The sequence below is a fragment of the Cervus elaphus genome, chromosome 22 (genome assembly GCF_910594005.1).
Source record: "Cervus elaphus chromosome 22, mCerEla1.1, whole genome shotgun sequence".
NCBI lineage: Eukaryota > Metazoa > Chordata > Mammalia > Artiodactyla > Cervidae > Cervus > Cervus elaphus.
The window spans coordinates 19,401,091-19,473,179 of NC_057836.1; the positions used below are offsets into that span (position 1 = coordinate 19,401,091).

The 72,089-nt window shown below is 38.5% G+C and overlaps 2 protein-coding genes across 2 annotated transcripts; one reads left to right on the plus strand and one right to left on the minus strand.

Annotated features, from left to right (window-relative positions):
- Window positions 1-573: 573 nt before the first annotated feature.
- On the minus strand, window positions 574-15,211 carry LOC122680441 (killer cell lectin-like receptor subfamily B member 1). Its single transcript, XM_043881797.1, has 6 exons — window positions 14,978-15,211; window positions 5,440-5,538; window positions 4,307-4,381; window positions 2,719-2,873; window positions 2,210-2,325; window positions 574-723 (listed from the first exon to the last, which is right to left on the minus strand). Exons 1-6 carry the CDS (start codon window positions 15,060-15,062, stop codon window positions 591-593), a joined length of 663 nt encoding a protein of 220 aa, XP_043737732.1. The 5' UTR covers window positions 15,063-15,211; the 3' UTR covers window positions 574-590.
- Window positions 15,212-21,630: 6,419 nt separating this feature from the next.
- Window positions 21,631-39,482, plus strand: LOC122680238 (C-type lectin domain family 2 member D11-like). The gene is made up of 7 exons (XM_043881391.1): window positions 21,631-21,809; window positions 29,904-29,958; window positions 33,101-33,229; window positions 34,482-34,657; window positions 35,258-35,364; window positions 36,834-37,011; window positions 39,025-39,482. The coding sequence occupies exons 2-6, from the start codon at window positions 29,940-29,942 to the stop codon at window positions 36,976-36,978; spliced, it is 576 nt and encodes a 191-aa protein (XP_043737326.1). The 5' UTR covers window positions 21,631-21,809; window positions 29,904-29,939; the 3' UTR covers window positions 36,979-37,011; window positions 39,025-39,482.
- The last annotated feature ends 32,607 nt before the right edge of the window (window positions 39,483-72,089 follow it).

Below are 72,089 nucleotides of genomic sequence, written 5' to 3' on the forward strand. Positions count from 1 at the left end.
TATATATATATCTCCCCTCCCTCCTGAGCCTCCCGCCTACCTCCCTCCCCAACAGACTCCCCTAGGTCATCACCGAGTGCCGAGCTCAGTTCCCTGTGCTATATAGCAGCTTCCCACTAGCTATCCATTTTACACATGGTTGTGTATTTATGTCAAAGCTAACACACCAGTCAGAATGATCACCATGAAAAAATCTACAAGCAAGAAATGCTGGAAAAGGTGTGGAGGAAAGGGGACCCTTCTGCACTATTGGTGGGAACGTAAATTGATACAGCCACCATGAAGAACGGTATATGGCAGTTCCTTAAAAAACTGAAAAATAGAACTACCATATGATCCAGTGATCCGACTCCTGAGCACATGCCCTGAGACAGCTTTTCTTTAGGTATAAGTTTTCTCAGTTATGGAATGAGGAGGCTAGACATGAACTTTTGTAAAATTCACAAAAATTAGAATTCTTAGTGTGTGTTCACTTTGTACCACAAAATGTGCATGGAGCCACTATGACAATATATACAGTTAAAATGACAGAGATCTGAAATGGAAATTAAAGAGATGGAGGGGGATGGCAGGTCAACTGGAAGAACATATTACTTTATTTCTGGCAGTTTTAGTTCTTTTTGGCAGATCCATCTATTTTCTGAAGAACAGGTATCAGAAATAAATTGTGTCTTTGATATGCAAACACAGTTGTCTTCTTTAGCATCACCATAAACTGGTAATCTGCAGAGCAAAAGAAAAGACTCTCTTTAGTGTTTGTGACTTTCTCACATAATTCTCCTCATCCAGCCAGTATTTTCTGTAACTTTCAGGAAACAACGAGATGTTCAGTTATTAAGCATTGGGTAAGTAAATGGACTGAGGAGCCTGGCAGGCTACAGTCCACGGGGTCACAAAGAGTCAGACATGACTGAGCGACTTCACTTTCAAGTAAACAGTCTAATGGCAAAAAGTGAAGAGGAACTAAAAAGCATCTGAAAGAGGGTGAAAGAGGAGAGTGAAAAAGTTGGCTTAAAACTCAACATTCAAAAGTTAAGATTTTAGCATCCAGTTCCATCACTTCATGGCAAATAGCAGGGCAAAAAATGCAAACAGTGACAGATTTTGTTTTCTTGGGCTCCAAAATCTTTGCAGACAACGAGTGAAGACATGAAATTAAAAGACACTTGCTTCAGGGAATGGCTACCCACTCCATTATTCTTGTCTGGAGAAATCCATTTCTGTGGACAGAGAAACCTGGCAGGATACACCCATAGAGTGGGAAAGACTCAGATAGGACTGAGGGACTAACACTTTCACTTTCACTTTTTTTCACTTGTTCTTGGAAGGAAAGCTATGATAAACATAGACAGCATATTCAAAAGCAAAGACATCACTTTGCCAGCAAATGTCAGGATAGTCAATGCTATGGTTTTTCCATTACTCATATACTGATGTGAAATTTATACCATAAAGAGACTAAGTGCCGAAGAATTGATGCTTTCAAATCGTGGTGCTGGAGAAGATTCTTGAGAGTCCCTTGGACTGCATGCAAATCAAGCCAGTCAATTCTAAAAGAAATCAACCCTGAATATTCCTTGGAAGGACTGATGCTGAAGCTTTGGAAGGACTGATGCTCTAATACATTGGCCACCTGATGGGAAAAGCTAACTCTTTGGAAAAGACCCTGATGCTGGGAAAGACTGAGGCCAAAGGAGAAGGGGGAGGCAGAGGATGAGATGGTTAGATAGTGTCACTGACTCAAATGGACGTGAATTTGAGCAAACTGGGAGATGCTGGAAGACAGAGAAACCAGGGGAACTGCAGTCCATGGGGGTCACGAAGAGTTGGACACGACTTAGCAACTGAACAATAACTACACAGTCAGTCACAGATATAAACTTTTAATAGAAAGCTAATATAAACATCTGGAACTTGCAAGTTCATCTTCACTGGAAGAGAAGCATTCTAAATAGAAATTTCATCATGATATATACAAAATGAAGCTTTGAAAATTGGAAACTGAATCTCCTATTAACATGTCACATGAAAAATTCTTGTTTTCACTGAACTTTAATTTTCATAAATACTTCTCAGACTATACTGCTTCTTTTGAAAATTTCTAAACTAAATTAAAACTATAAATCTCAGTCTTCAATAGCAATGTTACTATCTTGCCTTGCAAACCTGATACAAATTGAATATTCAAATTAGCTTATCAAATACTCACATATTAGAATTTAAAAAGGATCCATTTATCCACTTCCAGTTCTTCTCTGATAATGTAAGATTTAATCCAATCCAAAACAGAATTGCTTTTTTGTTTATCAGATTTTGTATGAGTCTCTGTAAATGAAACAGAAGAAATGACTGAATATTGAAACCGTTTATCTATTGCTGGTTTGCGTTATTCTATTCATCCTCTGAAACCCAGTTCAAATATCACTTCCTCTATGAAGCCTTTCCTGACACCCCATTGGAGTTAATTATTCCTTACTTGTGATATTTCTATTCCATTCATTTATATATCCAAATATTTATATTTATATTTTGTATTCATTAAATAATATTTATTTTGCTTATATGTCCATTTAGTCTCTTGGATTGTGAGCTCCTTGAAGTCAAGGTTAATACTTCCATCTTCATAGAACCCTCAAGACTAGAGCACAAAAATCTTGATATGGTTAGAAGCCAGTGCTGAGTTGTATTAAAGTATTTTACTTATTAATAATTATTTACCAATTCTTCCTGATCTTGAATAAGCAGTAGACTGGATTCTCTTGTGGAACAGTCAGCTAGACTATCACTCCAAGGTTTGGAAGTTTCATGAAAATACAAACATTTATTTTGGATTTGTTGCCAGTGCATTGGGCACGTTAACAGAACTGGTTTCTCTAAAGTAAGAAAGAAGAGAGAAAATAAAAATAAAGTAAGAAAGAGGAAGAAAAGAAATGAATGCTATATTTTTAACCTGTCCCCGCCCCACTAACACTAACCACACATACACAGTTCAGTTCAGTTCAGTCGCTCAGTCGTGTCCGACTCTTTGCGACCCCGTGGACTGCAGCATGCCAGGCCTCCCTGTCCATCAACAACTCCCGAAGTTTACTCAAACTCATGCCCATTGAGTCGGTGATGCCATCCAACCATCTCATCCTTTGTCGCTCCCTTCTTCTCCTACTTTCAAACTTTCCTAGCATCAGGGTCTTTTCAAATGAGTCAGCTCTTCGCATCAGGTGGCGAAAGTATTGGAGTTTCAGCTTCAACATCAGTCCTTCCAGTGACTATTCAGGACTGATTTCCTTTAGGATGGACTGGTTGGATGTCATACAAGTCATTATAAATTCAGTAAAGAGTCTGATCATCATTGTGAGAACAATTCATGAATTTAATATAACTGAGGGTTTTGAGACCACTGTTCATTCTGCTATTAAGATTTGAAAATTAGTGATCAGCTAAAACACTGACAGACGGAATAACTTGTTCAAGTCCACACAAGCCGGTGGTGATAGAGCCAAAACTCTTTTTGAGATTCCTTAAATTCCATATCTTTGCTCTTCCTAATCCATGGACAACTATATCAAACTCTCTTAAAAAAAAGTCTACTTGTAACAACATGTAAAATGAAAAGCAAATAATAATTCATAGCCACAATTTATGGGAAATATCATGGAGAAAAGTTATTAGGAAATTTCTAACTGCTAAATTATATATTTGCCTAATAATGAGATTTATTGGATAGAATTTTTTGAGGGATATTCTCAGTTTCTTAAAAGTTTTCTTCTGTACAAACGTATATAATAAATGATCACATTCTGCTACAGTCTCTCAACAACAGAGTATTAACACATACTGCTTAGTAAGTATAAGGACAAGATCAATATCTTAATGATTAATAAATAGATATTAAAGAATTCATTTCATGTTTGTGTTCCATTCATTAGCTTCAGTCAAAGGTTAGCTGCCTGACATATTAAAATCACCAAATATCTCACTTAATGTATATCTTATTTTATAGCTTGGATTTTGACTAATAATTATTGACTCTCCTAGCCGAAGTACTCATAAGGCAGTATTATCTGGTAGTTAAGATCATAGGATCTGACGATAGACCACTGAAGTACAATTCTCAGTGTTACCCCTTAGCACATGTATGATCCCAAATGAGTTGCTTAACTTTTCCATGCCTCAGCTTTGTCAAATATAAAATCAGAGTGATAAAACTAATCTTAACATATGGGTTGTAATGAGCCTTAATGAAAATAATACAATGATAACTATCAAATTTTAGCTATTAGTCTTAGAAAATTCAAGCCACAAAATATACCTGTTGCTTCCTTCCTGTTCTCTTGAGCATCCATGCTGGTTTTTTCTATTGATGTGTTTTGTCTTATGAATATCACTGGTAAATAAAGAAACACCGTTAAGATAAAATGCTGAAAGGTGCAATGAAATGGATATGCTATACTTATCATTTCAGGAAATTGTCATCTCAGTACTATCTCAACAAGCTTGGAATGAACAGAAGATAAGAGCAATAGCAATGTAGTAACAGTGGTCTGCTTAGAAGACAAAATAAACAAACACAGAGAAACATTGAGTTACTTGCATCTAATATATAAGTAATCTGGAGAAGGGAATGGCAACCCACTACAGTATTCTTGCCTGGAGAATCCCATGAACAGAGGAGCCTGGAGGACTATGGTCCCTAAGATCTCAAAGAGTCAGACATGACTGAAGTGACTTAGCATGCACACACACACTATATAAGTAAACTCCCAGGTGTTACTTAAATTCTTAAATTGCTTACACTCCTATCTACATGTTCCATTTTCAGAAAGAGTATAATTGTGTCTGTCAATGGGAGACATTGCCTAGGACAATCTGGACTTTAGTAGGCACCTAAGAAACTGTACGGATGTCCCAGGAAGTCCAGTGGTTAAGACTTCACCTTCCAATGCAGAGAATGCTGGTTTTATCCCTGGTAGGGGAGCTAAGATCCGACATACCCTGGGACCAAAAAACAAAAACAAAAACAAAACAAAACAAAAAAACCCCAGAACATAAAAACAGCAGAAGCAGTATTGTAACAAATTCAATAGACTTTAAGAATGGTCCACATTAAAAAAAAAAAAAAAGAAAAATAAACTCTAAGCAATTGTAAACTTATTTTCTTTGTTATTATCAAGCTTTTATCATAATTGCAATTTTAAAAAAAGTTCTTGGAGCACATGTAAATCCCTTATGAAGATTCTCAGAACAATTAGAAAGAAAAATATGAAAGCCTAGGGTTTGCAAAGTGGATATGGGCTGGGCACTATTAGAGCACTGTTTTGTAACTGTTTTTATTTCATGAGTCTTCTGCTAAGTGTGGGGTGGCCAAAGCTGTTAACATACTTTACTATTTATGGCAGAAAGTGAATAAGTAGAACAAGAAATACATGATCTTGCATCACTTACCTGAAACACTCAATCCAATCACAGTCAAGGCAAGAAGTACAATCACAGCACAACCAAATTTCAGGGCAAAGTTATGCCAACGTGGACCCTGACAATGATCTGAGACGTTAAGAAAATATGCTTGGTTAACTCAGTTGAGTTCATCTGGTACAAAAAGCAAAGGGTATTTGGATCACATAAGAAAGATCTAGATTCTGGTTGGGGATTAGGGGCAGGAGAGAACATTTGTCAGTTATCTTAAAGTAGGGTCCTAAGGACTTTCCTGGTGGTCCAGTGGTGAGGAATTTTCCTGCCAATGCAGGGGACACAGGTTCAATCCCTGATCCAGGAAGACCCCCACCTGCCGTGGCAGGGTAACTAAGCCTGTGGGCCACAAGTATTGAAACTTAGACCCTGTGCTCCACAACAAGAGAAGCCACTGCAATGAGAAGCAACTAGAGAGCGGCTCCCACTCACTACGACTAGAGAAAGCCCACGGAGCAACAAAGATCCAGCATAGCCAAAAATAAATAAAAATTAATTAATCAATTAAAAAAAATGTTTCAGAGCGACCTGCAAGTCCATTTATTTCTACTTTAGTTTTTTTATACTCCCCCAGGTGACTGAGTTGTGTGTCCCAGTTTTCAGCCAACTACTAATGATCTCTCCTGTTAAGACGTTGACATCTGTAGAAGAGTTAGCTCCTTCTCAAACATCCTTGTGGGGATGGAACTTACCATAGCTAAATGTGATAAAAGATTAAGGTAGGAAACAGAATGGATTAAATTTCAGATAGTGACACCTGGATAATCATCTGGAGGAGGGAGAGAAAAGATAACACCTAATTTTGTTGATTTGGTTCTTCTCCCTTTCTTAATGAGTCTTGCTAACGGTTTGTCAATTTTGTTTATTTTTTCAAAAAACCAGCTTTTAGCTTTGTTGATTTTTGCTATGGTCTCTTTAGTTTCTTTTGCATTTATTTCTGCCCTAATTTTTAAGATTTCTTTCCTTATACTAACCCTGGGGTTCTTCATTTCTTCCTTCTCTAGTTGCTTTAGGTGTAGAGTTAGGTTATTTATTTGACTTTTTTCTTGTTTCTTGAGGTAAGCCTGTAATGCTATGAACCTTCCCCTTAGCACTGCTTTTACAGTGTCCCATAGGTTTTGGGTTGTTGTGTTTTCATTTTCATTCATTTCTATGCATATTTTGATTTCTTTTTTGATTTCTTCTATGATTTGTTGGTTAATCAGAAGTGTGTTATTTAGCCTCCATATGTTTGAATTTTTAATAGTTTTTCTCCTATAATTGAGATATAATCTTACTTCATTGTGGTCTGAAAAGATGACTGGAATGATTTCAATTTTTTTGAATTTCCCAAGGCTAGATTTATGGCCCAGGATGTGATCTATTCTGGAGAAGGTTCCATGTGCACTTGAGAAAAAGGTGAAATTGATTGTTTTGGGGTGAAATGTCCTATAGATATCAATTAGGTCTAGCTGGCCCATTGTGTCATTTAAAGTTTGTGTTTCCTTGTTAATTTTGTGTTTAGTTGATCTATCCAGTTGTGAGTGGGGTATTAAAGTCTCCCACTATTATTGTGTTATCGTTAACTTCCCCTTTCATACTTGTTAGCATTTGCCTTACATATTGCGGTGCTCCTATGTTGGGTGCATATATATTTATAATTGTTACATCTTCTTCTTTGATTGATCCTTTGATCATTCTGTAGTGTCCTTCTTTGTCTCTTTTCACAGCCTTTATTTTAAAGTCTATTTTATCTGATATGAGTATTGTGACTTCTGCTTTCTTTTGGTCTCCGTTTGCGTGAAATATTTTTTCCAGCCCTTCACTTTCAGTCTGTATGTATCCCTTGTTTTGAGGTGGGTCTCTTGTAGACAGCATATATAGGGGTCTTGTTTTTGTATCCATTCATCCAGTCTTTGTCTTTTGGTTGGGACATTCATCCCATTTACATTTAAGGTAATTATTGATAGGTATGGTCCCGTTGCCATTTACTTTGTTATTTTGGGTTCGTGTTTATACAACCTTTCTGTGTTTCCTGTCTAGAGAAGATCCTTTAGCATTTGTTGAAGAGCTGGTTTGGTAGTGCTGAACGGAAATGGAGAGATCACAACAGACAACACTGAAATACAAAGGATCATAAGAGACTACTACCAGCAGCTCTATGCCAATAAAATGGACAACTTGGAAGAAATGGACAAATTCCTAGAAAAGTATAACTTTCCAAAACTGAACCACAAAGAAATAGAAGATCTTAACAGACCCATCACAAGCAAGGAAATTGAAACTGTAATCAGAAATCTTCCAGCAAACAAAAGCCCAGGACCAGATGAAATCTAACAAAATTCTTCACAGCTGAATTCTACAAAAAATTTAGAGAAGAGCTAACACCCATCTTACTCAAACTTTTCCAGAAAATTGCAGAAGAAGGTAAACTTCCAAACTCATTCCATGAGGTCACCATCACTCTAATTCCAAAAACAGACAAAGATGCCACACAAAAGAAAACTACAGGCCAATATCACTGATGAACATAGATGCAAAAATCTTAACAAAATTCTAGCAAACAGAATCCAACAACATATTTAAAAAATCATACATCATGACCAAGTGGGCTTAACCCCAGGAATGCAAAGATTCTTTAATATCTGCAAATCAATCAATGTTAAAAAATTAACAAATTGAAAGATAAAAACCATATGATTATCTCAATAGATGCAGTAAAAGCTTTTGACAAAATCCAACATCCATTTATGATAAAAACTCTCCAGAAAGCAGGAATAGAAGGAACATACCTCAATATAATAAAGACTATATATGACAAACCCACAGCAAGCATTACCCTCAATGGTGAAAAATTGAAAGCATTTCCCCTAAAATCAGGAACAAGACAAGGGTGCCCACTCTCACCACTACTATTCAACATCGTTTTGGAAGTTTTGGCCACAGCAATCAGAGCAGAAAAAGAAATAAAAGGAATCCAGATAAGAAAAGAAGAAGTGAAACTCTTACTGTTTGCAGATGACATGATCCTCTACATAGAAAACCCTAAAGACTCTGCCAGAAAATTACTAGAGCTAATCAATGAATATAGTAAAGTTGCAGGAAATAAAATTAACACACAGAAATCCCTTGCATTCCTATACACTAACAATGAGAAAACAGAAAGAGAAATTAAGGAAACAATACCATTCAACATTGCAACAAAAAGAATAAAATACTTAGGAGGATATCTACCTAAAGAAACAAAAGACCTATACATAGAAAACTATAAAACACTGATGAAAGAAATCAAAGAGGACACAAACAGATGGAGAAATATACCGTGTTCATGGATTAGAAGAATCAATATTGTCAAAATGACTATACTACCCAAAGCAATCTATAGATTCAATGCAATCCCTATCAAGCTACCAATGGTATTCTTCACAGAATAGAACAAATAATTTCACAATTTGTATGGAAATACAAAAAACCTCGAATAGCCAAAGTAATCTTGAGAAAGAAGAATGGAACTGGAGGAATCAACCTGCCTGACTTCAGGCTCTACTACAAAGCCACAGTCATCAAGACAGTATGGTACTGGCACAAAGACAGAAATATAGATCAATGGAACAGAATAGAAAGCCCAGAGATAAATCCATGAACCTATGGACACCTTATCTTCGACAAAGGAGATAAGAATATACAATGGAAAAAAGACAACCTCTTTAACAAGTGGTGCTGGGAAAACTGGTCAACCACTTGTAAAAGAATGAAACTAGAACACTTTCTAACACCATACACAAAAATAAACTCAAAATGGATTAAAGATCTAAATGGAAGACCAGAAACTATAAAACTCCTAGAGGAGAACATAGGCAAAACACTCTCCGACATAAATCACAGCAGGATCCTCTATGACCCACCTCCCAGAATATTGGAAATAAAAGCAAAAATAAACAAATGGGGCCTAATGAAACTGAAAAGCTTTTGCACAACAAAGGAAACTATAAGCAAGGTGAAAAGACAGCCTTCAGAATGGGAGAAAATAATAGCAAACGAAGAAACAGACAAAGGATTAATCTCAAAAATATACAAGCCACTCCTGCAGTTCAATTCCAGGAAAATAAATGACCCAGTCAAAAAATGGGCCAAAGAACTAAATAGACATTTCTCCCAAGAAGACATACAGATGGCTAACAAACATATGAAAATATGCCTAACATCACTCATTATCAGAGAAGTGCAAATCAAAATCACAACAAGGTACCATTACACGCCAGTCAGAATGGCTGCTATCCAAAAGTCTACAAGCAATAAATGCTGGAGAGGCTGTGGTGAAAAGGCAACCCTCTTACATTGTTGGTGGGAATGCAAACTAGTACAGCCACTATGGAGAACAGTGTGGAGATTCCTTAAAAAACTGGAAATAGAACTGCCATATGACCCAGCAATCCCACTCGTGGGCATACACACCGAGGAAACAAGATCTGAAAGAGACACGTGTACCCCAATGTTCATCATAGCACTGTTTATAATAGCCAGAACATGGAAGCAACCTAGATGCCCATCAGCAGACGAATGGCTAAGGAAGCTGTGGTACATATACAACATGGAATATTACTCAGCCATTAAAAAGAATTCATTTGAATCAGTTCTAATGAGATGGATGAAACTGGAGCCCATTATACAGAGTGGAGTAAGCCAGAAAGATAAAGCCCAATACATTATACTAAGGCATATATATGGAATTTAGAAAGATGGTAAAGATAACCCTATACACAAAACAGAAAAAGAGACACAGATGTACAGAACAGAATTTTGGACTCTGTGGGAGAAGGCGAGGGTGGGATGTTCTGAGAGAACAGCATCGAAACATGTATATTATCAAGGGTGAAACAGATCACCAGCCCAGGGTGGATGCATGAGACAAGTGCTCGGGGCTGGTGCACTTGAAGACCCAGAGGGATGGGGTGGGGAGGGAGGTGGGAGGGGGTATCGGAATGGGGAATACATGTGAATCCATGGCTGATTCATGTCAATGTATGGCCAAAACCGCTACAATATTGTAAAGTAATTAGCCTTCAATTAATTGAAAAAAAAAAAAAAAGATAACACCTAGAGGAGCTCCAAGGTCCTGGGTGTAATATGAAAATGAGAGAAACCACACTGGAGAATACTGACCTAGTACTTCTAATGTGATCCTGTGTGATACAGATCAGCTAAACTTAGTGAGCCTAAGACTTAGTCCTAGGTGAACTTTTCTGACAGTTGTATGTTATTTTACCTTTCTGTCTCTTTTCTTCCTTATTCTTTCCTGCCTTGAAATTTTGAAAAATGGAACATGTTTCATATAGTCACTATCATAGCGTTTATTACTGAAGGACAGCAGTGGTTAAGAGCAAAGGCTCTCAAATGTAAAACATTTGTATTTGAGCATGTTACTTTGATCCTGTAACCTTCACAAAATAGGAACTTCCTCACCTGTGAAACAAAATAATAGTCACTTTGTGAGGTTTTGGCAAAGGGTTATATGAAAAAATTCTTCTAGACATGGAGTCTGGTACATAATAACTGCTCATTTAAAATTTATGGAATTGAGAGGAGGGTCTTATGACTCTTCTGAGCTGTTTTTCTGCAACACTACATGACTTTAGAACTAAGTTACAACAAGTTGAAGATGCCAGGTAAACTTTCAGTTCAGTTCAGTTCAGTCGCTCAGTCGTGTCTGACTCTTTGCAACCCCATGAACCGCAGCATGCCAGGCCTCCCTGTCCATCACCAATTCCCAATTTCTGGAGTTTACCCAAACGCATGTCTATTGAGTCGGTGATGCCATCCAACCATCTCATCCTCTGTCGTCCCCTTCTCCTCCTTTAGTCATCTGGAAATACCCATGCAGGGCTATTTTTTGTTTGAATACAAACAATATGTCAAGGACTTCCCTGGTGGTGCTGTGGATAAGAATCTGCCTGCTAATGTAGGGGACTCATGTTCAATCCCTGGTCTGGGAAGATTCTGCCACAATTACTGAGTCCATGCTCTAGAGCCTACAAGTCCCAACTACTGAGACCACATTCTGTGATTCCTGAAGCCCACGAGCCTTGAGGCCACACTACATAACAATGAGAAGCCCTTGGACTGCCACGAAGACCCAGTGCAGCCAAAAATAAATAAGTAAATAAATACATAAAATTTTAAAAAATTATAAATAGCATGCCAAATCATCTCACTTCATTGCTCTAAGTCTTTCCTTGGCTTTCTCTCAAGCAGATTTAAGTCTGCACATCTGTTAAACAGTCTACAAATTCCTATTCAATCCAATTTCCCATTACATCTCTGACTTCATCTCCTGCTGCTTTCAACACAGACATGCTCTATCATTTCACACCCAACCTATGTGCTCCTCCTACAAGAGCACAGGAATGTTCTCATCCCAGGGAACTTGCACTTGCCCTGGTCCATCTTCTAAAAAGCTCTTCTCCAAGGAAGTATATCTTTGTCCTTTAATTCTTTCAGGTCTTGGCACAGATGTCATCTCTGAGGCAGGCCTTCTATGATTCTTCTACTTGATATCGTACACTCTCCGAAAGTTAACTCTCAATTCCATTACAAATGAAAAACAGTTTCTCAGGACTTCCCTAGTGGTCCAGCGGTTAAGAATCCACCTGCCAAAGCAGGGGACAGGGATTCTATCCCTGATCTGGGAAGATTCCACATGCCGTGGAATGACAAAGCAGTGCACATCAGGTACCAAGTCTGAGCTCTGCAACAAGAAAAGCCAGCACGATAAGAAGCCTGTGCACTACAGCTAGCAAGTAGCCCTTGAGTGTCCACAACTCGAGAAAGTTCACGGGCAGCAGCGAAGTCCCAGTGCAGCCATAAATAAATAAATAAAGTATAAAAAAAGCAGAGGGGTGAATATAAGAGAGTAAAAAATATAGATAAAGTTTTCTCTATTGCATTAAATAGTATCTAACCCATATATATACTTAGTTACTTGTTTATTTCTATGTTTTCCTAGCAGTATAACATAAATACAAAAAAAGAAAATATTTTTTCACTATTTTTTTCACTTGTTCTAACCTCAGCACCAGGCATGCCTGGCACATGTGCTTATTTTTGGATTAATAGGTAAACTCTAGAGGCATTTTGTGAACACTTATCTACTTTTCTAAGAAATCAATTGATTAATAGGTCACAACCCACATCTCTGGTTTACCTGAATGCCTTTGAGATAATCACTATTCTACAGTTCCCACAGCCTGAACAGTTCGGCCAAAGAGCTCAGGGGTGGTTTCACAATAACTGTAATACCAGGTCAATGTGGGGAGAAAGCATGTCAGTTGCCATTTCAATAAACAAGAAATGTTGTGACCATAAAGCTATCGGCCAGGGCAGCTGCCCTGATGGTGAAGCCTGAGTGGAATTCAGAGTGAAGAAAAACAGGATACTATGGGGAACACATGTAAATCCATAGCTGATTCATATCAATGTATGGCAAAAACCACTACAATATTGTGAGGTAATGAGCCTGCAACTAATATAAATAAATGAAAAAAATAAAAAAAGTGTTATTTGGTTTAAAACACAACAGTTTAAAATTTGATCCTTTAATTACAATCTGATATAATGATATTCAGTGTAAACAATTTTCTAGTAGTAATTGTACAGTAATTTTTAAAAAAACAAAGGCCCATAACAGTCATAGTTACAGCTACTATTAAATCATGTTACTGTTATATTCTTGATTTGCTCAGTTTTGTGAAAATTCACTTAGTCACTAGCTATTTGCATAGAATATTACATCAGTGTGAGGCAAGCCAAAGTTCAAACAGATAGATACGTATAAAAACAGCTGAATAAACAGTTTTTGTTTTAGTTCTGAAAAAAAAATAAATAAAACTTATTTTCAGCATTATTAAAAAAAAAAAAAAGAGGCTGCCTTCCCAGCTATGGTCCTTGGTAAAACCACCAAATACAAAATTCTCAACTTGCAGATTATGCATTTTTTGCAGTCAAGTGTTTTGTAACCACATATTTGGTTCTGACTTTATTCTGCTTTGTTTTTCAGATTTACTTTTATAATGATATTTTGAGGAATAATGATTATGAGTAGCATAGACACATTTTCTGACCCCATTGATTTGGGAACTTAGATCATATTTTTTGAGGAAAATCTTGCTTTTTATAAATTCATCCTCCCACATCTCCTTTCAACACCATCCTCCTTTCTCTCCACTTTTGCTAGATTTGAATAGGGAACAGAAAGCTTTGCTGTTTCCCATCAAAAAAATAACTACAGCTTCACCAAACAGTCACTGTAGTTATCAAAATTCTCCGATTTTCTATAACTCCCCCCATTTGAAGGGTATCGTGAAACTATTTGATAACTCTAAGACTTTTCATTCTCCAATTTGGAATGTTGATGATTAAATAGTTTGAAATTATCCCACGTCATCTTGAAGGGATGCAGCACACCTGTTAAGCACACAATGGAATGAATATCAGGTGGGATAAAAATTGCAATATTAGTAAGTTTGGTTTGACATCAGAAGGCAGTACTATATTACGATAATTTCATACATTTTCTACTTAGTTTCCAGTTTCTTTTCAGCCATGGAATCCATCACCTGTTACCTCATGTTAGAATCCTCATCTCCTTCACTCAGAATACTAGCTCATCTGACACACAGAAAATTGCCAAATTCAACAAATATCAAATAGGTTTATCAGTGATATTCTCCTGTGTCTTGTAGCTTATCTCCTTCTAAACTGATAACATTTTTCAATTTAAAAATCATCAGATTGTGAGTATATTCACATCTTTGATCTTGAATATAATTTTCTTTTGGAACATTTTTTCCTTCCCTTTGAAGAGTGGAAGATGTTCATCATTAACTTCTTTAACACTGTGTTAATTAATTAGCAAAGTGTTAATCATTAACACTTTGTATTCCAAAAGAAATGCCACGGGCGCAAATGCATTGGAACTTAATCACAGTATTTTACAGAGAGATTTGAAATAAAGTAGGTTTCTATTACAACAAGGTAGCAGAATATTTCTAAAAATATTTCTTTGTTAAAAAACAAAAACAAAAAAGGGACTTCCTGGCTGGTCAGTGGTTAAGAATCCATGCTTCCACTGCAGGGAGCACAGGTTTCATCCTCGGTTGGGGAACAAAGATCCTGCACCCCACATGGGATGGCAAAAAATAAAAACAAAAATAGAAAAACTCCTTTTATTTACAAATAAAATAAAAAATACTCCTTTGTCCATACCTGTAAAGTATTTATTCACATTATTTTAGCCAAGGCTCAGTAACAGGAATGATGTTCACTTTTCACAAAAGTATCTTCATAAAAAAGAAATCTATAAGGTACATACTTTTTTCCACACCTGTGATTACCTACAGACAGGCGATGCTATATCAACTTAATATTAATACATGACTACTGCTCATCTTCAAAGTCATGATTTAAAGCCACAAATTTACAGGAACATCTAACTATTGGAAGATATACTAATGCCAAGAGGAAAATTAAAGCCACTTACTCTGAAGAAGAGATGGGGGTGATGACCTTTGAATGCCAGAATCCCTGGGTAAGTTTAAATCAGCATATACCAACTGACTCTCCATTGCAAACAGAAGAATGTGGTACTATACTCCTATAAAAGGAAAAACTCCAAGTTCTATGAGGCAAGATCAGCTGACAGAAGTGACCAGTTTAAAAAGTTTCGTTGTCTCTCTTAGATCAGCACCTACCCACGCTGCTAGTTGTGGGTTTTGTCTATAAATTAGTGAGAAAATCCACTTACTGGGTGTCCAGTGTACTTAGACATGTAATATTAGGTTGGCCAAAAAGTTTGTTCAAGTTTTCCATAACATGGAAAACGTCAAAGGAACTTTTTGGCCAACTCAATATCTACTTTGTTTAGTTAATTGGCCTATTGTTTGACAATATTCTGGAAAGATTGTTTGTTGTCTTTGTAACTATCTTTTTTCAACACCTTTTTCTGGGCCAGACCAGAGTGAAGGAAATGAAGTACTCTGATTCTCCTCCAAAAAAAAAAAAAAAAAAAAAAAAAACAAACCAAGAATCAAGATAAACCATATTTAATGCAAGGTTGCAAAAAGTAAACACTAACACACACAAAAAACTGTAGGACACTTTTCAAAAAATCTCAAATCTTCCTGAAATATTTGTGTTCCTGTTAAGAGCTGCAAAATGTGGGGGAAAGAGCTGTAAATGTGGAAAAGGTCACTGAGTAATACAACAGAGAAAGCAAAGAGCCAAGGATCCAGACTATTCTTACTTACAGGACAGAAGACCCTTACGCAATCACTATTGTATACTTATAAATGGACTTCCCAGGTGGTTCAGTAGTAAAGAATCTGCCGGCCAAAGAAGGAGATGCAGGAGACATGGGTTCCATCCCTGGGTCAAGAAGAGCCCCTGGAGAAGGGAATGGCTACTTATTCCATTATTCCTGCCTGGACCACCCCATGGACCAGAGGAATCTGGTGGGCTACAGTCCATTGGATCACAAAACATCAGACACAACTGAGTGACTAGCATATCTCAACATAATAAAGACCATTTATGAAAAGTCCATGGCACAATCAATGGTGAAAAAAAATAAAAGCTTTTTTTCTGAGGGCAAGAACAAGCAAGGATGTCTGTTTTCACCACTCATATTAAACATAGGTATGGAAGTTCTAGCCAAACCAATTAGACATGGAAAAGAAGTGAAGTCATCCAAGTTGAAAAAAGAGAAGCAAAATTACATCTGTTCAGAGAAGACATAACCTTATGTGTAGAAAACCATCAAGACTCCAGACTCACACACTCACAAATTGTTAGACTAATAAATGAATTTGTCTAAGTTTCAGAATAAAAAGCCAATACACAGAAATCAGTTGCTAAACACCAATTAATGATTTGGAAAGAAAATGAAATTCATTGGCAACAGTATCAAAAAGAATAAAATACTTTGGAAAAAAACTAATTAAAACTTGTACTGAAAACTGTAGAATGTTGCTGAAAGAAATTAAAGAAGACATAACTAAACGAAGAGACATCCCATGTTTGTGACTTGGAAGATTAATATTGTTAGCATATGTATACGAGAACTACCATATGACCCAGCAATTCCATTCCTGGGTGTATGTCATAAAAAAAAATGAAAACACTAATTTGAAAAGATACATGCCCCTCAATGTTTGTAGCAGCATTACTTATACAATTGCCAAGATATGGAATAAACCTATGTCTAGGGCTTCCCAGGTGGTGCCAATTGTAAAGAATCTGCCTGCCAATTCAGGAGACATAAGAGATGTGGGTTGGATCCTTGGTTTGGGAAGATGCCCTGGAGAAGGGCATGGCAACCCGCTCCATTCTTCTTGCTTGGAGAATCCCCATGGACAGCTGAGATGGGCAGGCTACAGTCAATGGGGTCACAAAGAGCAGGACACGACTGAGCACCCACGCATGCACGCATATAAAGAAATGGAGTATTGATTGCTACAGTGAAACTTGCGTCGCTGCTCCTAAACCCCAAGTGTTTTTTGCTTTATGGGTTTTTGTTGTTGTTGTTGTTGTTGTCTGGTTGGTTGGTTGGTTTTTGTTTTGGGGTTGCTTTTTGTTGTTTAAAAACTCTGAGTTCATTTAATAACAGTTCCTACCAGGGGGCGCTGCTGGCCTTTCTCTTTCATATCCTTAAACCTTCTGTATATTGAAACCAGAAAGCTCATGTTATTGGTAAATGCTTCAATCCACATTATTTCATTTGATACATTAATATCTGCCTTATCCAGGCATTGGGTTTTTTTTTTTTTTTTGAATTTATGGATGAGTAAGGAGCAAGACTGACCATCTGTTTCCTATCTTCAAAACCCAGGCTCCTTTTGCAACCTACCGCACCACATTTTGCTCCTGTAATACCTATAAAACCAAGTTATACAGAGGGGAAAAAAGATAAAATAAATTTTTATCAAGACTGGCCATTGTACTGCAAACAGTAGCTCTGCTCCTGGGTAGGTAGTCTGTCTAAATTAGAGTGGATGAAACCAATCTTTACTGTGTTGCTTATTGTGCCAGGGTACCTCTGAACAAGATTGATATATATGTATACGGTGACCTGGACAGCCTTGATATTTCCCTAACTTTGTGTACACTTTGTGCTTAGTCGTTCAGTCATGTCTGACTCTTTTGTGACGCTTTGGACCGCAGACTGCCAGGCTCTTCTGTCCATGAGGATTCTCCAGGCAAGAACACTGGAGAGGGTTGCCATGCCCTCCTTCAGGGATCTCCCCAACCCAGGGATCTAACCCAGGTCTCCTGCATTGAACAAGGATTCTTTACTGTCTGAGTCACCAAGGAAGCCCATGGATAATGGAGTGGGTAGCCTGTCACTTCTCCAGGGAATCTTCCTGATCCAGAAATTGAACTGGGGTCTCACGCATTGCAGGCAAAGTCTTCACCAGCTGAGCTACTAGGGAAGCCCCTTGTTTAAGCTCTAGACAGGTGTTTGTCTAAGTCAAGAGATACCTTCTCCAGGAGACCTTCCCCACCCAGGGATTGAACCTACAATTCCTGCAGTGGCAGGTGGATTCTTCACCAAAGCACCACTTGGGAAGCCAAACTCTACAGATGGATATTACCATCAGATTAAATATATTATTTGCAGTTGAAGATGGAGAAGCTCTATGGTGGTGGTAGTTTAGTTGCTAAGTGGGTCTCAGTTGCGGCATGCAGGGTCTATTTTTGTGGCATGGCTACTCTCTTAGTTGCAGCCTGAGGGTTTAGTTTCCCCACAGCATGTGGGATCTTAGTTCCCTGACCAGGGACTGAACCTGCTTTCTCTGCATTGGTAGCTGAATTCTTAACCACTAAACTACCAGGGAAGTCCCAATTATATTTACCCTTCAGCAAAGGTAGATAGATGGTTAAAAATTTTGTTTCAAAGGTTACTGTGGTCATAGCAAAGCAAAAGTAGAGACTTCAGCCTCTCTTTTTCTCTTGATGGTTTAGTGTTTAATTTGTTCAGCATTCTCTCCAGTGGTTTCTAGGTGCCTTTTTCAGACTTACACTTTAAGTTTAAAGGATTCTGACAGCAAATAATCTTGACCCTTAACTCATGTCACACAGAACACACTAGAACTCCGAATATGTCACGTCTTTGACTTCCAGTTCTAGTTTAAGGATGAAAGCAGGTTCCTAGGCCACTGAGCTAAAAACAGTGATAATGCTGACTGCTCTTTTAATTAAGAGACTCCATTTTAGGTTTATAAAAAAAAAAAGTTTTAGTTTATGAAAAAAGCAGAAATGCAGAGAGTCCCCACAGGCATTTCTTCCTCATACACAGCTTCCCTTGTTTTAAACACATTATATTATTTGTTTTATTGGCTACAGCTTATGAGCAAATTTTTCTACAATATTATGAACTGAAGTCCATAGACCACATTAGGGTTTACTCTTTATGTTCCATATGCTATGGCAAGCCTGGGCTTTCCTGTTGGCTCAGATAGTAAAGAATCCACCTGCAAGGCAGGAGGCTGGGGTTCAATTCTGGGTCAGGAAGATCCTCTAGAGAAGGGAATGGCTATTCTCTCCAGTATTCTTGCCAGGAGAATTCCTTGGACAGAGAAGCCTGGTGGCCTACTGTCCACGGGGTCGCAAAATATCGGACTCGACTGAGCAACTAACACTTTCACTTTCATAATGACATGAATTTGAAAGGGATAGAGTAAAGGGACAAAGTAGGTAATTAAATGGTTAATCCCACTGGGGATTGTAAGTAAAAAAGTATGAGAATGGGCAACCCCTGTAAGTTAATGATTGTTTAAGAAAGCAGGTTTGCTTAACTACAAAACCAAGCAGGATTGTTTAACAACAAAACCTTGCAAAACAGAAGCATGAAATATCTCTCAAAACAATGAAACAATGATGGCAAGAGGCCCACATTCTACCTAGTGAGCTCAATAAGTTAATGACCCCTAGGACAAGCTCTCTGCGCATATAAAATAACAATAAAATAGAAAGGTGACATTGAAAGTGAAAGACCCTCGGTACTGAAACTTGAAACAATTTTTCCATAGTGCCATGACTGTCCTGGCTTAATCACACAGAGACAAGAAAACTCTCCAGCCTGATGTGAAGGCAGAGCTGATGATGGAAGCTTGACATCTACTCAAGAATGAGGAAAAAAGTGGTATTTTCCCCCTCCCTATTTTTCCAGTTTCCTTTAATATAAAACTATATCCCATTAAGTTCTCAGGCACAGCACCTTCTCATCCACCCACTTGTTAGCGTCACAAATCTCCTATTCTAATAAATCAATTCTTTTTTTTTTTCCATTTATTTTTATTAGCTGGAGGCTAATTACTTTACAATATTGTAGTGGTTTTTGTCATACATTGACATGAATCAGCCATGGATTTACATGTATTCTAATGAATCAATTCTTATCTATCACTTTGCCTCTCACTGAATTCTTTCTGTGCTGAGACATAAAGAACCAGAGCTCTTGAGAATGTCCCAAAACACCACCTAGTGGTTTTAAATCCATCATTACACAACTACAGAGTATAGTTTCATTGCCTTAAAAATCCCCTGGCCTCCTCCTATTCATTCCTCCCAATCTCTCCACCTTGGCCCTTCAGACATCTCTCTTCAACATCTCCATAGTTCTGCCTTTATCCGAATGTCAAATTGTTGAAATTTTACAGTATGTAGCTTTTTCATATTGCCTTCTTTCAATTAATAACCTGCATAAAATATTCTTTTTATGTTTTTTCTTCACTTGAGAACTTTTCTTAAAGTTCCTGAACATTATGCCATTGTTGGGAGAGTCTACAGTACGTTTAGCCATTTATATATTAACAGGCATCTTGGTTGCTTCCAAGTTTTGGCAATCATAAATACAGCTGCTATAAATACAGCTGCTATAAACACACCTGTGTAAGTGTGCATAAACATCAGTTTTCAACTCATTTCTGTAAATGCCAAAAAGTGAGACTGTTGGATCATCTGGCAAGTATATTAATTTCATAAGAAACTGACAAACTGTCTTCTAAAGAGTCATCTGCTTTTTATTGTCACCACTTGGTGAAACTTCTAAATCATTTCAAGGATCAAAATAATTCACCAGGAAAAAAAAAAGTTGTTCATCAAAGACGGATTTCTGCCATTACTGTCTTGTTTTAAGAATGTTTGTAAACTCTGTTCCAACTGGACCAATCTCACTGTAGCAGATCCTCAGGGGTGAAATCTTATCTCCTCACGAAAGTCCAAAAAAGGGTAATGTAGACAGGTGATGATATATTTGCTGTTGCTGTTTAGTCACTAACTCTTATCCAACTCTTTTGCAACCCCATGGGCTGTAGCCCACCAGGCTCCTCTGTCCATGAGATTTCCCCAGCAAGAATACTGGGCTGGGCTGCCATTTTCTTCACCAAGGCATCTTCCTGGACTGGGGATTGAACCTGCCTCTCCTGGATTGTCAGGTAGGTTATTCATCACAGAGCCACCAGGGAAGCCTGATGATGTATTTAAGATCTTTCAAACATAAAAATGGAGTAACTCTGGTTCACACATACAAAATGGAGCCAGATGGCCTTAGGTGGAGGTAGTTTCAGATGTCTTCTTGCATCTGAGAACTTGCATATGCATCACTGAGTACTTAAACTTTCTGAATTATATCAATCTCAAGACCATCACCAGACATTTTCAAAATAGTATCTGCAGGCAGTGCCAGGTGCAAACATAGTTTCAAAGTGCCTCCCTCCTACACCTGCAACAGTGTAACCATTTTGAACCCCAAACAACTCCTGTTTAAACAAGCATTCTTATTTCTTCCCAACTCTAATCCTAATTTCTGACAATTTATATAACCTTGTAGTTTTTGGCCTTTATAACCTTTCCTCATTTTGTAGCCTCAGAACATAACAGCCTGATGTTTTGATCTGTGTGATTTCCTGAGAACAGTGGTGCTAACAAGCCACAAACCAGGCCTTTTAGAGTAGGTTTGTGTATGTGGGTGGGCGTTTCTATTCTCAGAGGTCTTGGTTACCACAGGGTGAACCTCAAAGAGACAGCACCTTATCCCCATCTCTGCTAGGCCAGGGAGACTCTCAGGCTATGGAGATTTATACAGACTTTCTCCTATTCTGCTAGGAAGGGACCCAGCGTGGCAGACAGCCTGAGCAGAGGGCTGTCCTTTTAGATCCACTGTTAGTCCACCAGGTCCCCATCAGGCGTTTGGCAGGTTGGAAAGGACCCAAAGGCCCTTCAACGGCAGGCATCCTGTTTACAAGCGTTCTGACTTTCTTTTCTGCCTCAACATTCTGAGAAACGAAACACAGGAAGTGGGGCGAAACAATAGGGTGAGTGCGGAAGGTGGAGGGTGGTGGGGAGGGAGGGTTATCTAGTACCATCTGTGCTCTGTGGGCCTAATTTTCCAAACCCTGCATCCGGGGTCTCGCTTAGACCATAGCAGACGGTTGAGACCTGGATATGGGAGACAGCCGCGGATGGAGAGGGATGTGGTCGCCCCACAGGGAAGCTGGAGGCGCCGGGAGAGGGCGGCAGTCGCAGCCCTTAGACACCGCATCCCCCTGTTTGGCCACCTCTGCTCCAGAGCAAAGTCATAGTGAAAGAGGAACCGCTACCGAGAGGAGAAGAGAAAGAAGAAGCTGCCTTCTTGGTTTCAAGCAGGTTGCAAACTCTCCAGGGCTGTTGCAGTAAGGGGTGAACATCTGGCCTGGTTGGGTGATTTGAAAAAAAATTGACTTGATTTCTCCCCAGATGGCTGTGCGCCTAAGCCGCCCTCTTCATAGGAGTTTGCAAAATTTTAGTGGGTGACTGGGCGATTCCTTAGGGTAAGCTCTGTGGTCTAGGGATTAAGGGCTTTGAAAGGCTGAAAGAAGGCGGCAGGCGTTCTTAGTGACCCTATTCAGGGTCTTTCCCCTTTTTATGTCTCCCTCTGCCTCGCTCCCAGGACTATATCTTAATTGAAAAGTTGAGATGCCTTTGGAACTGGCCTGAATTCCCCTCCTTTCCAGAAACACAAAGGTCCCAGTGTTCTTGGGGAGACTTGCTTTCAGCTTTGTCTGAAGAGCCTTAAGCTCCCTCTGGCAGATTAAGGGTGTTAAAAAAAAGAAAAAAGTTCCCTTCCTGGTGTCATGCAGGTTAAATGTGTCACCGTTTTCATAATATATTGCTTCTATTAACTGAAATTTCAGAAACAAAGACCTGGTTGAGAAGAAGACGCAGTTTTGGCTGGATTGTTAGAGCCCCAGCTTGGAGACACAGATGCAGGAAGCTCTGAGTTGTGACTGACACACTAAAGGAAAAGGAGGAAGTTTATTTATTTATTCTTTTAAATGCGAGAAGCCATGGGTTCGTTACAAATCTTGTTTCTCAAGCATTAAAACTTCAGTTGATGAGAAGTGAAGTGTGTTAAGCAAGGACTAGTTGCACAAACACCAGAAAGGGAGGGAGGGAGATCTGGAGGGAGACAACAAGATTTCTCGGGGTAACTTGAGGCCACAGGAATTGGCAGGTGTTGCTCTGTCCTTTTGTGTGGTACAATACAAATTTACAAAGAAGTTCTAGTTCTTGAATTCTGAAATCGGACCCTCGCCTTCCAGCTCCATTTTCGTATGCTGAGCACTCCATTATAATGATCACTTTATTATAATTTCACTTTGTCGTTGCTCTTAGCTCTGTCAGGTTTTCGGTGGTACTATAAACTGTAATTTTTTTAAATGTCCCTCTCTTGACTAGACACCAGAGAAGACACTAACCTTGCCTCAGCCATTCTGGGAAATCCATCCAGACCTCTCCCACACAAGACCCAGATGCCTGCTTCGTCCTCTTCATCAGAATTTGCAGAGCTTTTGTTTCCCAGCACCTACCATAGTAGTGAACAATCTGCAGATATTTGGTGACTGGATAATAAGTGATTAGTAATGCAAAAAACATGGAAAAAATGAGGGTGCCACTCTGACTAGATACGTTACACAGATGCTACAATATATAACCTAAATTTCGTTGATAGCACAGTGTACATTTACTTATCACTCATGTAGCTGTGAAATATAGGCGTTTCTAGTTAGAACACAGTTTTCTTCCATGTGGAAATTCAGGGACATAGGTTTCTTTTATCTTGAGACTGTGCTACCTCTAAGATCTCCTTGTTTTGTTTTTTTTTTTTTTTTTTCCATGAACAGAGAAAGACAAAGGTTTTTGTGAAGACATGTCTGAGCTTGAGTGGCCTCAACCTGCAGGGACTTGAAACAGGACTTTGGTTTCTGGCCAGAGATTGAAGTCAGGCCGAGTGCTGAATCTTGGCCATTAGGATTCATTTCCAGAAAATGAATTTCCACAGAGAAACCAAAACTAGTGAAACAAGTGAAACATTTATTAGGAGGGAAGAGAGTACATGTGAATAGGCACACACTGGCAAGCACAGAGCGTCGGGTCCTTGTGGTACTTTGAATCACTTTTATGAGATTTTCTTCTGGGTTGCCTTTGGCCAAACATCTTGCTTTGGTCGATTCTGAGTCCATGTTTGGTATATATCAGTGTCCGCCCATGTGTGTACCCACATTAGCCAAGTTGGGTTCTAGTGAAGAGGCCTGTGGGCAGGTTGACATTACTCCCATTTTGATCTACAAAGAGACTTGCTATGGGTGTATTCTTGGAAAGGTCCTCTGGACCTTGAGAGTGAGAAAAGTACTATCTCATATCTGGGCAGGGCTTAGCTCCTCCTTCTCTTTGTCTTGGGGTATCTGTCCACAGGGGACAAAGTCCAGCTGTAGAGCCCTGAGTCCATTTAGCTCCTGCCTCATGTTCATTTCCAACAGCACAAGAGATGACTCTAAACATGGCCACCTAATGTGAAGAGTTGAGTCTTTGGAAAAGACCTTGATGCTGGGAAAGATTGAAGGCAGGAGGAGAAGGGGATGACAGAGGATGAGATGGTTGGATGGCGTCACTGACTCAATAGACATGAGTTTGAGCAAGCTCCAGGAGATGGTGAAGGACAGGGAAGCCTGGTGTGTTGCAGTCCATGAGGTCGCAAAGAGTTGGCATGACTGAGTGACTGAACAACAACATGTATATTTTTGGAAGGTCTGCACCCAGTGACATAGTGACACAATGTTGTTCAGTGGCTAAGTCATGTCCAACTCTTTGTAACCTCGAGGACTATAGCACACCAGGCTCCTCTGTCCTCCATTATCTTCCAGAGTTTGCTCAGATTCATGTTCATTGAGTCAGTGATACTATCTGACCATCTTATCCTCTGGCACCCCTTTCTCCTTTTGCCTTCTGAAAAGACCCATCATCAGGGTCCTTTCCAATGAGTTTACGTTTTTCACATCAGGTGGCCACAGTATTGTAGCTTCAGCAACAGTCCTTCCAATGAATGTTCAGGACTGATTTCCTTTAGTATTGACTGGTTTGATCTCCTTGCCCTCCAAGGTATTCTCAAGAGTCTTATTGAACACCGCAGTTCAAAAGCATCAATTCTTTGGCACTTAGCTTTCTTTATAGTCCAACTCTCACATCCATATAAGACTTCTGGAAAAACCACAGCTTTGACCAAATGGACCTTTGTTGGCAAAGTAATGTCTCTGCTTTTTAATATGCTGTCTAGGTTGGTCATAGCTTTTCTTCCAAGGAGCAAGTGTCTTTGAATTTCATGGCTGCAGTCACTATCTGCAATGATTTTGGAGCCCAAGAAAATAAAGTCTGCCACTGTTTCCATTGTTTCCCCATCTATTTGCCATGAAGTAATGTGACTGGACACCATAATCTTAGTTTTTTGAATGTTGAGTTTTAAGCCAGCCTTTTCACTCTTACTTTCATTAGCATGCTCTTTTGCAATGAGAGGTGGAGTCTGAACTGGGAGGGTGGAAGGCTGGTTTAACTCAAATGTTAACAGAATTTCCTTTCAATTCACATTTCCTGCTGTGAAACTGCCGAGAAAAACCAAAATGACAGAGGCATCTTTAAAAATCTTAGAGACAGGCCCTACCTGTGGAGAGGACAGGAAGGCGCTGAGATCTGGTAAGGTAAAATTGATACACTTTGACAAAACAGGAGTTGGGGAAGGGAGTTCTTATACTACTGAGCACTGACAGCAGAGGAGAAATTGTGCTTCAGAAGTATCAGTACTTCACAGTTAACCTCCATAGAAGGAGAGATGTTTTGAGGTTCTAGAGGTGGGTGAGAGGGAAAGTGTGTAATTGTTATATTAGTTATTCTGCTTCTGGATATGTTACTTAAATGTTACTGCACAGTGAATTATGTTATAGGAGGTTAAGAGAAAAATGGTCTTTGGGTTTTGTTTTTAATTAGTCTTTGTATTTTCTCCAGGTTGCTGGCTACTTGCATTCTGGCAACTCACATTGTATTGTTAAATAATAGATGATCATATTCCAGAGGTGATGGCAAACAGACACCAACAATTTTGTAATACATATACTAATAAAAGTTACCCATACCTCCTATATAGCACAGGGAACTCTGCTCAATATTATGTAACAACCTAAGTGGGAAAAGAATTTGAAAAAGAATAAACACATGTATATATTAAAAAAAATTAACCATGACACCTATGCTGTAGTCTGTTTGAAACTAATAATAATATATTTGGAATCTGTTATTTTTTAGACACAGAGCTACAAAGACAAATTGTATTTAGACTCTGCCTTTAGGGCTTCATCATCTCAGAGACAGACAAATGAGTTACTACAATTTGATGTGATTTGTACTACGAGGTATTTAATGAAACCTAGGGAATTGGTGATGGCTTTACTTGTGAAGTGACTTTTGATCTGGGCTTTGAATGAGTTGTCACATTTTCTGGAAGAAATATGAGTAAAAGTCACAATTTTGTGTTCAAAAAAAATCTAAACAAGTATAAAAGTATATTTTCTTACCCTTGGGCACAAAACTGTCCTGAAAATTTTTCTTTTGGAATTAAGGGTAAATGTGATTTTCAGTGATATCACTAAGTGTTTCAGATGAAATCTGTTGAGGCTCATTTATGTGTTCAAAGGACTTTCCCTTTGTCTCTCCCTCTGGCTTTCTCCAGCATTCCCAAGTTGTTCAGTGGGTAAAGAATCTGCCTGCAATTCAGGAGATGCAGGTTTGATCACTGGGTGGGAAGATCCCCTGGAGGAGGGCATGGCATCCCACCCCAGTATTCTTGCCTGGAGAATCCCATGGACAGTGGAGACTGGTGGTCTATAGACCATGGGGTCACAAAGAGTCTGGCACAACTGAAGTGACTGAGTAAGCATGCACTGTCTCTCTCTTGCTTTATGCCTCTCTCTGTCTCGTGGTCTCTGGTGTACTTCTGTGTTCTCTTTTTTCATTCTCTGGACTTTTGATTATAGCACATCTTCAGCTAAGCTTTATATCATCCTATTTAGAATACATTACCAAAGTAGTTTACATAATGTGTCTTACCAGAAATTTTCAGCAGTGATCATAAAAACGACATGAGCATCTCTTAAACATAACCTTTTTAGTTAAATTAAGGGATTTCCTGGTGGCTCAGATAGTATAGAGTCTGCCTGCAATGTGGGAAACCTAAATTTGATCCCTGGGTTGGGAAGATTCCCTGGAGAAGGAAATGGCAACCCACTCCAGTATTCTTGCCTGGAAAATTCCCTGGAGGAGGACACCAGGCTCTTCTGTTCATGGGATTCTAAAGGCAAGAATACTAAAGTGGGTTGCCATGTCCTCCTCCAGGGGTCTTCTGGACTCAGGGATCAAACCCATGTATCTAATGTCTCCTGCATTGGCAGGCAGGTTCTTTACTACTAGTGCAACTTAGGAGCTGAGAATTAATTTCTTATTGTTCTTTAAAGAGACTTTGTTAGATAAAATCATGAATAATTATTGATTTTTAAAAAGTTACCTGCAAAAACTGGGACTGCTGGTGTATAGATCCTTTGTAATTTATTTATTTCTATTTTTAAAAATTTCAATCTTTGGTAGCTTAAAAGCAGATGTAGAGTTTGAAAGTAGGAATTGGACCTAAACCTATCCACCAGTAAATTCTTTAGCATTTTTAATTTATAGTAAATTTGATGATAAAGAGAAAGAACATAGCTTATGCATGTTTGTTCTTCAGTCCAGTAGAAAGAATACTTTTTATAGCTTTTACTGAACTTCTATTTTCTGCTAAAAATATGCATTTCCTTCTTTCTTCTTCCATTTTCCCCTCTCCCTGAACTTTACCTTTTATCTGGGACAATGGGATATTTAAGTTCCTGAAACACAGGATTCATGCTTAATGAAAACAAAAGTTCTTGCCAAATGTTAATGGCAAGCCACGTAGGTGAAACTATTTGAGCAGTGCAAAGGTGAAATCTATTTTTTTGAAAATTTAAACTGTCCCTGTAAGTAAACTAAGTTTTCTAGGACATGAAACTAAAAGTTAAAACCAGTAGACCAGTAATATGGTTCATTTCTCTGTTCTTCTGTAAGATAATTCCTATTATCACTTTTCAAGCTAGAGATTTGAAGGTTTTTGTGTTGAGTATAATATAAGAGGCATATGAATTTAGAGGGAGACAGAAAGAGAATGCACCTTAGGAGAGTGTCAGGGAGGAAGGAAATTTCCTCTGCTCTTCTTAATTAAATTAACATGAGACAGGTAGCAAGGGAAAATAAAAAAGTTGAATAACATGTTTACGTGGGACAGACCCAGGCAAACTGAGTAACTGGCCAAAATGGCTAGAAACTTCACCTTAAATGCCAATTCCAGCTAAACACGAAAGATGTTAGGGGTAGTAGTTTGGGACTTCAAAGGGACGGGAGGTAACTGAGATCGAAATGGAAAACCAAATGTTTGGTGAGTAAAGGTTTGCAGTGCTGTGCAGAGATAATGATCTTTAGGGACACAGTGAACTCTGATCTCCAGGCCCTGCTCAATGTCCCTCACAAACTCCGCCCCTATTCTTTGCAGATATTTCTGGTGGCAGCTGTATTCTGGGGACAGATGCTATCTAAATTCTTTTAGGCAGTTAGGGGGAGGACCAAAGTTTCTTCTTGAGTTTTTTATGGGCTTTGATGGTTTTCAGCTCAAAATAATCTACATCCCAAGGAGACATTCCTGAGGTGGCAAATTTTATTCCCCTACCAAAAGAAGTAGAAGAGAAGTAAATATGCAAGAAAGAAAAGTGGAACATGAAGCAAGGGAGGATGTTGGGAGCAAGAAGTAAGGAAATAAAGGAGAAGAAAAAGAGGGGACTTTTAGAAGATCCAAAGGGGGCAAATAGGAGATTCAGTGGAGAGATATAAGGGGAGATTTTCATCTCACTTTTCTAACAATGAAAAAAATTATGGAAGTCATAACATATTGAGTTTTTAAGAGGGTTGTGCTTTAAGGTACAGCCAGAAAGCTTGAAGGTTGAGATGTTTATATGGAGTCCAAATCCAAATGTCATTGTATAGCATTTAAATAAGCCAATCCTGTATTCTTTCCCCTGTCTAGCATTTAAACTGAGCCCCACCCCCCCACCCCCCCGCCATCATTGTGAAAGATGCATGTGATGTGAGAGAAATGTAGTGGTTAAAGAAAGTCAGCAGAAATTTTTAAAAAATATAACTGGCATTCAGTAAAATCCATTCTTTCTTTTTCAAAAATATTCATTTTATTTGGTATTTCAAAAAATCATATTTTTCTGTAGCTAATTTATGAATGTTGATCTCTAGTTGACATTCAGAAGATAAGATTCCACCCAGCAATCCCACTACTGGGCATATACCCTGAGAAAATCACAAAAAGACACATGCACCCCAATGCTCACTCCAGCATTATTTAGATTAGCCAGGATATGGAAGCAACCTAGATGTTCATTGACAGATGAATGGATAAAGAAGTTGCAGTACATATATACAGTGAAATATTACTCAGTCATGAAAAGGAATGAATCTGAGTCAGTAGAAGTGAAGTGGATGAACCTCTAGAGCCTGTTACACAGAGTGAACTAAGTCAGAAAGAGAAAGATTAATATCATATATTAATGCATATGTATGAAATCTAGAAAGATAGTACTGATGAGCCTATGTGCAGGGCAGCAAAGGAGACACTGACATAAAGAACAGACTTTTGGACACAGTAGGAGAAGGAGAGGGTGTGATGATTTGATAGAATAGCATTGAAAAATATACATTAGCATATGTAAAATAGATAGCCAGTGGGAGTTTGACATATGATACAGGAAACCAAGAGCTGGTGCTCAGTGGTAACCTTGAGGGATGGAGTGGGGAGGGAGGGGGGAGCTTAGGAGGGAAGGGGCATGTTTGCCTATGGCCAATTCATGTTGATGTATGGCAGAGGCCATAACAGTATTGTAAAGTAATTATGCTCCAATTGATTTAAGTAAATAAAAAAGCAAGCATCATATATTAATGCATATATACGGAATCTAGAAAAATGAATGTATTTGCAGGGCAGGAATGGAGACGCAGACATAGAGAATGGACTTATGGACATAGCAGGGGAAGGTGAGTAGGACAAACTGAGAGAGTAGCATGGACATATATACACTACCATCTGCAAAATGGATAGCTAGTGGGAAGCTCGGGGAGCTTACTTCAGTCAGGGCTCTGTGATGATCTAGAGGGGTGGGATGGGAGGGTGGGAGGAGGCTCAAGAGGGAGGGGATATATGTATACTTATAGCTGATTCATGCTGTTGTGTAGCAGAAACCAGCACGACACTATAAAACAACTATCCTTCAATTAAAAATAAACTTAAAAAAATAAAAGTCATTCTTTTGGTGTACACTTCTAGTTTTGACAAATACATATAGTTGTTTAGCCACATCACAATAATTATAAAGAACAGTTCCGCCCACACCCACACCTTTGTAAACATTGCTTTCCTCTCTGTCCATCCTTTGATAAAAACTGATCTGTTATCTTTTCTTATACTCTTGCTTTAGAAGAATGTCGATGGAGTCTGACTTTTTTCACTAAGCATTGTGCATTTGAAATTCATCCATATTGTACTGTGTTATCGATAGCATAGTGTTAAGAAGGAGAGATATTATTTACAAGGACTCCTGCAATAGGAAAAGTGCTCTGAAAAAGGTTCTTATTTTATAATTAGATCAAGAAGTGGGTTGGACCCTTGTTGGGGAAGAGAGCATGAAGTGTAAAGAGTAGGTAATATCCTGAAGTTAGTAGCTGCCACTTGTGTGCCGGGGACACGAACTCATGATCACACATGAGCTATGATGCATCTCACTTCTCTTTTTAGAGCTTGTTTACATTTTCAGGCAAACCAGACTTTGGGGGTTTTGGGGGGAGAGCGAGCCTCACTAAAATTTAACAAGCCATAGAAAAATAAGAAATGAGCAATTGTGAACATGAAGTCAAGTTTTTCTTTTCTCCTAGTACCAAGCGGTATTTGTTTATCTTTCTATCAGCTGAAGGATATTTGAATTGTTGCCAATTTTGGTGATGATGAATAAAAAGGTAAAGTGAAAGTCACTCAGTCGTGTCAGACTCTTTGTGACCCCATGGTCTATACAGTCCATGGAATTCTGCAGGCCAGAATACTGGAGTGGGTAGCCTTTCCCTTCTCCAGGGGATCTTCCCAACCCAGGTATCGAACCCAGGTCTTCCGCATTTACAGGCGGATTCTTTACCAGCTGAGTCACGAGGGAAGCCCAATAATGAATAAAGTTAACATAAATATTCAAGTCTAGATTTTTGTGTAAATGGAAGTTTTCATTCCTCTTGTATAGACCCCAAGGGATTCTTGCATAGCTAGGGCATATGGTAAGGATATGTTCACCACACCTAACTGCCAAGCTGTTTTGCAAAGTGGCTATACAGTTATATTTCCAACAGTTCATGAGAATTCCATTTGTATCTTTTTTTCCCTATCACTTAGTTTTGCTATTTTATTTGCCACTCTGATGCACATATTGTGGCAGCTCACTGTATTTTATTATTTTCCCCTAATGACTGGTTATGTTGGTTTCTTGATTCGTGGCAGCCAGCAGGGAAGTCACAGGAGCTGCCTAGGGCTGCTAGAGCCAGCAGTCCCCGGAGTGAAAGGAGGCCTTAGTTCCCAGGAGCCTGGGGGAACCTGGTGTCACAGGAGTCTCTTGGCTCACTGGAGCTGGCAGGCACCTGGGAGAGGGGGCCTTGGTTGCTGAGTTTGCGGGGAGTCATACAGGGCTGCAGGAGTCAGACTGATGGGAAAGGCAGATCTGGGATGTGTAGTGAAGGCAGGTGCTCTTTTACTCCCCCTTTCCCATGGGGAATGGGTCTCTGTGCTGGACTGCCCAGTCCTGAGGGCAGGGTTTGGGGACCCCAGGACTTCATCAGGAGCCAAGTGTCACAGGAGCCCCACCTGGAGCTGCTGGAATTGGCAGGTGCAGTGGGGAGACAGGAGCTTGGACTCCTAGGAGCCCACAGGAAGCCCAGGCTGGAAGCTGTCTGAGGCTGCATTGTCTGCTGGGATTGCTGGAGTGCAAGGAGCTGGGATGAGGCAGGGGTGGGTGTGCCTGGAATCCTTGGCTCTGGGGAAGGTATTTTAATGTGCAGATCATTTTCAAATTGATATTTCTACTGGGAGGAGAGTGGATATGACTTCTAGAAGCACTTTCACGTCTTTCTAATCTTTTGGCCTTTTTCACTTTTGCTTTATTTACTTTTCTTGCCTTATTGGCACTCATAGAACCTCTAGTAAAATGGTCAATTGGATTGGTGAGAGCAGACATCCTTGCCTTGTTCCTGATCTTTGGGGGAAGGCCTTCACTTTTTCACCATTAGGTATCATATTAGCGGCACTATTTCTATGAAAAGTGAAAGTTCAGTTCATAGTTTGTTGGGCTTTGTTATTTTGGATGACTGTTACGTTTTTCCACATTTTATGTCATACTTATTGACATGGTCATATCCATTTCTTTCTTTCTTTTTTTTTTCATTTATTTTTATTAGTTGGAGGCTAATTACTTTACAATACTGTAGTGGTTTTTGTCATACATTGACATGAATCAGCCATGGAGTTACATGTATTCCCCATCCCGATCCCCGCTCCCACCTCCCTCTCCACCCGATTCCTCTGGGTCTTCCCAGTGCACCAGGCCGGAGCACTTGTCTCATGCATCCAGCCTGGGCTGGTGACCTGGTTCACCCTAGATAATATACATGTTTCGATGCTGTTCTCTCGAAACATCCCACCCTCGCCTTCTCCCACAGAGTCCAAAATTCTGTTCTGTACATTTCTTTTCTCTTATTCTGTTAATATGATGAATTATAGTGATTAATTTTCTAATGGTCCTCTCAGAACTTCTAACCAAATTTGTTATTTATGGAGGTAAATCTGCATTGTTTGTATGTTTTGATTTCATTCTGATTTCTGCTCTTTTCATTTCTTACTGTCTTATTAGCTCTTCTTCCAATAACTGGAAGACTCTCCAGGGAAAAAAGCTTCAGTTTCTCTTACCTCTAATTGCTTTTGGGCTGTGGCCATCTCTCCTGGACATGAGGGAGATGTTCTCTTTTGTGAGGGAGTTTGGCAATATGGGAGGTGAGGTACAGCTGAATTTACATGTTGATTTTGTGATAAATTTGAGTTTTTCTTCCTAATACCTCCATGAGATTGAGATTATGACATTTGTAATTACAGGTAAAGATCTCCAAAAGAAATGCCTAGCAATTACAGCTCCTGTTACACCTGCCAAGCTTTACTGCTGCATCGTGATTATCTTTGTGCTTATAGCTCTAAGTGCGGTGTTACTTTTCACTTGTGTGGCAGGTGAGTTACCTGTTCTTCAAGCCATACCATGCTCTTTGCACACTCACGTTGTAAATAAATATTTATTGAGCTCCATTATGTGCCAGGGTGTGTGAAATGCTTGAGGTGTATCAGTGAACAAAACACTCCTATTCTATTAATAGCAGGAAGATGCAGATGTTATAGTATAGGGTAACAGGTTGAGATAAATGTAAGTGTCCAGGGCAAGCCTCCTTGAGAAAACCACTGTTCAGCAAACTATTGAAGGAGATGAAGGAGCCACTGGGCATGTGGGGAACGCATTCCAGATGGCAGGAACAAGTAGAATGAAAGGAGGAAGCTCCGGGTAGGTTTGAGGAACAGCACGGAGGCTTCTACAGTTGAAGCAAGGTGAGAATGAGGAAGAGTAACGGGCTGGGGGTCAGGGAGGTCACAGCCTAATGAGTCAGGTAAAGACTTTGGCTTTTAATCTGAGTTCATTGGGGGATAGCAAGAAGAGGGAAATTGTAGGAGAGGAATGCCATGATCTGAATTTCATTGTAGAATAATATTTTGACTGCTACACTGAGAATCATGTAATGTGTATATTTATTAACATAATAGTTTTCATGGAACATTCTATTCTGAGGCAAATCCTCAATATAATAAAATCACTTGGGAAAAGCAACTACCACTAGTTTGTACTCAGCAAGTGATCACAGATCTCAATATTCCATTTTCCCAGAAACCAAAAACGAAAAATGACCTCAAAAGACTTGTTGTTTTGGCAAGCAGTTAAGTGATTTCCAAGTATTGAGTAACAGTTGGTGTTTTATAAATGACTAAGGCTGATAACATTCTAAGAGGCATTAGAACTGCACTTGAGAATATGTTCCTGGAAGTAAAATAAGATGAGAGAAAATTATGTAGTGGATGGTGCCAAAATACATTTAAAGGAAAACTATTCATTTGGAAAAACAGACAAATTTGGGCTTGGGAAACATTTCTAAGAATCTGTCTACCTGTAGAAAGTAGCCCCGGTTCACATTTTGAGAAAAGCAAAAGATTATTAGCCAAGGCCATAAAAGTACAAGAGTGTAGTTGCTCTTTGGCCATGCTTTTTTTCAAACCCCTCATTTTGGAATTGAGTTATACTGTACTTCCATATACATGTACACACATGTGTATATACATATGTAAAAAAAGACTGACCTCAGGATGGTAAGTGGAAAAATAGATAAAAGGGGTAAGAAAATTTATTTGATATGCTTCACTGTTTCTGTCCAACTTTTAGTGAGAAGCAGAAAGCCAGACTCACATGTTCTATATGTCACTTGCCCAAAAGGATGGATTGGATTTGGGTATAAGTGTTTTTATTTTTCGGAAGACTCAAAGAATTGGACATTCAGTCAGACATTCTGTACTTCACTGGGGGCTGTTCTTGTTCAGTTTGAAACGGAGGAGGAGCTGGTAAGGAATATTTTTGGATCATGTTCTTTGTTAAATACTTAGCCCCTGATAAGGATGTAGGCTGCACAGGGTGACAGCTGAAAAAAGAGGAAGAATCCCATTCCAGGCAGACTTGGGGGCTTGGAGTGCATATTAGTGCCTGATATTTCTTGGGTATGTCCTCTGCCTGGAACCGTGTGAGACAATTTAGACATATTCTCTGATGTAATCCTCATGGTTAACCTTCAAATTAGATATATTGTTCCTGTTGTAAAAACAAAGTTTGGTAATCATGTAATTTATCATCCAAATTGGGACATTTTGGGGAGTGAAAGTGACAATATTATGTTGGTATGTTGGAAGTGACAATATTATGTTGGAACCACAGGCATAACCTGGGACTTTCCCAGTCAAATTGGGATGTGTGATCAATTTAATGTAATTTAGGATCAGAGACGTTTGAGTGACTTAAGCTGAGAACTGGGGACTAGACTTCTCCCTTCAGTGTCTAAGCTTCTCCGTTATATCAGGATGTCATCCAAAGAGAGAAGGCTGGGGGGAAGAGGACTCAAGGGTAAAATGAAGGAGACATGTGTTTTTGCTTTCTGTGTTTTATAATAGAACTTTCTGAAAAGATACAAAGACTCTTCTGACCATTGGATTGGCCTTAGCAGAGAATCATCACATCATCCTTGGAAGTGGACAGACAACTCTACATATAATGCCTCGTAAGTTTTTAGGCTGCCTTCTATTGTATGAATATGTAGTTATGGGTGTGAGTTGTATTTATGGGAATGTAAATGTAATATCATGGAAGGTTTCCTGCACTATGATGTAATAAATAGAAATCCTTTGTATGCTCTTCTGTTTATTAGCAGTGCCTTTGGGAAAACTTTACGTATCATGTTTTTAGTTGAAATCTTTCGCATGATGATGACATCAGACATAGTTCTGCTTTCACTCACTGACTTAAACTGTGCTGAAATCCCTATTTAGAATGTAGAGAGAACAGCTGAGGTACTCTGGGGTCCTATAGTCTTGGAAAGCCACTGAAGAATGGGTATCCATAGACCCTCAGTCCACTCTGCCAGCTGCTGTGTTTATTCCTAAAAGGAAGGTTGTCAGGGACCCAGAGGGAATCCCTCCTGTGATAATTTATCTCTGGAAGAAACTTAGTAACACATCTTGGGTTGTGAACACTTCAGTGGGGAGGTCTTAACTGTAACCATTACACTGGAGCAGACAGAATAAAAAGGGGCAATCATTTCCCTCAATCAAAGCCAAGTCCATTTAAGAATTTACTAGTAAGTACATACTTTTATTTTCACACATGTATGAAACAGGTCAGGAGAACACTGCAAATTATCTTCATTGAAGGCCAATGAAAATAATCAATAAACGATCAAAAATAAAAGAATAGAAAAGAGTTTTATTTCAGCCAAGCTGAGGACTATCCCGGAAGGAAGCCTACCTCCCAGATCACTCTGAGAAACTGCTTCAGAGAAACAGGGTTTCTAGCCCAGTTTTATATTTTGTCAGGAGAGAGAACATTAAACAAGTCAGGGTCACATTCCTTCAAGATTTCGAATGAAAGAAAGAACAGACCAGCACATACAGAGCAGGTCAGTACAGCCTTGGCACCTGAGAAGGGAGTCTTATCATTGAAGGAGGACCAGCACTAGTGTCCCCAGAAGACAGACATTTAACCTTTATTTTTAACATGGACATTTTTTTATTTCTGGTCAATGTGCCCTTTTCTTTAGTCATTAAAGCAAAAGTACAATATATGTTTGATAGGCCACAAACAGAGTTTTACAGATGGCCTAAAATTAAAGTTAACTCATGTATAAGCCAGAATGACTTCCCTACATTTCAATATATGAAAATTTCTTTTATCTCCACCTATGGCAACAGTTCATTTGGCCACAACAGCAAGCACTAAATAACTAGTCAGCAGTATAACTGGATTTGGGATGGGCAGTGATAATCTTCTGATATTCAGGTAGGAAGTTTGAGAATATAAAAGGAACTAAATATAGAAATGATGTATATGTACTAAGAAGCCATATGAAGACAGATTTTTACTTTTTTCTGGTTCACATTAAAAATACCTGGAGTCGGGGTGTGGAAGAATATGAGGAGGAAGGAATGCAGATGTCTAACCTATGCTTTTTAATATTTTTGTGTTTGGTTTCAGATTTGTCATCACAGGAACTGGGGAATGTGCCTACCTGAATAATGTTAGAATTAGTAGTTCCAGGGTATACGCAAATAGAAAATGGATTTGCAGCAAGACAAATAGTAATGTCTCCATACCCTTAAGTACTTCAAGGCCTTTTTAGGGAATTTCACACACCATTTCCAAGAGATGCATTATAAGTTGCTATATACAGTTGCTGCTGTATTGCCTGATCTGCCAAAAATTTATCATCAAAATTCACTTATAGTATTTGTTAACAGTGAAGAAGTAAGCTATTCTTGAATGATATAGGGATTTGGAAGAACATAATTCTAAGTGTTAAATAATGTATGTGCTAAGTCGCTTCAGTCGTATCTGACTCTTTGTGACCCTATGGACAGTACCAGGCTCTTCTGTCCATGAGATTCTCCAGGCAAGAATGCTAGAGTAGGTTTCCATGTCCTGCTCCAGGGGTTAAATAATATGAGTTGATAGTTATATTTGAACCTGATAACTGTGAATGGATAGAGAAGCCTGACGTGCTGCCGTCCATGGTGTCACAAAGTTTTGGACATGACTTAGCGACCAAACAACAAAATATGAATGAATTCCTCTTTTGTTAGACAGATAGCACTGTTCTTTGCACACATGGGACCATAAAAATAACTACGATAGCCGAAACCATGCAAAATGATAATGAGAAATTTATAACTGGCTAACACATTCAAAATCCTCTTAGTATCAGTTATAAATATATAGGGAAATTTTCGAAAGCACTAAGACTTAGGACTCCCTGGTGGTCCAGTGGCTAAGACTCCATGCTTCCAATGCAAGGGGTCTGGGTTTGATCCCTGGTCAAGGAACTAGATCCCACATGCCACAACTAGAAGGTCCCATGTGCGGCAACTAAAGATTCCCGCATGCTGCACAACAAAGTAAATCAGCTATACAGCACGTGGAATCTTTAGTTGCGGCATGTGGGATTACGCTCCAATGGAAAGGAAAAACAAAATGAAACACTTTTTACCACAAAGAGCAGAGAAAAGAAAGAAAGAAAGAAAAAAGAAATCACAGAAGTTGGCAAAAAAAAGAAAACAAAGATTCCACATGCTGCAAGGAAAATTGAAGATCCCATGTGCCATGACTAACATGTGGTGCGGACAAATAAATTTTTAAAAAATTACCAAGACTAACATTACTTTTAGATTTTATATTTTAAAACAGTAGAATTAGAAACACTGGATAAGTGCTTTTTACACTTATTCTTAGTGTTCATGTTTTTAATTACAGTGTGCTAAATAAATATATATATATACATACCAACTTTTTATTTAACGTTATTAGATTTAAAATATCCTGTTTTTATCCCACTTACATCACAAATAGTTCACTTACATCACAAATAGTTAAATACTTCTACTAATGAAGGCTGTGATACCCAAATCTCAGAACTGTTTACATATTATTGAGTTTTAAGAAACAAAATGTTTTAAATTTTTACAGCATTAGCTACACTGTGCTCAGGAGTGCCACAAAGGATGAAATAGCAATTTATAATGCATTCTTGCTCTGTTATTGGGTTGGCCAAAAAGCGTGTTCCGGTTTTTCCGTAACATGTTAAACATGGAAAAACCTGAATGAACGTTTTGGCCAATCCAATACTTCCATTTCTCCCATCTCACTTGTATATTTCTTGATGTCTTCTTTTGTAAAAAATTTTTTTTTTCATTTATTTTTATTAGTTGGAGGCTAATTACTTTACAATATTGTAGTGGTTTTTGCCACACATTGACATGAATCAGCCATGGATTTACATGTGTTCCCCATCCCGATCCCCCCTCCCGCCTACTTCAGGTATACAGCAGAGTGAATTAGCTATGCAGGCACATGTGTGCATTCTTTTATAGACTATTTTCCCTATACGAATTCGCACAATTTAGGGTGACATTCCCTGTGCGATATAGTACGTTCTTAACAGATATAGTACGTTCTATGTTTTGTAGAGTTGTGTGTATACCTCAATCTCAATCTCCAAATTTATCCCGCTCCGCTCCTTTACCACCAGGTAACCATAAGTTTGATTTTTACATCTTTGACTCTATTTCTGTTTTGTATATCAGTTCATTTGTACCGTTTTTTAGATTCCATGTATAGGTGATATCATATGATGTTTGTCTTATCAGTTTCCTCTTTTTGTGCAATCACCCAGCCATGTCTGACCTTTTGTGACCCCATGGGCTGCAGAACTGGAGAAGAAAATGGCAACACACTCCATTATTCTTGCCTGGAGAATCCCATGGACAGAGGAGTCTGATGGGATCACAAAGAGTCCGACACGACTGTAATGACTTGGCTTGGCATGGTAGGGACTGCAGAACACGAGGCTTTGTGATTCTTGTAATACTTTTTGTAAATCTTATAATACTCTTGTGAAATTTTGATAAAGTCAGTTTTGTATCTATTTTTATATATTGTATAATTATATTTTTATACATACTTGAGATTATGTATTTATTTTTTCTTGTCTTACAATCATTTTGCCTCAGGTTTTCTAAGATTCCTAGACTATCTAGCTCACTTCTATATTCTCAGAGACTAGTACAATGTCTCAAATACTGAATATGGTCTAAACATACCTGTGAATATATAATGCCTTCAAGACCTTGAGATTCTGCTCTGTTTTCTTGGTTTCTGCTATTTTTTTTTTTTTTTAATATAAAGAAAGCTAAATTTCCACAGAAATCTGGAAGATAAAATAAATCAATTAATAGATTTTGTATGGATAAACTTGATGTGATTAGCTTACAAATGATGTTTGAGTCAAATTGTGACCCTGACTGGCTTAGTATTCTTTTACAAACTAATTTTCAAGCCATGCATTCCATCTTTTAGCTATGAACTTTGTAAATTAAATAGCCACTCAAAGCAGAGTTTCTTCACATGAAAAATAAATACAATTACTAGTTTCACTGGATAGGCTGTTCTCTAGTTGCAGTATGGGGGCTACTCTCTAGTTGTGGTGTGGGGGCTTCTCACTGCAGTGGCTTCTCTTGTTGCAGAAAGTGGGCTCTAGGGCACCATGGCTCAATAATTATGATGCACAGGATTTGTTGCCCCAAGGCACATGGAATCCTCCCAGACTAGGGATCAATCCTGTGTCCCCTGTCTTGGCAGGTAGATTGTTAACCACAGGGCCACAAGGGAAGTCCAATAACTAGTTTTTTTTTTTTCCATCATTGCTCTATGGAAATAAAATTAAAAATAACAGCAATTATTCTGGAATGTCTATGTGATGACAAATCCATTGTCACTTTCCTACTGGAACTAGCAGAAAGTCAAGGAATGGAATGAATCAGTTTCTAACACATCAGTGGAAATCACTACTGATTGGATTAATCATTCAGACATCATGTAGGAACAAACTTGCAGAATTACATAAAAACACATCTACATGCTTTGAGACTTATGCATTCTTCCTCTTTAAATTCATTCTGACTCATTCTTTATCTTATAACCAGAGGGATTATTCTAACCCAAAGTGTGATCTGGTCACCGTTTGATGTGAGAGTTGGACTGTGATGAAAGCTGAGTGCCGAAAAAATGGATGCTTTTGATATCTCAAAGCTGACTGCAGAAGAATTAATGCTTTTGAAGTGTGGTGTTGGAAGAGACTCTTGAGAGTCCCTTGGACTGCAAGGAGATCCAACCAGTCCATCCTAAAGGAGATCAATCCTGGATGTTCATTGGAGGGACTGATGCTGAAGCTGAAACTCCAGTACTTTGGCCACCTCATGCGAAGAGTTAACTCATTGGAAAAGACCCTGATGCTGGGAAAGATTGAGGGCAGGAGGAGAAGGGGGCGACAGAGGATGAGATGGTTGGATGGCATCACCAACTCGATTGACATGAGTCTGGGTGAACCCCGGGAGTTGGTGATGGACAGGAAGGCCTGGCATGCTGCGGTTCATGGGGTCACAAAGAGTCGGACACGACTGAGCAGCTGAACTGAATATGCATTTAAGTTTCCTCCATATCTTTTCATGGATTGATAGCTCATTTTTAAATACCTCTGAATAATAATTTTGCCTGACTGTTCCACAGTTTATACATTCATCCACTGAAACATGTCTTGACTGCTTCCAGATTTTGGTAATAATGAATGAAGTTGCTAAAAACTTACTTGTGCAGGTTTTTATTTGTATAGACTTTTCCAACGTCTTTGGACAACTACCAAGGAGTGCAGTTGCTAAATCATATGGCGCCAGTATATTTAGTTGTATAAGAAACCACCAAATTCTTTCCAAAGGGTTGGTATCATTTTGTCTTTCCCAATATATGAGGGTTGCTTGCTGCCTCATATCCTTTAAGCATTTGGTTTTGTCAGTGTTCCAGATTCTGATCTTAATAGGTATGCAGCCGTACCTCATGATTTTTCATTACTCTAATTGCATTTCCCTGATGGTATATGGTACGGAGCATTTTTTTTTTTCATGTGCTCATTTGCCATTTGTATATCTTTTTTGATGATGTGTCTATTAAGATTGAGTTTTAAGAGCCCTTTGTATATATATATATTGGGTAGCCGTTATTTATTGGATGTGTCTTTTGCAAATATTTTCTCCCAGTCTGGTTTGCTTCTAATTCTCTTAATGCTGTTTTTTTCTAGAGTAAAAGCTTTTTAATTTTCATGAAGTCCAACTTATTATTTCTTTTTTTTTTCATTTATTTTTATTAGTTGGAGGCTAATTACTTTACAATATTGTAGTGGTTTTTGTCATACATTGACATGAATCAGCCATGGATTCACAAGTATTCTCCATCCCGATGCCCCCTCCCACATCCCCCTCCACCCAATTCCTCTGGGTCTTCCCAGTGCACCAGGCCCGAGCACTTGTCTCATGCATCCAGCCTGGACTGGTGATCTGTTTCACCCCAGATAATATACATGTTTCGGTGCTGTTCTCTCGAAACATCCCACCCTTGCCTTCTCCCACAGAGTCCAAAATTCTGTTCTGTACATCTGTCTCTTTTTCTGTTTTGCATAGAGGGTTATAGTTACCATCTTTCTAAATTCCATATATATGCGTTAGTATACTGTATTATTTCTTTAATGGATTGCATCTTTGATATTGTAGCTAAAAAGAGATCATCATATGTTGGGAGCCGCTGGGATGAGAAAGGAACGTGCAAGGCAGCTCTTCCCCTCGAGGTTGTCCCGGGGGCCCAGTATGTCCCTTTCTTCCTTCTGTCTTACTGTTGTTGGGCTTTCTATTAATTTTTGGAAATGATAATTTATAGTAATAAGGCCTCGCTGGAAAAGTCCAAGCCTTTTTGGAAATGCTCAAGATTGCTCTGGCTCAGGACACGACCATAAACATCAAGTCATAAAAGAAAAGGCCACAGGTATAGTTTGGCTGCTTGCTTAAAAGATTGTAATGTTCTAGAATAGAAAAGAGTAGAGGTTCAAACATATGGAGGCTAAATAACACGCTTCTGAATAACCAACAAATCATAGAAGAAATCAAAAAAGAAATCAAAATATGTATAGAAATGAATGAAAATGAAAACACAACAACCCAAAACCTATGGGACACTGTAAAAGCAGTGCTAAGGGGAAGGTTCATAGCATTACAGGCTTACCTCAAGAAACAAGAAAAAAGCCAAATAAATAACCTAACTCTACACCTAAAGCAATTAGAGAAGGAAGAAATGAAGAACCCCAGGGTTAGCAGAAGGAAAGAAATCTTAAAAATTAGGGCAGAAATAAATGCAAAAGAAACAAAAGAGACCATAGCAAAAATCAACAAAGCTAAAAGCTTTTTGAAAAAATAAACAAAATTGACAGACCATTAGCAAGACTCATTAAGAAACAAAGATAGAAGAACCAAATTAACAAAATTAGAAATGAAAATGGAGAGATCACAACAGACATCACTGAAATACAAAGGATCATAAGAGACTACTACCAGCAGCTCTATGCCAATAAAATGGACAACTTGGATGAAATGGACAAATTCTTAGAAAAGTATAACTTTCCAAAACTGAACCAGGAAGAAATAGAAGATCTTAACAGACCCATCACAAGCAAGGAAATTGAAACTGTAATCAAAAATCTTCCAGCAAACAAAAGCCCAGGACCAGATGGCTTCACAGCTGAATTCTACCAAAAATTTAGAGAAGAGCTAACACCTATCTTACTCAAACTCTTCCAGAAAATTGCAGAAGAAGGTAAACTTCCAAACTCATTCTATGAGGCCACCATCACCCTAATTCCAAAGCCAGACAAAGATGCCACAAAAAAAAGAAAACTACAGGCCAATATCACTGATGAACATAGATGCAAAAATTCTTAACAAAATTCTAGCAAACAGAATCCAACAACATATTAAGAAAATCATACACCATGACCAAGTGGGCTTTATCCCAGGAATGCAAGGATTCTTTAATATCTGCAAATCAATCAATGTAATACACCACATTAACAAATTGAAAGATAAAAACCATATGATTATCTCAATAGATGCAGAGAAAGCCTTTGACAAAATTAAACACTCATTTATGATTAAAACTCTCTAGAAAGCAGGAATAGAAGGATCATACCTCAACATAATAAAAGCTATATATGACAAACCCACAGCAAGCATCACCCTCAATGGTGAAAAATTGAAAGCATTTCCCCTGAAATCAGGAACAAGACAAGGGTGCCCACTCTCACCACTACTATTCAACATAGTGTTGGAAGTTTTGGCCACAGCAATCAGAGCAGAAAAAGAAGTAAAAGGAATCCAGATAGGAAAAGAAGAAGTGAAACTCTTGCTGTTGCAGATGACATGATCCACTATATAGAAAACCCTAAAGACTCTACCAGAAAATTACTAGAGCTAATCAATGAATATAGTAAAGTTGCAGGAAATAAAATTAACACACAGAAATCCCTTGCATTCCTATACACTAACAATGAGAAAACAGAAAGAGAAATTAAGGAAACAATACCATTCAACATTGCAACAAAAAGAATAAAATACTTAGGAGTATATCTACCTAAAGAAACAAAAGACCTATACATAGAAAACTATAAAACACTGATGAAAGAAATCAAAGAGGACACAAACAGATGGAGAAACATATCGTGTTCATGGATTAGAAGAATCAATATTGTCAAAATGACTATACTACCCAAAGCAATCTATAGATTCAATGCAATCCCTATCAAGCTACCAATGGTATTTTTCACAGAACTAGAACAAATAATTTCACAATTTGTATGGAAATACAAAAAACCTCGAATAGCCAAAGCAATCTTGAGAAAGAAGAATGGAACTGGAGGAATCAACCTGCCTGTCTTCAGGCTCTACTAAAAAGCCACAGTCATCAAGACAGTATGGTACTGGCACAAAGACAGAAATATAGATCAATGGAACAGAATAGAAAGCCCAGAGATAAATCCACGAACCTATGGACACCTTATCTTCTACAAAGAAGGCAATAATATACAATGGAAAAAAGACAACCTCTTTAACAAGTGGTGCTGGGAAAACTGGTCAACCACTTGTAAAAGAACGAAACTAGAACACTTTCTAACACCATACACAAAAATAAACTCAAAATGGATTAAAGATCTAAATGTAAGACCAGAAACTATAAAACTCCTAGAGGAGAACATAGGCAAAACACTCTCCGACATAAATCACAGCAAGATCCTCTATGACCCACCTCCCAGAATATTGGAAATAAAAGCAAAACTAAATAAATGGGACCTAATGAAACTTAAAAGCTTTTGCACTACAAAGGAAACTATAAGTAAGGTGAAAAGACAGCCGTCAGATTGGGAGAAAATAATAGCAAATGAAGAAACAGACAAAGGATTAATCTCAAAAATATACAAGCAACTCCTGAAGCTCAATTCCAGAAAAATAAATGACCCAATCAAAAAATGGGCCAAAGAACTAAACAGACATTTCTCCAAAGAAGACATACAGATGGCTAACAAACACATGAAAAGATGCTCAACATCACTCATTATCAGAGAAATGCAAATCAAAAGCACAATAGGTACCATTACACGCCAGTCAGGATGGCTGCTATCCAAAAGTCTACAAGCAATAAATGCTGGAGAGGGTGTGGAGAAAAGGCAACCCTCTTACACTGTTGGTGGGAATGCAAACTAGTACAGCCACTATGGAGAACAGTGTGGAGATTTCTTAAAAAACTGGAAATAGAACTGCCATATGACCCAGCAATCCCACTTTTGGGCATACACACTGAGGAAACCAGATCTGAAAGAGACACATGCACCCCAATGTTCATTGCAGCACTGTTTATAATAGCCAGGACATGGAAGCAACCTATATGCCCATCAGCAGATGAATGGATAAGGAAGCTGTGGTACATATACACCATGGAATATTACTCAGCCGTTAAAAAGAATTCATTTGAATCAGTTCTAATGAGATGGATGAAACTGGAGCCCATTATACAGAGTGAAGTAAGCCAGAAAGATAAAGAACATTACAACATACTAACACATATATATGGAATTTAGAAAGTTGGTAACGATAACCCTATATGTAAAACAGAAAAAGAGACACAGAAGTACAGAACAGACTGTTGAACTCTGCGGGAGAAGGTGAGGGTGGGATGTTTTGAAAGAACAGCATGTTAGTATCTATAGTGAAACAGATCACCAGCCCAGGTGGGATGCATGAGACAAGTGCTCGGGCCTGGTGCACTGGGAAGACCCAGAGGAATCGGGTGGAGAGGGAGATGGGAGGGGGGGTCCGGATGGGGAATACGTGTAACTCTATGGCTGATTCATATCAATGTATGACAAAACCCACTGAAATGTTGTGAAGTAATTAGCCTCCAACTAAAAAAAAAAAAAAAAAAAAGAGTAGAGGTGTTTAGATTTAGAAGTAGATATACTGCTTTAGTTTACTTGCTCCTTGGTTGAAAGGGTTTTCACTATTGCTATTTCCTTGCTGCTATTTGTTCATTGTTTCCCTTTCTTTAAACAACATGGGATATTATGGGTATTTTTGTAAAATTAGAAAATGGGGTATATAGGATTTTAATAGAAGATTTATATTAACCAGCTTTACTGCCATTATTTTACTATTAATAGAGGTGTTTTGCTGCTTTAAAGGTATTTTTGCTGTTTAATAGTTAATCGTAAATTGAGATTTTGTGGTTTCAGGTAAAGAAAAATATCAGGTTTTTCTCATGGTACTATTTTCAGAAATGTCAAACATGTTACCGTAACCCTTCCTATGTATTGTTTTATTGTCCAAAGAATTTACACTATATCTGAGATTTATGAAACGTTGTTTTTGTTAGAGTGAGAATGTTAGGCCATTGAAGCAAGAAGATTATGCACAGGATATTTAAGTATAAACCCTGTAATCGGAAACATTCTAGATGAATGCTTAGGGGGAAAACATGCGGAAAAAAATATTGACGGAAGAACAAACCAATATCTGATGTAATATGTGGTGACTTAAGGGGTAGGTAACATTCATTCTATAAAAACTGAGCTATCCTAAAAATGAAAAAAAAGCTACCTCTTCTACGCAACGTCTTTGTGTGTGTGTCTGTCTGTCTTCTCTCCCTGATACCGTTCATCCTGAGGGTTCCCCTGGATCCTGCTGGGGCTGGACCCCGGCAATCATACCCAAAGGCATGTAGGTTTTCTCTTATGTTATCTTCTAGTTTTATAGTTTTGCATTTTACTTTTAGGTCCATGATCAATTTTCAGTTATTTTTCATAAAGGATATTTGATCAGTGTCTAGATAATTTCTGTGTATGTGTATGTTCAATTGTTCAAAAATCATTTGTTGAAAAGGCTACTTTTTCTCCTTTCTATTGCCTTTTCTCTTTTGTCCAAGTTCAGTTGACTACATTTATGAGGGTCTATTTCTGGTCTCTCTTTTCAGTCCTGTTGATCTCTTGATTACTGTAGCTAGATAACTAGTCTTGACATTGAATAGTCTGTTCTCAATTTTCTTCTCCTTCAATATTGGGTTGGCTATTATAGGTCTTTTGCCATATAAACTTTAGAATTACTTCGTAAAAATCCATAAAATAACTTTCTGTACTTTTTATTGTGATTATATTGAATCTATAGATCACATTGGGAAGAACTGACATCTTGACAATATTGAGTTTTCCTATCTGTAAACATGGAGTATCTCTTGTTTAGTTTTTCGATTCCATTCATCCAAATTTTGTGCTTTTCCTCATATAGAACTTGTACATATATTTTTAGATTTTTACCTAAGCATTTCATTTTTAGAGTGCTAGTATAAAGGACATTTTGCTTTCAATTCTACATTTTTGCTTTTTAATTGTTAATGTAACGAAAAGCAACTGACTTTGGTATATTCTCCTCCCACTCCTGGACAAGGCTAATATCACGCAACTCAAGGCCCCAACCCTCTACTCACTTGTGCTTACATGGTTGTTCTTTCTGGTATGACCATCCTCACAGTAGCATAAACTATTGTTGACTGAAAAATATACACAAGCTAAGAGTTGAGAATCATGTTATTTGGCAGAATTATTGAGGACTATAGCCCATGGTTGGCAGCCTCTGAGGGAATGTTTCAAAAGGGTAAGGGAGGATCCCAGAATATATAAGTGTTAGATGTTCAGTTGTCTGACTCTTTGTGACCCTGTGAACTGTAGCCTACTAGGCTCCTCATTCCATGAAATTTTCCAGGCAAGAATACTGGAGTGGGTAGCCATTCCCTTTCCCAGGGAATCTTCTGGACCCAGGGATCAAACCTGGTCTCCTGAATTGCAAGTAGATTCTTTATCATCTAAGTCACCAGGGAAGCCCAGAATATATAAGAGTTTTTGCTGAAAAAAAAAATGTATTTGAACATCAAAAGATTACCACTAACCATAAAAGAGGCATCTTAAATTAATAATAATTTTAGTGCTTTTCTATGAATGGGAAGATGCAAGAATCTGGACTCATTGAAATTATTCCTTTGATAGGCATTTTAACTATCTAGGACCTGTGTCCTGTTTTTCTCCTTCTTGAATTCCTATCAGGAGGCACTATTTTGGGCAACTGTTGTGACTGATAAAGTTATGGCCACAGCATCCTTTGTTTACTGAAATGGCATATGTCATTCTTTGTCTACTCTAACCAGGATGTTCCTGTTACTTGGGAAAATCCAAAGATTGTGTGGTTGCCTCCAGGAACTTGGACAAAGGCCAGACCGTGGGCAAGAGACATGAGCAGACATCTCCCAGAAGGGACATAGTAAACATTTCCCAGAAAAGACATGAACAGATATTTCCCAGAAGAGAATATCCAGAGAGCAAAGGCCAAGAATAGATGATTATGGCCATTAATCACTATAGAAGTAAAAATTAAAGCCACATGATAAGTAGCTAAAACTTGCCAGAATTACAAAAAAAAAAAAAGAATGACAATGTAAAATTTTGATGAGGATGCAGAGAAACTTCCTTGCTGATGGGAGTATAAAATATTACAGATACTCAGGGAAATAGTTTGACAGTTTTTTAAATTGTGATAAGAATACTTAACAGGATACTTCTTCTCTTAACAAATTTTAAAATACATAACATAGCATTTTTATCTATAGGTACAACGTTATACAGTTCAGTCACTCAGATGTGTCTCACTCTTTGCTACCCCATGAAACGCAGCATGCCAGGCCTCCCTGTCCATCACCAACTCCCAGAGCCTACCCAAACTCATGTCCATTGAGTCAGTGATGACATCCAACCACCTCATCCTATGTTGTCCCCTTCTCCTCCTGTCCTCAATCCTTCCCAATATCAGGGTCTTTTCCAATGAGTCAGCTCTTGGCATCAGGTGGCCAAAATATTGGAGTTTCAGCTTCAACATCATTACTTCCAATGAACACCCAGAACTGATTTCCTTTAGCATGGACTGGTTGGATCTCCTTGCAGTACAAGGGACTCTCAAGAGTCTTCTCCAACACCACAGTTCAAAAGCATTAATTCTTCTGCAGTCAGCTTTGAGATATCTAAAACTTATTCATCTTGCATAAATGAAATTTTTTTTGTATGTTTATTAGCAACTCCAAGTTTTCCTTCCCTCCAGTTTCTGGCAGCCACCATTCTGTCCTTGGCATCTATGAGTCCAATTATTGTAGATACCTCAGGTAACTGGAATCATGCAGTGTTTGTCCTTCTATGACTGGCTTATAGAACCCCTGGGGATTCTCCAGGCATGACTACTGGAGTGGGTTGCCATTTCTTACGCTAGGGGTTCTTTCTGATCCAGGGATCGAACTCATGTCTCTTGGGTCTCTAGCATTGGTAGGTAGAGTCTTTACCATTGCACCTCCTGGGAAGTCATCTGGCTTTCTTTAATTAGCAACAATCTGGGATATCTGGTTCTCTTTAATTAGCAACAATCGTTTTATGTTCGGACTCCCTGCCCTTTGTTGTAAAACTTCTACTTAACCAGGCTCCTTCCCTGCTCCTCAAAGCAGTTCTCACAGGGCCAATTGAGATGTTGCCTCCAAGGCTTGAAGTCCTAAAAATTCCCACCAAATAAAACATAACTCTCAACTTTTAGATTGTGAATATTTCTCTAAGGTGACAGCAGGAGGCTCCTTTCTTTGTCTTTCTAGCAAGACTTATTATAGCTAAATTTAATTTGGTACCCTTCTGCTCTACTCATTTCTTACCTGAACCCAACTTTCAAATCATTTAATTAGACAACAGCTTGTCTAGCTTGTCGGTTCTTCCCATAGATCAAAGAAGTAGGAATGGAGAATAAGATGGCCAGGTCTCTTCTGTAGCTTCCCCTTAAGTGACTTCCCAAACAAACCGTGTGACTAACCAGTGATCAAGATAGAGGAGCAAGTCTAGAGGAAGATCAGGAGAAAACAGGCCTGTACTCAGTGGAGGATGGTGATGACTCTGATGCACTTCCTCAATGATTAACTGAGGTTCCTTCCCCCTTTTTCTTTAAGACTTTCACGGCTAGCAGCCTCTTTGGAGGTGGTTCTAAGGGGACTGAGCCCACAGTCTTCCCAGATCATTGGCATTCCGATTAAAGACAGCTTGTCCCTGTACCAGTGTCCATGAGTTTGACTTTGTAAGCAACGAGCAGTCACCCTCAATTCAGTTGGTAACTTGCTGAGAGCTCTTTTCTGCAAAGAAGTCTTTCCTGCCAAAAGATGCTTAAAAAAAAAAAAAAAATTAGATTAGATAAAGCCCCCCCCACCCCGCCCCCCACATACCCCTTTCAACCTTTCAAGCTCATAGGTCGTGCTAATGGTAAAGAACCTGCCTGCCAATGCAGGAGATATAAGAGACATGGGTTCAGTCCCTGGGTCGGGAAGATCCCCTGGAGGAGGACATGGAAACCCACTCCAGTATTCTTGCCTGGAAAATCCCATGGACAGAGGAGCCTGGTGGGCTACAGTCCATTGGGTTACAGAGAGTCAGACATGGCTGAAGCCACTTAGCACATATGATCATATAGTCAGAATCTGCTACCTAATTTGCAAGTGCAAAATAAAAAGAATGGAGTTCTTTGTTTAAAAAATCATTAATAATTTCAAGATATTGATGGTAGGGCATTAAGACAAGTATAAAACCCTTTTCAGCACAGAGAACTATGCTCCTGAATGGTCTGTATGTCCACATAGCTGATGGTACACACAGAAACATTTTTATGTCCAGTTGCAGTTCACCATTGACTGTGAAATTTTAGTATTCTTGCTTCTTGAAGAGGGTAGTTTTCTCTGCTGAGCTACCTAACAAGAGTTGTTTGGCTTAGCATGAGACAGGAAATAAATGGACTTTAGGCTTGTCATTTATAACTAGCCTTCTTTTTTTTTAAATTAAATTAGTTTATTTATTTTAATTGGAGGCTAATTACTTTACAATATTGTAGTGGTTTTTGCCATACATTGACATGAATAAGCCATGGGTGTACATGTGTTCCCCATCCTGAACCCCCCTCCCACCTCCCTCCTCATCCCATCCCTCAGGGTCATCCCAGTGCACCAGCCCTGAGCACCCTGTCTCATGCATCTAACCTGGACTGGCGATCTATTTCACATATGATAATATACATGTTTCAATGGTATTTTTTCAAATCATCCCACCTTCGCCTTCTCCCACAGAGTCCAAAAGACTGTCCTATACATCTGTGTCTCTTTTGCTGTCTCGCATATAGGGTCACCATTACCATCTTTCTAAATTCCATATATATGAGTTAGTATACTGTATCAGTATTTATCTTTCTGACTTACTTCAATCTGTATAATAGGCTCCAGTTTCATCCACCTCATTAGGACTGATTCAAATGCATTCTTTTTAATGACCAAGTAATAATCCATTGTGTATATGTACCATTGCTTTCTTATCCATTTGTCTGCTGATGGACATCTAGGTTGCTTCCATGTCCTGGCTATTATAAACAGTGCTGCAATGAACATTGGGGTACATGTGTCTCTTTCAATTCTGGTTTCCTCGGTGTGTATGCCCAGGAGTGGGATTGCTGGGTCATATGGCAGTTCTATTTCCAGTTTTTTAAGGAATCTCCACACTGTTCTCCATAGTGGCTGTACTAGTTTGCATTCCCACCAACAGTGTAAGAGGGTTCCCTTTTCTCCACACCCTCTCTAGCATTTATTGTTTGTACACTTTTGTATAGCAACCATTCTGACTGGCGTGAGATGGTACCTCATTGTGGTTTTGATTTGCATTTCTCTGATAATGAGTGATGTTGAGCATCTTTTCATGTGTTTGTTAGCCATCTGTATGTCTTCTTTGGAGAAAAGTCTGCTTAGTTCTGTGGCCCATTTTTTGATTGGATCATTTATTTTTCTGAAATTGAGCTGCAGGAGCTACTTGTATATTTTTGAGATTAACTCTTTGTCAGTTGCTTCATTTGCTATTATTTTCTCCCATTCTGAAGGTTGCCTTTTCACCTTGCTTGTAGTTTCCTTCATTGTGCAAAAGCTTTTAAGTTTAATTAGGCTTCATTTGTTTGTTTTTGCTTTTCTTTCCATTACTTTGGGAGGTGAGTCATAGACGATCCTGCTGTGATTTATGTCAGAGAGTGTTTTGCCTATGTTTTTCTCTAGGAGCTTTAGTTTCTGGCCTTGCATTTAGATCTTTAATCCCTTTTGAGTTTATTTTTGTGCATGGTGTATAACTAGCCTTCTGTTCCAACTTGCTGAGACAGGGGACAAGTTGTCTCCAGACTAGATATTTATCATCAACGTTCTGTCTGCATTTTGAGATAATAATAGCCACAGGAAAAGGCTGAATATCTGGGATTTGTTTCTCATGTTCACTTTAAGATAACAATTATGGCAGAGATAAAGAAGGGCTAAATCCTGTTTGAGTAAAAGATCAAGAGATCACATATTTCCCATCCTTGAAGAAAGAAGAACCTCCCTGTCTACACATGTGCAGAAAGTCTCCTTGCGGTTCAAAAAAAAAGGGAGCACCACCGGAAAATATGTGATGCCAAGCCCCTCCCCTCCCCAGGCCTCTGGGTGGGAATCCATCTTGGAAAAAAGTTGTGCATGCACGTTGGGGAGGGGCCTTGGGTATGTCAGCTGTGCAAAAAGAAGCAACATAATTAATCAAAGATAAACAAAGACCCGGTAGACCTGCCCTGTATAAATCATTTAACCACCTCTTCACTGCACTCCTCCTCATGAAGGGGGATGGCCACACCCTCTCTCTCTGGGTGCATATCTCTGCCTTGTTTCTGTCTTAAACTGTTTTTCTGAGCATTTTCCACTTGTGCTGTGTCTCTAATTAAACCTTGTACCTGGTTTTACAGTTTTTGCCTCCTCGAGAAACACATTTTTCAATGAGGATAAGGGGAATTTTGCTTCTGTCTTCTAACTCCTGGTGGACTATCAGCCAGGATTCCGGATTTTCATCCAGGCTGTGCTGTGTGCTGTGTGCAAAGTCACTTCAGTCCGTTCCTATTCTTGCAACCCTCTGTACTGTAGCCTGCCAAGCTACTCTGTCTATGCGATTCTCCAGGCAAGAATACTGGAGTGGGTTGCCTTTCCCTCCTTCAAGGAATCTTCCTGACATCAGGGATCGAACCTGTGTTTCTTATGTCTTCTGCATTGGCAGGCAGGGCTACCTAGGTTCAGTTCCAGGGCAGGGAAGTAAGATTTTGCTTGCTTTAAGCCATCAGTTACTGCTGTCTCTCCAAGATCAAGTGGGCTTTGCTCATTTCTCTAAAATTGTTTTCATGATGCACTAACATTTTTAACTGAAGAAAGTAGGGGAAACCACTAAACCATTCAGATATGACCTAACAAAATCCCTTATGACTATACAGTGGAAGTGAGAAATAGATTTAAGGGACTAGATCTGATAGACAGAGAGCCTGATAAACTATGGATGGAGGTTTGTGACATTGTACAGGAGACAGGGATCAAGAACATCCCCATGGAAAAGAAATGCAAAAAGGCAAAAGGGTGTCTGAGGAGGCCTTACAAATAGCTGTGAAAAGAAGAGAAGTGAAAAGCAAAGAAGAAAAGGAAATATATTCCCATTTGAATGCAGAGTTCCAAAGAATAGCCAGGAGAGATAAGAAAGCCTTCCTCAGTGATCAATGCAAAGAAGTAGAGGAAAACAGAATGGGAAAGACTAGAGATCTCTTCAAGAAAATTAGAGATAACAAGGGAACATTTCAGGTAAAGATGAGTTCGATTAAGGACAGAAATGGTATGGATCTAACAGAAGCAGAAGATATTAAGAAGACGTGGCAAGAATACACAGGAGAACTGTACAAAAAAGATCTTCATGACCCAGATAGTCACAATGGTGTGATCACTCACCTAGAGCCAGACATCCTGGAATGTGAAGTCAAGTGGACCTTAGAAAGCATCACTATGAACAAAGCTAGTGGAGGTGATGGAATTCCAGTTGAGCTATTTCAAATCCTGAAAGATGATGCTGTTAAAGTGCTGCACTCAATATGCCAGTGAATTTGGGAAACTCAGAAGTGGCCACAGGACTGGAAAAGGTCCGTTTTCTTGCCAATCCCTAAGAAAGGCAATCCCAAAGAATGCTAAAACTACCACACAATTGCAGTCGTCTCACACACTAGTAAAGTAATGCTCAAAATTCTCCAAGCCAGGCTTCAGCAATACGTGAACCGGGAACATCCAGATGTTCAAGCTGGTTTTAGAAAAGGCAGAACCAGAGATCAGATTGCCAATATCCGCTGGATCATCGAAAAAGCAAGAGAATTCCAGAAAAACATCTATTTCTGCTTTATTGACAATGCCTAAGTCTTCAACTGTGTGGGTCACAATAAACTGTGGAAAATTCTGAAAGAGATGGGAATACCAGACCACCTGACCTGCCTCTTGAGAAACCTGTATGCAGGTCAGGAAGCAACAGTTAGAACTGGACATGGAACAACAGACTGGTTCCAAATAGGAAAAGGAGTATGTCAAGGCTGTATATTGTCACCCTGATTATTTAACTTCTATGTATAGTACATCATGAGAAACGCTGGGCTGGAAGAAGCACAAGCTGGAATCAAGATTGCTAGGAGAAATATCAATAACCTCAGATATGCAGATGACACCACCCTTATGGCAGAAAGCAAAGAAGAACTAAAAAGCCTCTTGATGAAAGTGAAAGAGGAGAGTGAAAAAGTTGGCTTAAAGCTTAACATTCAGAAAACTAAGATCATGGCATCTGGTCCCATCATTTCATGGCAAATAGATGGGGAAACAGTGGAAACAGTGTCAGACTTTATTTTTTTGGGCTCCAAAATCACTGCAGATGGTGACTTCACCCATGAAATTAAATTCCTTGGAGGGAAAGTTATGACCAACCTAGATAGCATATTAAAAAGCAGAGACATTAGTTTGCCAACAGAGGTCCATCTGGTCAGGGCTATGGTTTTTCCAGTGGTCATATATGGATGTGAGAGTTGGACATTGAAGAGAGCTGAACACCGAAGAATTGATGCTTTTGAACTGTGGTGTTGGAGAAGTCTCTTGAGAGTCCGTTGGACTGCAAGGAGATCCAACCAGTCCATCCTAAAGGAAATCAGTCCTGAATAGTCATTGGAAGGACTGATGCTGAAGCTGAAACTCCAGTACTTTGGCCACCTCATGCGAAGAGTTGACTCATTGGATAAGACCCTGATGCTGGGAGGGATTGGGGGCAGGAGGAGAAGGGGATGACAGAGGATGAGATGGCTGGATGGCATTACTGACTCGATGGGCATGAGTTTGAGTAAACTCTGGGAGCTGGTGATGGATAGGGAGGCCTGGCGTGCTGTGATTCATGGGGTTGCAAAGAGTCGGACACGACTGAGTGACTAAAAAGACTGACTGACCATTTTTCCCACTCTTGAAGAAACACTGGTGTTCAGAATATTTAAACCCAGGCACTGGTCAATCAGAAGAGTCTGTATTCTGTGTTATAACTTGGGGGTTATAGCTTTACCTGAGCCCTGAAGAAAAAAAGGTTGTAGGAATTCCCCAGACCAAACTTCACTGGGAAGATTTTAGATACTAAAGTTCATAATATATCCTTAAGCAGGCATGAATAATTGTAACTGAGCAGGACCCTATGGTGGCACAGTGGTAAAGAACCACTTGCCAAAGCAAGAGACACAAAAGACCTGGGTTCGATCCCTCGGTTGGGATGATCCCCTGGAACAGGAAATGGCAACCCCCTCCAGTATTCTTACCTGGAAAATTCCTTGGACAGAGGAGCCTGGTGGGCTACAGTCCACGGGGTCACAAAGAATTGGACATGACTGAGCGTGCGGGCGGGCGCGCGTGCGCGCACACACACACACACACACACACACACACGACCCTATGGAGTCTTCCTGGGACAGACCCTCCCCTCATGTCCTCTGCCCATCTCTCCTTTGCAGAAAAGGTGTAGTCTTCAAGCCTCCCTGAGTCACAAAAGCCTGGCTCAGGAATAAATGATTGAACAGATGTAAACATTTAATGACAAAACAGCTCTTGGGTGGAAAGAACGGATAACAGTTTAAAACAGTAATCAGCCATATGGTGGTCACAGAATCTTTACCTCCTCTCTGAATTACCTAGGTAGTAGCATCTGACCCCATATCCTGATTGGTTTCACAGATGCTTAAATCTCTACCAAATAGAATAAGTTAACTGCTTGATCCCCATGAACAGTAGCCCCCAGAGCTACTGAAGCTCTAGGACTGATAATGTTAACCCCTGTGATGCCACCCTGGTTCCTCACCATCAGCCAATCAGAGAATTGAGAGGATCACACACCCTTACTCCCCTCCCTTGTCTGGCCTTGAAAAATGCTTTTCTGAAAGTATCAGAGAATTGGGGTTTTCCCAGCACTAACGCCCTGGACTATTTTTCTGGTGACTGCAATAAACACGGTACTTTCCTTCATTACAACCTGATGTCAGTAAATTGGCTTTACTGCATATGGGTGAGAAGATCAAAGTATGGTTTGGTAACATTATCAGTAATTGAATAACAAATATATTAACAGCTTAAGTTTTTTTGACACCTTTAATAAAATCATAATTTTCTTTCTCAGAACACTCCTGTCACCATACAGATCATGAGAGCGAAAGAACTTAATGTGCTGTAGTAATTTGCATGCACACTCTGTGGCTCAGTCATTTCAGACTCTTTGTGACCCCATGGACTGTAGCCTGCCAGGGTGCCCTGTCCAGAGAGTTTTCCAGGTGAGAATACTGGAATGGGTTGCCATTTCCTACTCCAAGTGATCTTCGCTCTCCAGAGATGGATCATACATCTCCTGTGTCTCCTGTTTGGGCAGGCAGATTCTTTATCACTGAGCCACCTGGGAATCCTGTAACAATTTATGTAGTAATAAATTACCAGGAAGTCCCTGATGGTCCAATGGTTGGGACTCTGTACTGCCTTTACAGGAGGCCTGAGTTCAATCTTTGAAGGAGGAACTAAGATCCTTCAAGCCACACAGCACTGCCAAAAGTAAATTAATTAGCCTTAGAAAGTTAATGAGTTGCAACAATTTAGTGGTTTCAAACCAACACTAATTATTATTTTACAGTTCTGGAGGTCAGCAGTTCACAATGAATCTTACTGAATGAAGATTAAGGTATATCGGTAGGGCTGAGTTCCTTTTGCAGGCTTTAGGATGGAATGTGTCTCCTTGTCTCTTATAGCTTCTAGAGGTCACCTGCATTCCTCAGCTCTGGTCTCTTGCTCCATCTTCAATGCCATCAGCAGAGCATCATCAAATCTCTCCATTACTATGACACTGCTATCCTCCTTTAATAAGAAGCTGTGTGACTACATGTGACCAACCCAGGTAATCCAGAATAATCTCCCCATCTCAAGATCCTTAATTTAATTACATCTTCAAAGATTCTTTTTTATTTTTTTCATGTAAGGTAACAAATCCACATGTTTAGAGGCTTGGGACATGGTATCTTTGATGACGGGCATCCATTGTTTTGTCTACCACATATGTGTAAAGTCAAACAATTAACAAGCTAAAGAATTGTTACTTACATTGAGTTTATTTTGCTCCAAAGACTGTGTTTTTTTTCCTGTCTCTTTCGTTGAGTATATTCCTCTTTTATCAGTTACATCAACCATTCATTCTGTTGTCAAAGTTAGAAAGGCCCAAGGGAAGTGGAGCAGAGGTAAACTGGAAGTAAATTTTCATGCCCTTTGTGCTCAGTCATGTCCAACTCATTGTGACCTCTGGACTATTGCCTGCCAGGCTACAGAATACTGGAGTGGGTTGCCATTTCCTTCTCCAGGAGATCTTCCTGAGCCAGGGATTGAACCCAGGTCTCCCGCATTGTAGGCACGCTTTACCGTCTGAGCCACCAGGGAAGTCCGCTGCTTTATGTAATCACATATCAATGATTATTTTATTTTTATATTACGCATTTAGACAGTCTCTCCTGTTGGGTTTGTTGACTTAAAAAATAGTCACAGTCTAAAAGTTGAGACTTCTGTTTTATTTGGTGGGAATTTTTAGGACTTCAAGCCCGGTAGACAGCATCTCAAGTAACCCTGAGAGAACTGCTCTGAGGAAGTGAGGAGAAGGGTCAGGTTATATAGAAGTTTTACAACAAAGTCAGAACATCCAAAGATTATTGTTAATTAAAGAAAACAAGATATTCCAAGTTAAGGAGTTTGATGCTTTTCTATGTATGGGAAGATGCAAGAATCTGGGCTCACTGAAATCATTCCTTTCAAATGTATCTCAACTCTCTGGGACCAGTATTTTGTGTTTTAACACCTTGAGGTTCCTTGGAGTTCATCATCATAGGAAGTGGCAGCAGTCTGACTGCTGTTAGAGGTCAGGTATTCTTCTCCCTCTGAGTTCTCTTAGGGCTCACAGGCTCACATTGGAGGGCTACCAATCAATGACAACGGTGACATCCTTTTTTACTGATCTGAAAGGAAATCTTCAATTTCTCAGGTGGTAATGTGTAACTTGGGGAAACAGGGGAAGCAGTGTCAGACTTTGTTTCTTGGGGCTCCAAAATCACTGAAGATGGTGATTGCAGCCATGAAATTAAAAGATGCTTACTCCTTGGAGGGAAAGTTATGACCAACCTAGATAACATATTAAAAAGCAGAGACATTACTTTGCCAACAAAGGTCCGTCCAGTCAAGGCTATGGTTTTTCCAGTGGTCATGTATGGATGTGAGAGTTGGACTGTGAAGAAAGCTGAGTGCCAAAAAATGGATGCTTTTGAACTGTGGTGTTGGAGAAGACTCTTGAGAGTCCCTTGGGCTTCAAGGAGATCCAACCAGTCCATCCTAAAGGAGATCAGTCCTGGGTGTTCATTGGAAGGACTGATGCTGAAGCTGAAACTCCAGTACTTTGGCCACCTCATGCGAAGAGTTGACTCATTTGAAAAGACCCTGATGCTGGGAGGGATTGGGGGCAGGAGGAGAAGGTGACAACAGAGGATGAGATGGCTGGATGGCATCACCGACTGTATGGACATGCGTTTGAGTGAACTAAAATAACTCTCTGTGTACTTTCTCCGCTCACACTGCAGCTCCCTCAGTTCAGTTCAGTTCAGTTCAGTCGCTCAGTCATGTCCGACTCTTTGTGACCCCATGAATCGCAGCACGCCAGGGCTCCCTAGGAACCATGCAAAACCATGTCACTTCATCTTATGTATCATGTCGGGTATCAGGTATAGGGTTTCATAAGAAAGTAAACAAGACAATAAGATTTAGGAATTATAAAATTCACATATTTAATAAAGAACCTTTGGGTTATTTTGAAAGTTATTTTCTCACACTTCTTCTTTCCTAATGTGTGGCTTGCCGGGGTCCAGCCTCGGCAGGATCCAGGGGGTACCCTCAGGATGAATGGTGCTGGCGAGAGAGAGAGACAAGATACGTGAGACTAGCCTTGATAGGGCCAAGTCTGCGAGGGAGAGAGAGAGAAAGAGAGAGAATGACCAGACGGGGGTGTTTGCAGGGTCTGGCAGAGTCTGGCAATGCTTTATTTTTTACCATGGCTTTTATACCCTAAATTAGTACATTTCTAAGGGGAAGATAGTTTAACATTACATCAGCTTGTTCTTCATGAAACCAGGGTGTTTTCTGCATACTTCTTTGTTTATGAGGGTCTTGTACATTATCTTCTGGCCTTGGGGCCTATTAACATTTTATGCAAGTCAGGTGAATGTAAACCTATTTTCCGTTTCTATGGTGACCTTAGCTGAAAGGTAGCAGTCTCATAGGGCAATAGTACAGAGTAGAATTATAACCTTGCTAATACAAAAATTAATCCTTCTGCAAAAGTTGTCAGTTGCGTTTATCTAAGAAGTTTACCCCACACAGACTCTGCGGCTTCAGTGAGGCAGCCTCTGCCTAGCACTCCTGGCTGACAATTAACAACCGTCTCATTATTACTACACTAGGGCTAAGCTCTTATTTCTCTAGATCTTTAACCATATTAACAATGGTTTCCATAACACAACCTTAGCATATTAAGAGTAAAAACACAGCAAGCAAATGTTAACCCAATAACCACTTTTAAAATAATTTTTCTTATGTTTTCTAATAGGACTCCTTCACCCCTCAAAAAGGCTCTATGTCTGTTAGGGCCTTTATATGATCAGGTTCTCTATGCTATTTTATGATTAGGGTATTATAAGCAGTCATGCATATTAGTACCAAGGGCATAAATGCATTTGGCTAACAAACTACCAGCAAAGGAGTTCAAATTAAAACACTCCTTTCACCCTGGATAATCTCATAAAATACCACCACCTGGGAAACTTATTGATTAAAGTTCTAAATTGATTCTTATTTGGGAAGAGATCAGAGAAGGCCTTCTGCCTGTGTCACAGAAATTAGGGAGTAGTCTACTGAGGCAGGCATCAGAAAGACAGATATCATCTTTAAGGTGAGCGCCAGGGGCAGCTTTTCGAAATCCCTGAAAACCTGATCTGCCTTGCCTGTCAGGCTTTCTCCTGATGACCTTGTCATGGGTGGGATCTCGTGTGCCAGCTCCCGGCAGTGGCTGAGTCATTTTAAATTTTAGGGAGTTTCCTAACAGCCAGATACATTCTCTTCTCTTTTGCGGTTCCCTTTGGATAGACTGTTTCCTCCTTCAAACTCAATTGCCTCGCCCTTTCATTTAGCAAATGTCTACTCAAGTTATTGGTTTGGAAATTTATTTAACACTTTCTTGGAAGACTTTCCACTAGTAATATCTCATTAAGTGCTCTCCTAATATACTTATTCCACTGTTTCTTGCAATTTGTCACAATGAATCATTTATACCCTGTTAACTTTGCAGTTTCCTATTAAACTGCTCAGTGAGGCCTGGTGACTCAAATGTATTATCTTCAAATATGTGTTCTAAATGGCAAGTGAGTAACCGTATGAATATTCAAGTACTTAGCTTTCAGTTTCTTGTTCTCAGAATGGAAAGAAGTTAAGCAAAGGGAAACAGAGCTTTCATGATAAATGCACTCTGTGTCTAATGCAAAAATCCCATGACCTGGTTTAGTCACTGACCTTTTACTTCCTTAATGAATTTCCAAATCAGACCATATACTCTGTTGCTGTCAACTTACAACAAATTTACTTGGTTTCTCACTCAAGGAGCTCATCTTCAATGTAGTTGAACCAATTACATGAGATACATTTAAATCTTTTATCAATGTTTCTGGCTCATGGTAAATGATGATAAACTGTAACTTTATGTTACCATGTCATGATAATAAGGGTAAAAGTAATGTTATTAGTTCTGTCAATTATTTGGGAATTCCAAGAAAATGAAATTTGCTAAGGTTTGTTCCATTTCTCTTTGACAGCAAAATGATGAAATGATGTAAAAAGGATAAACTTGAAAGTTCTTATGTACTTCCGTCTATAATAAAGCAAGTTCAGAGGGGCCTAGCTGATGCTGAGAAGAATTAGAAGAGCCAGATTCAAACAAACAAGTTTTTAAAAAGGCATTGGAAAATTTTCAAGGTAATTGGAGGAACAGGAAAGATTCAGAGAAGTGAATAAATATTTTGGGGGTCACTCTTCTCCTAGCAGTATCTTGGTGAAGGATCACCTGCTCAGAATCTGAACAGGGTCATGGCCAGCAGGCACTCTCCTGGTTGAGATAAAAATTGCTACCAATGCACCTGAAGGACCAAAATCCTGAAGAGAAAAGTGGGTCAAAGAAAGATTGATATTTTTCCTTTAGTCCATTTGCCAAATTATTAAACTTCACAGGGAAAGAGTCTAAGAAGAAAAATGTGACAAGCAGAGTGGCATTTTGACAGTCATGTAGTTTTGAGAAGAAAAAAAATCAGATTCACTCTCCAACAAGAAAAGGAACTTCAGTAATATTCCATGCTCTGAAATGGAATTTCTAGAGGGTTTAGCCACAGGTGCTAGGATAAATAAGAAATGGTGGATTGGTAGAAAAATGGTAGATAAAATCTTGCAGAAACTGCAATAGACTTAAATCAACTCAGTCTTTATTGGATTAAGACAATATCAGTGAATGTAATACTTAGCAGATGATAGTGTGAATACTTCCTGGAAGCAGGTTTCATATTTCATAATGTGTAGGTACACTGACAACATTCAAGCAAAAATTTTCTTATTGTACCAACAGGTAAAACAAACAGACAAATGAATAAATAAATAATAGACAAATAGATGACTCAGGTATAAGAATCACCAAACTCAAACTTTAAAAAAACTATGATTAACACATTCTAGAAAATAATTAACAAAAATAATACATTTTATTAGAGAAGTGGAATCCCTAAAAATGAATCAAATGGAATTTTTATAAATAAAAATTGCAATAAGAATTGATGGTTTAATAGATAGGTTTAAAAGCAGATTGATCTCAGCAGAAGACACAACTACAAAAATGTAAGGTAGGTCAGCAAAAATTCCACACTGAAGCACAGAGAAGCAACAAAGAAAATATTGTTCAGATATAAGGACAATAATAGAAAATCTTAATATAAGTGCAATTGTATACTCAGAAGTGAAAAAATTGGAGGAAAGCAAAAGCAGTAATTTAAGAGATAACAATTAATAATTTTTCAAAAGAGAAGAAAGATATCAAGCTATAAATTTAAGAAGCTTGGCAAATTAAAAACAAGATAGACTTTTGAAAATCATACCTAGGAAAACTATAGTAAAATTACTGCAAAATTAAAAGGAAAAAGCAGCAAAAAAGTAGGTATAGTAAGAATGACCAGTGCCTTCATAATGGAAACAATGAGGAAATGGCTTTTTTTTTTTTTTTTAAGAGGTGAAAGAAAACAACAGGATTCTATCCCTGGGTCAAGAAAATAACTTGGAGAAGAAAATAGCAACCCATTCCAGTATTCTTGCTTGGGAAATCCCATGGACAGAGGAAACTTGTGGGCTATTGTCCATGGGGTCACAAAGAGAGTCAGACACTACTTAGTGACTAAACAAAAACAACAGACAACAACAAAGTAAGATTATAAAACATGGTACTTGGCAAACTATGAGATACTGATGAAAGAAACTGAAGATGATACAAACAGATGGAAAGATATACTATGTGTATGAATGAAAAGAATATTGTTAAAGTGACCATACTGTCCAAGATGATCTACACATTCAATGCAATATCTATCAAAATATGAATGGCATTTTTTTTCACACAGAACTAGAATAGATAGCTTTAAAATTTGTTCAGAAACACAAAGCCACCTGCTAAATAGTAAAAATAATCTTGAGCAAGAACAAGAGTATCACACTCTCTATTTTCAAACTGTAATGCAAAGGTATCGTAATCAAAACAGTATGGCAATGGTACAAAAACAGACACATAGATCAGTGGAATAGAGTAAGATCTCAGTAATTAACCCATACTTATATGGACAATTAGTCTATGACAAATGAGGCTAGAATATACCATGGGGAAAAAAAAACACCCTCTTCAACAAATGGTGTTGGGAAAACTGGACATTTATACGTGAAAGCATCAAACTAGACCACTCTCTCACACCACATACAAGAATAAGTTTGAAATAGATTAAAAACTTAAGTGTAAGATCCAAAGTGATAAATCTAGAAGGAAGCCTAGGCAGTATACATTTTGACACTGATCTTTATAATATTTTTTCATATGTATCCTCAGGCAAGGGAGGCAAAAGCAAAAGTAAGCAAACAGGACAACATCAAACTAAAGAGTTTTGGCAAGCAAAGGAAGCTATCAGCAAAATGAAAAAGACACCTACTGATTGGGAAGAGATATTTGCAAACAATATAAATAAGAAGGGATTAATATCCAAAATATACAGAAAAACACAATTCAGCATTAAAAAAAATACAAATGGTCAACAAGTAAAACAAGTAAAAGATATTCAACATTACTAATCACCAGGGAAAAACAAGTCAAGCAAAGATTGGATATCGCTTCACATCTGTCAGAAAGACAGCAAATAACAAGTGCTAACAAGGAGACTGAGGAAAGGGAAACTTCATGCACTATTTATGGGAATGTAAATTGGTGCAGCCACCATAAAAACAGTATGGAGATTCCTCAAAAAATTAAAAATAGAGCTGTCATATGATCCATCATTACTATTCTTGTGTACTTATCTGAAGGAAAAAAAAATACTAATTAGAAAAGATACATGCACCTCTATGTTAATTGAAGCATTATTTACAATAGCCAAGATATGGAAGCAAGCTAAGAGTATGGATAGATAAATGGATAAAAAATATGTGGTATATATAATATAATGGACTATTACTCAGTTGTAAAAAAGAATGAAATCTTGTCAATTACAATAAAATAGGTGAACCTAGAGGGTACGGTGATAAGTGAAATTAGAGAAAGACAAATACTGGATGGCTTCACTTTTATATATAATCTAAAACAAACATAACAAAACATAAACAGCTATAAATTATATATAACATTATTGATATAGAGAAAAAAAAGCAACAGCAATAGGTGTTTGCCAGAAAGGCATTTTTTTGAGGGGGGCGGTGGCGCAGAAGGGAAGATATAGGTGAGAGTGATTGAGAGATAAAACCTCTAGTTACAAAATAACTGAGTTACAGTAAGTCCCCTACATACAAAACTTCAAGTTGCAAACTTTCAAAGATGCAAACATGTGTTGACATGTCTAATCATGTAAATTAATTTGCATGTTTATCATATATTGTCACTCTCAATCATGTCTCTTTTATGACCTGACAGATAGTATCCAGCAAGGCTTCTCTATCCATGGAATTTTCCAGGCAAGAATAGTGGAATGGGCTGTTATTTCCTACTACAGGGCATCTTCCTGACCTAGGGATCAAACCCGCATCTCTTGAGTCTCCTGCATTAGCTGGCAGATTCTTTACCATTGCACCGCCTGGGAAGCCTGCAAGGTACTGTACTATAAGGTTAAAATTCTTTTCTTTATTTTTTTGTGTTTTTTTTTTTGTGTGTACTATTTGTCTGAAAATTATTCTAAATCTATTACAGTACAGTATAGTACTATATAGCCAATTGTGTTGGTTGAGTACCTAGGCTGTTTGACTTATGAACAAATTGGATGAACATGCTCCTAAGCAGATCTTATAGGGGACTTATACATATGTATATATATATATACTTTTTTGTGTGTGGCAAGTGACCATATAAAAACGTGAGTCTTTGATCAATTTAACTTCGCTTGACATTTTTACTCAGGAAGTTCTGACTCAAATGGTTAACTGTGGTCTTAGTTCTCTCATGAAAACCTGAGGCAAAATGAATGACATGAATATTGTAGAGGAAGACTTTCTTCCAACTGTATGGGTTGCAAATCGATTAAATTGGGCTGTATGGAATGAAGGTGGGATTTGAGGTGATAAGGTAATGATCCTGATGGACTCTAGTTTCTACACAGGGAAAATGGTTGATAGGTACAGAGCATTCAAAGATGAGAGACGGAGTGCTAGAAGTCATATATATGTTTATAGTTTGTGTAAAAATAGGCAGATATTGAAATTATTGTCCTAACAAGGAAGGAAAGGGAACTATTAAGAGAAAGATGATATAATCAGGTTAAATTTATAACTGCAAATGAAATGATTAATTTCACTGAGAACAATACATACTGTAAAGTGTTACACAGATGCAACATATTATTAATTATGAAATAAGGTAGAAAATCTGTCATGGAAAATTATAGGAGAGAAAACATTACAAGTTAAGTAAAGAATAGTTCCAAAAAGAAAAGTGAGCAAGTCCAAGTAAAAACTTAGGAGAATGAAATATGTTCCAGGTACTGTAAAAAGAAAAATATTTGTGTATATATAAAATATCAGATATATTTAAATGAGCTTGAAATTAAAAATAGAAACTTGTATTTGAGATTTTCTATGATGCTTTAATGAATGGAAAAAGTGATTTTTGCCTTTTGGGGAAATTTGAGGTGTCATAATTTAGGATGGAAACATTTCTTTTTCCTTGATAAAAGTAGATAGAAGGCAATTCAGATGAGGGAAAAATTATTTCTAATTCATGTTAAATGATTTATTTCTTCATCCTGGTATTCTGAGTATCTATAAAAGCTGCTTATATTTGCTAGATAATTCCAAAATTCGTGTCACCTAATCATAGCTTCTGTTGATTGTCTTTCCCCATGCAAGTCCAAATTTTCATGGCTATTCATATGCTGAACAACTTTGGATTGTCTTTTGGACATTTTGCTGTGAGACTCTTGATTTTGTTTAAATGTATGCAGCATATTCAAAGTTTTTGCTTAAGCAGGCAGTCACTCTGGCTAGGTTTAGGCTTCTGGGAACCCTGGTTCTAGTTCAGTTTTCAGAGCCCTTATGGTGTTTGGGGATATTTCTTGCAAGTGCATCAACCAATGATCAATCTGGAATTCAAGCAATGTTCTAATATGAAGAGTTCAGGTCTCAATGTCTTGGCACATTAGAGTAAGATGTGCATGTGTGAGCAGGGGGAGCACAGGAACTTGCTAATAAGATTCAAAGGTCTCTTTTCAAAGTTCCTCACTCTTCATCATCTGCCCAATACTCAATTATTCCCAGAAACTTTTTTTCTATCCTCCTGCCAGAAATTTGTGACTGTAATTATCTTGGTCCACCATGCACTTCTCAATTGTGGCTGCATCTGTAAGACCATATCGCAGGAAGAAAGAAAGAAAGGAGGGGAAAAAAGCAGAGGATTTGATCCAACCTTGCTAGAACTACAGCTCATCTATACAATAAGAAAAAAATCTGAAAAAACCCTGAAAATCAGTATCTCTTCTTAGACTGAACAGAGGACTAAGGTTACATGGAAAACTATTGCTGACAAATTGAAGAGAGACTGGTGGATATAGAGACCACAACTCATTGGAGCAGAAGCCTGAGAACTGGAAACTCCACAGGACCCAGTACCAGCTTCCTTTTACAGGATATCTTCTCTAGCTTTGTGTTCTTACCCAACTGGGTGTTCTATAACTCAATCCAATTCAATTCTGACACTAACTATAGTTTGTACCAAATCCCACAAATTAAAGACCAGTGTCCCTAACAAGACTGCCAGCCACAAGTCAGGTCCATAGGCTACTCACACTTCTGCCTGGATGACTACAAATTTAAGGCTTCCCACAACCCCCTTAGGTTTGATCATTCATGGATACAACTCTCTGAACTTACTGAATGTACTGGACATGTGATGATAATTTTATTATAAAGACTGTAACTCAGGAATAGATAAATGAAAGAGGCACAAGGAGCAAAGTTTGAGATGGGAGTAATGATTTAATCACTTATGTCTGTAGAGTAATACTTGGATAAAATGCCCTTTCTTGGAAAAATCCAGGTGCATGAAAATGCCAGTGTGGAATCTGTGTCTGGAGTTTTATCCAAGTGTTACTATGTAGGCATAACTGAGTAAGTCATTGGTCACATGATTAAATTTAATGTTGTCTCCCTCTGCCTTTGAAAGTCACAGATCAGGAAGCTGAAAGACTCTACCTTCTTTTTTTTTTTAATTTTTTTTAATTTTTTAAAAATTTTTTTTAAATTTTTTTATTAGTTGGAGGCTAATTACTTCACAACATTTCAGTGGGTTTTGTCATACATTGATATGAATCAGCCATAGATTTACACTTATTCCCCATCCCGATCCCCCCTCCCACCTCCCTCTCCACCCGACTCCTCTGGGTCTTCCCAGTGTACCAGGCCCGAGCACTTGTCTCATGCATCCCACCTGGGCTGGTGATCTGTTTCACCATAGATAGTATACATGCTGTTCTTTTGAAACATCCCACCCTCACCTTCTCCCACAGAGTTCAAAAGTCTGTTCTGTATTTCTGTGTCTCTTTTTCTGTTTTGCATATAGGGTTATCGTTACCATCTTTCTAAATTCCATATATATGTGTTAGTATGCTGTAATGTTCTTTATCTTTCTGGCTTACTTCACTCTGTATAATGGGCTCCAGTTTCATCCATCTCATTAGGACTGATTCAAATGAATTCTTTTTGATGGCTGAGTAATATTCCATGGTGTATATGTACCACAGCTTCCTTATCCATTCATCTGCTGATGGGCATCTAGGTTGCTTCCGTGTCCTGGCTATTATAAACAGTGCTGCGATGACAAAGGAGGCAAGGATATACAATGGAGAAAAGACAACCTCTTTAACAAGTGGTGCTGGGAAAACTGGTCAACCACTTGTAAAAGAATGAAACTAGAACACTTTCTAACACCATACACAAAAATAAACTCAAAATGGATTAAAGATCTAAATGTAAGACCAGAAACTATAAAAGTCCTAGAGGAGAACATAGGCAAAACACTCTCCGACATAAATCACAGCAAGATCCTCTATGACCCACCTCCCAGAATATTGGAAATAAAAGCAAAACTAAACAAATGGGATCTAATGAAACTTAAAAGCTTTTGCACTACAAAGGAAACTATAAGTAAGGTGAAAAGACAGCCCTCAGATTGGGAGAAAATAATAGCAAATGAAGAAACAGACAAAGGATTAATCTCAAAAATATACAAGCAACTCCTGAAGCTCAATTCCAGAAAAATAAATGACCCAATCAAAAAATGGGCCAAAGAACTAAACAGACATTTCTCCAAAGAAGACATACAGATGGCTAACAAACACATGAAAAGGTGCTCAACATCACTCATTATTAGAGAAATGCAAATCAAAACCACAATGAGGTACCATTACACGCCAGTCAGGATGGCTGCTATCCAAAAGTCTACAAGCAATAAATGCTGGAGAGGGTGTGGAGAAAAGGGAACTCTCTTACACTGTTGGTGGGAATGCAAACTAGTACAGCCGCTATGGAAAACAGTGTGGAGATTCCTTAAAAAACTGGAAATAGAACTGCCATATGACCCAGCAATCCCACTTTTGGGCATACACACTGAGGAAACCAGATCTGAAAGAGACACGTGCACCCCAATGTTCAAGACTCTACCTTCTAATCACATGGTAGTTGGTTTTCCTGGTGACCAGTCCCCAAGCTAAAGCTATTTAAAACCTCCACAATGAGTAATCATATTAGCATAACAAAGATACTTCTCTATCACTCAAGAAATTATAGTGCCGTTTGAAGATCTTTGCCAGGAATAAGGGGTAAAGACCAAGTATATTTACTGCAACACAGGTTTTCAACCACAAATTATAGTCATCAGTTCAGTTCAGTTCAGTCGCTCAGTTGTGTCTTTGTGACGCCATGAATCGCAGCACGCCAGGCCTTCCTGTCCACCACCAACTCCCGGAGTTTACTCAAATCCATGTCCATCGAGTCGGTTACTAAACCACAAAAACAAAATAAAAAATGAAGCACAGTTTGAAAAGTATCAGAACTTAGATATGGCAGTAATATTGGAATTATCAGACTGGAAATATTTAAAAAACTGTGACCAATATGCTAATGACTCCAATGCAAAAAAATAGACACCATGCAAGAATAAATAGGTAATGTAAGGAGAGAAACAAAAATTATAAGAAAGAAAAAAAGAGAAATGCCAGAAAATCAAAAACACTAACCAAAAGGCAGAGTGCCTTTCATGAACTCATTAATAGATGAGACATGGTTGAGGAGAGAATCTCTGAGTTTAGACTATAGTAAGAGAAACTTCTAAAACTGAAAAGTTAAAAGAAAAATGTTGAAAAAAGAAGCCCCAAAATCCAAGAGTTGTGGGACAGATACAAAAAGTGTAACATCTATAATGGAGACATCAAAAGGAGAGGAAAGAAATAGAAGCAATGTTTGAGATCAATAACGACTGAGAATTTCTGCAAATTAATCTGAATCATACATCCAGGAAGCTCTGAGAACACCAAGCAGGCCAATTGTCAAAAAACAAAACAAAACCAAAAAACACAAACCAAATACACCTAAGTATATTATAGTCAAACTGCAGAAAATCAAAGATTAAGAAAAATTTTTGAAAGAAGAGTAGAGAAAAAAAGATGCCTTACCACTTTTCTCTACCTAAGAAACAATGTAAATAAGAAGAGAGTGAAGGGAAATGTTGAAACTTTGAGAGAAAAGAAATCCACCAACCTAGAATTCTATATCCTGTGAAATTACCCTTCAAAGTTAAGAAGAAATAGACTTTCCCAGACAAACAGACATTAAGGGAATTAGTAGCCAGGAGACCTGCCTTGAAAGAAATACTAAAAGAAGGAAGAAGAAGGAGAGAGAAGGAAAATGATACACGTCAGAAACTCAGATCTATTTAAAGAATATCAAAGAAAGAATGATGAAGAGAAAATTAAAAATGTATCTTTTGTTCTTAGTTGATCAAACTGATAAAAGTTTGTTCAAAATAATAATAGTAACTGTATTTCTTGTAGTTTATGCATCAGTGGAATGAATGACAGTTATGATATAAGGGACAAGAATATAATTAGGATTATTTTGTTATTATAAGATATTACTCCACTCTTGAGGTTTTATAATGTTACTCAAAAGCAGGCTTGAATTATCTGTAATTTTGTGTTACAAGTTCTAGGACAATCAATAAAAATATTTTTTGAAAGAGAAAGAAGTCCAGTGAATATAAGATAGGAGAGAAAATGAAATAATCTAAACTGCCCAACTAAAACTATGTAAAGCAGAAAAATGAAGACAAAAATGGAAACAAAAAACACCAGCAACAAATAGAAAACCCTTACAAACATAGTCAATATTAATTCATCTGTATAAATAACCACCTTCAATGGTTAAATACATCAGCTAAAAGACAAAAATTGTCAGAGTGGAGCAAAAATAAGATCCAGTTATGTGTTGTCTATAAGAAATCCATTTTAAATATATAAAGGCACATGTAGATTTAAAAATAAGAAAGGGATGGAGAAAGATATTCCATATGAACACTAATCAAAAGAAAGTTGGAGTAGCTATGTTATATTAATTTCATGCAGAGCAACTTCTAAACAAGAAAAATTATCAGGGATAAAGAGGGACATTATATAATTATAACAGTTAATTCTCCAAAAAGACTTAACAATTCTTTACATGTGTGTACCTAAGAACAGTGTCAAGATATACAGCAAAAACTGATAAAACTGCTAGGAGAAACAGGTGAATTTGCTGTTGTATTAATTATTGAAGACTTCTATGACCATCTATTAGAAATGGACGGATCCAGGAGACAGAAAATCACAAGGATGTAGTTGTATTAACAGCACCATCAGCAAACTGTATATAAAATAATTGACATTTATAGACTACTTCATTTAACAACAACAGAATATACCTCTGTCTGAACTTCACGTTGAACGTCTGCCAAGTTAGACCATATTCTGAGCTTTAAATCATACAGTGTATGCTCTCAGTCTAGTATCTGTCTGTGGCCTGGGGGTTGAGGACACCTGCATTAAGGGATTGCAACTGAAACTACAAAACAACCACTCCATGTCTATTAAAAGAGCTGAAATCCAAATTACCAAATGTTGATGATGTAGAGCAACAGAAAGTCTCATTCACTACTGTTGAAGTGCACAGTTACCTTGGAAGTTAGTTTGGCAGTGTTTTACAAAACTAAACATATTCATCATATAACTGGAAAATCACATTCCTCGGTATTTATCCAAATGAACTGAAAACCTACATCCACACAAAAATCTGAACATGAATGTTTATAATCACTATTCATAATTTTCAAACCTATAAACAATCAACATGTCCTTCAATAAATGAATTCATAAGCTAGTGCATCCATACTATGGAGTATGTTAGATGACAATAAGAAATAAACTATCAAGCTACAAAAAGATATGAAGGAACTTTAAATATTAATACTTATTGCTAAGGGAAAGATGGCCATTTGAAAAGTCGTGTAGTATAACTCCAGCTATATGATAGTCTGGAAAAGGCAAAGGAGATAGTAAAAATATTAATGGTTGGACTTCCCTCATGGTCCAATGGTTTAAGAGTCTGTCTCACAAAGTAGGGGACATTGGTTCGATTCCTGGTCTGGGAAGGTTCCATATGACATAAGGCAATTAAGCCTGTACATCAGAACTACTGAGCCCACATGCAGCGACTACTGAAGCCTGTGCGCCTAAAGCCCATGCTCTATAAGAGAAGTCATTGCAATGAAAAGCCTGAACACCACAACTAGAGAGTCGCTCTTGCTCTCCTGAAACTAGAGAAAGCCTGCATATAACAGCAAAGACCCAGGCAGCCAAAAATAAATAAATAAATAAATATTTTTTAAAAAGATTAGTGGTTACCAAGGTTTTGGGTTGGAAAGAGAGAGAGAAAAGAATGTATAAGTCCTGAGCACACGGATTTTGG

Coding starts and splice junctions, on each gene's coding strand:
- LOC122680441 (XM_043881797.1), bottom strand. CDS start 15,062: ATGGAGAGTCAGTTGGTATATGCTGATTTAAACTTACCCAGGGATTCT. Junction 4,382..5,439: donor GATTGGATTGAGTGTTTCAG/GTAAGTGATGCA, acceptor TTTATTTACCAG/TGATATTCATAAGACAAAAC. Junction 724..2,209: donor TCCTTTTTAAATTCTAATAT/GTGAGTATTTGA, acceptor TTTGCTCTGCAG/ATTACCAGTTTATGGTGATG.
- LOC122680238 (XM_043881391.1), top strand. Junction 33,230..34,481: donor ACTTTTCACTTGTGTGGCAG/GTGAGTTACCTG, acceptor TCCAACTTTTAG/TGAGAAGCAGAAAGCCAGAC. Junction 34,658..35,257: donor TTGAAACGGAGGAGGAGCTG/GTAAGGAATATT, acceptor GTTTTATAATAG/AACTTTCTGAAAAGATACAA.